Source organism: Zea mays, chromosome 5 (genome assembly GCF_902167145.1).
Source record: "Zea mays cultivar B73 chromosome 5, Zm-B73-REFERENCE-NAM-5.0, whole genome shotgun sequence".
NCBI classification, from domain to species: Eukaryota; Viridiplantae; Streptophyta; class Magnoliopsida; order Poales; family Poaceae; genus Zea; species Zea mays.
Window position 1 is genome coordinate 3,387,718 of NC_050100.1, and position 69,346 is coordinate 3,457,063.

Sequence of the window (69,346 nt, forward strand, 5' to 3'; positions counted from 1 at the left end):
TCAACGAAGATGTCAGACATAAAATTATTGTAGAGGTGAATGAAGTGGTTTCAAGTATCTAACGTTCTATGTGACAAAAAGGATACCGGAGAAGCTAGCTAAAAGGTAGGTTTTATAGAAGGAGGATTAGATTTGTTATATTGTATATTGTAGAACATTAGCCTACAAAAACATGACATGTTGATGAGATAAGTGCTACGAAAGTATATATATTGTGTTGGATTTGAGGCCATAAAAAGGTCGAGTTCGGGACGACGATATACGTGATAGGCTAGATATAACATCAGTTCAAGAAAACCTTCTCTAATAGATGGATCTCCATCATCTACGTAGACTAGAGTATTCTGTTGAAATGGTATTGGACATGTCCAATACAGACATCTAAAGGCCCCAATATGTTGTGATAGCAATAGAGAGAAATGTCCAAGTTGACATAAAAAGAGAAAATTAAAAGAGGTTGAAAGAATGAATATATATAATAGTTATCCACGTAAACAAACGTTTACTTGCAGTTTATGTTAGATTCTAACTCTAATCTACCCTAACTTTTTTGGTAAAAAATATTTTGTTGTTTTATTGGAGGCAAGTGGGTGCCATGAACAAACAGGACAGTAGGACACCATTTACTAGTCGAGGGTGTCGTATCTTCCATATGATTAGGCTTTGATTTAGCATTTTCTGCCGTCATCTTGCACGGTTGCACCTGACGCGCTGTACCGATGTCACAGACATACTCGTACTGTTGTATACACGTATTAATATTTTTTCATACCACAAGACATTCTAAAGATCTAACAGATCTCGTTGACATCATTAGATAACACTTTCTTTCGGTCAACCAGGTTATCTAAACTCTCTTCATTTCCTTAGTCTCCATAGAGGCATAGAGTGGGACTATTGATTCTTTATCATCTTTGTTTTAATGCCCCAATTCGTACGCTTTTCTATATGCTTACACTAAAAATGAATCAAAAATCAGCAAATGCTTTCACATATCTTGTTTCAGTAAAATACTAACTACATTTACATACAATTGACATATTCTATTTAAACTATTGCAGGAAGTTCCTGCTGACAAGGACAAAGAGATCGAACCTAATCTTCGGTCTCCTCCAAAAAGGTAAACTTCTATACACTTATCTAATACAAGTCAAGAATATCAATTGTTCTTCATATACTTTTAGCGCAAAACATAGATTTATGCCTTATATTTCGTAATAATCAGTAAATTTAATAATGCTCTAAATTTCATTCCACAGGCACAAACAAGAACCACTAACAATCAAGGATTCCACGGAACCAGAGCACCGCCAAGAATGATATGTGCAAGCGTATAGAATTAGTTCAAAGAATAGCTAATGTCTACATTCTGTGCAACCTCTTTTATAACCCTGAAATTGTAGTACTAACAACAATACAATCAGTTCGTATGGCCTGGCTCGTTTCTCTGTAGGGTAGATTGTCTTTCTAAAGGAGCCATTAAGACTAAATATTATTAGCTTGTATAATTAATACTCAGAACCTAATGACTGCTTAGTGCTCTAATTATTGTATATATTTTATTAAATCTGGCTTTATCTCTGTTAAAAAAATACCATGTGATGAAATGCAGAAATTAATTTCTTGGACGAAATCATTTTAGACTCCTTAAAAATTATGTTTTTGGTGATATCCGAACAGCAGCCGGTCTGCAAACATTTTTTTTTCCTGAGCAAGAGGGTATACGAGTTATCTCTCATCAAATTGGAACAGGGAGTAAATATACAATGAATATTTCAATAAGATTTTTTTGCCAATTATATAAAATTTACTTACTCACAAATATGTACTGTAATATTTTTAGCAATTCATTTCTCAAATGTCTACTACGCGTGCAAAGCGCGCGAACATCACTAGTTCAAATTAAAATACATACTCTCTCCCTTTCAAATTAAAATACGTTTCGACTATAAACGAGTATGTTTGGACTATTTAATGTGTTGTCTCTTAGCATAGTTTTTAGTGGTCGTCCATGGAGGTGCGCGTTTGAAGAGATAAATAAGTCAAGGTTATGAGAAAATGTGATGAAAACTAATGATAAAAATAAAATGAGAGATGTCAATAAAAAATATCTAAAGTTGTAATAAGGACGTTTGACATGGCTCTGCTCCACTCTAGAGCAGCTCTACTCTAAAACTCTGGATAGAGCAGCTATGCTCTAGAGTTTAGATTGTTTCTCATAACTGGTGGTAGTGGCCGGTAAATAACTCCAAACTCTATGACTATGTATTTTTTTGGAATTTTCGAAGCAGCAAAAGAGATACTCCAAAAAATTATACTGCAGCTCCAAAAACTCCATAGAGTTACAACTCTGGAGTTAGGGTGTTTCGCATGCTCGGACAGTTCCTTTTTAGAGTTTTACTTTGGAGCCATATCAAACAGGCCCTAATTATCGAAGTATTAAGCTAATAAGACATATTATAAATATGTGGGAGATAGTTATTTAACGTGTTTGAGAGAAATAACAAGAATCTTTATGAACCAATTTAGTTTTATACTCAAAAGGTCAACATTAAAGTCATTTTCTTAATAAACAAGTGATGGAGCATAAGAGAAGGATTACGCAGAGTTTTCCTTGAGTTGGAGAAGGCTTGACAAAATATCAATCAATATTTTGTGGTGGTCTTTGGACAAATATAAAATTCCAATAAAGTATATTGGACTCAATAAGGACATGTATAACAATATCTTGACCAGTATTTGAATAAGTCATGGGGACACAAATGACTTTTCAACTAGAATATGATTGCATCAAGGTTTAGTTTTGAGCTATTACCTTTTTAATTTAGTGATGGATGTTGTCATGACATACGGACAAGAGGGAATTCCTCGATGCATGCTATTTACAAACGATGTAATGCTACCTAATGAAAGTCAGACATGAGTAAATAGGAAAGTGAAGTTGCGACGAGGAACTCTACAATCCAAATGTTTTAAACTCTGTATAACTAAAATTGAATATACAATATATGACTTTGGCACTACTACACATAAAGGAAGGAGAAAGGCCAGCAAGAATGATATATGTTTATATTTAGGATCAATGCTACAAAGAGTGACAAACATCAACGAAGATGTCAGACATAAAATTATTGTAGAGGTGAATGAAGTGGTTTCAAGTATCTAACGTTCTATGTGACAAAAAGGATACCGGAGAAGCTAGCTAAAAGGTAGGTTTTATAGAAGGAGGATTAGATTTGTTATATTGTATATTGTAGAACATTAGCCTACAAAAACATGACATGTTGATGAGATAAGTGCTACGAAAGTATATATATTGTGTTGGATTTGAGGCCATAAAAAGGTCGAGTTCGGGACGACGATATACGTGATAGGCTAGCTATAACATCAGTTCAAGAAAACCTTCTCTAATAGATGGATCTCCATCATCTACATAGACTAGAGTATTCTGTTGAAATGGTATTGGACATGTCCAATACAGACATCTAAAGGCCCCAATATGTTGTGATAGCAATAGAGAGAAATGTCCAAGTTGACATAAAAAGAGAAAATTAAAAGAGGTTGAAAGAATGAATATATATAATAGTTATCCACGTAAACAAACGTTTACTTGCAGTTTATGTTAGATTCTAACTCTAATCTACCCTAACTTTTTTGGTAAAAAATATTTTGTTGTTTTATTGGAGGCAAGTGGGTGCCATGAACAAACAGGACAGTAGGACACCATTTACTAGTCGAGGGTGTCGTATCTTCCATATGATTAGGCTTTGATTTAGCATTTTCTGCCGTCATCTTGCACGGTTGCACCTGACGCGCTGTACCGATGTCACAGACATACTCGTACGTGCGTGCCATTAACCATTATGTCAGCGGGCAGCTCCCTTTTTAAGGCCCCAAGGGACTCCCTTGATCCCAGCACGTCGCCATTCCTTCCCGCGCTGTAGCTTGCCTAAAATGTCACGCACGACGCCGTCGAGCCCGTTGCAGCGCGCCACGTCCCCGCTCTCCCCGGCGGCCGGCGGCACTCCGAGCCGCCTGGCCGTCGCGCCGGCCTCCCCGTCTACCCCGCAGTGCGCCATCCCGGCGTCGCCCCACACGCCGGGCAGGGCGCGGGCGGGCGAGCCCACCCCGCCGCCGGCCACGCCGCGCACGCCGCGCCCGGAGATCACGCTCCGGCAGCCGTCGTCGCAGAAGCGCGCGCCCGCCGCCGTCCGCAAGCCGTCGCGGGCGCTCCGCGCGATCCGCGCGCTGATCCGGTCGCTGCCCATCGTCGCGCCCGCAGCGTGCCGCCCGGCGTCCGCGCTCCCGCGGCGCTACACCAAGCCGCACGACGGGCACGGCGGCGCACGCGTCACCGGCACGTTCTACGGCCACCGCCGCGCGCGCATCACCCTCACCGTCCAGGAGCGAGCCGGCAGCCTCCCGTCGCTCGTGCTCGAGATCGGCGTGCCCACGGGGAAGCTAATGAAGGAGCTCTCCGCCGGCGGCCACGTCCGCATCGCCCTCGAGTGCGAAAAGAAGTCCAAGAAGTCGACGCCGCCGGAAGGCGGCAACGTGAGTCTGCTGGAGGAGGCGATGTGGACGGCGTACGTGAACGGTCGGCGCGTCGGCTACGCGGTGAGGCGGGAGGCATCGGAGGGCGACCTCGCCGTGATGCAGCTCCTGAGTACGGTCTCGGTGGGCGTCGGCGTGCTGCCCGGGGACGTGGTGGACGCGCCAGCCGGCGCAGAGGCCGACGGCGAGGTGGCGTACATGCGCGCGGGGTTCGACAGGGTAGTCGGAAGCAAGGACTCGGAGTCGTTCTACATGATTAACCCGGTGGGGGGCGCTGGTGGTGGCACGGAGCTTAGCATTTTTCTTGTCAGGGTGTAGACGTCTATTTGTTTTGTTTCATTTGTTTGGAAACATATTAGGTGTAAATCTACCCATCGCTGCAAATCGTGCAAACTAATATAAAAATATGGTGAAAAGATCTTTTTTTAAAATATTCGAAAAAGATGGAAGGTTGATTTAAAATACTCCAATTGTCCTATTATATTAGTCGTTCAGCTACAAGAAAAATCTCTAAATCTAGACATAAGTTAGGTCCAGATACATAAAACATGTTATAAATCTAGACACCTTAAAACACTTCCAAACGATTAGTGTAATGGAATAGAGGGAGCATATCTCCATTCCTATATTGGTTCGCAACCAGTAATGCAGCACGTGTTGAAGATTGAGTCTTCCATGATGAGAATAAGACTGAGGCAATGTCGGAGATATATCAACCGTGACCGTGTATTCGGCCACAAGTGATTGATGCGAGACTACTTCAATGACCCGTGTGTTTATCCCTTGCTCTACTTTCGTTGGAAACACCGCATGTGAAGGAGCCTCTTCCTTCAAATACTGGAGTGGTTGGGTGAGCACTCCCTCTACTCCACTCTTCAAATCGATGCACTTAATAGCAATGGTTTCTCCCCTACTAGAATTGCAAGCTACCTACGCATGCTTGCGTACGGTAGCATTGCTGATTCCGTTTATGAGTATATCAAAATGAGAAACATCAAACTACTTTGTAGATGTGTAATTTCATGTTTTGGTGAGGAGTACTGCCACCGTCCCACTGTTGACAACCTTGTGTGATTGTTAGGTAAGGAAGAGAAAAGAGGATATTACGGTATGATAGAAAATATAGATTGTGATAGTCACCTGGAGAGGGGTGAATAGGTGACGTCTGAAAAAATATAACTTAAACATAAACTTGGATCACAAATTAAAGGTTAGTGCAAAACTAGACCCAAAAAAGTGAGAAGGAGAAAGTTATTTCATTTGATTGTTCTCACAAGATTATGGAATTAACTTACGCCCCATTTGAATCCTTGGAATTGAATTCCATTCTATTAATAGTAATTTAGTCAAAGATCAATTAAACTAATATGATTTTATATGAAATACATTTGTATACTATTAATAACAATATGCTAGAGATATTTATGTGCTACTTTTTTTACCATAGAGGAGCGAGACGAATAGCGTCTTATAAGGTATAGATTATAAACATATTTCGTTGATACATAAAATAATTTCCAATATTCCTCCTCATGAATTTGAGATAGACTTATATCTAAGCTTTGGAAAGTGTTAGAATGTCAAATGCCAAGCCAAATAAACTACTTCATCAAGTAAATTCCAATTCCTCCAAAATGTATAGATCCAAACTGCCCCTGCTAGTGAACTTAAGAATTTAGAGAGAATAAGAATAAATCGCAAAGAATAAAACACACGAGACAAGGCAACTTATCACGTGGTTCGATCAAGCGTCAAATGTTTGCCTACTCCACATTGTGGTGTCCAAACGGACGAGGGTTGCGCAGACGACGGTTAGATTTTTAATAGACTAATATACCTGACTAACAGCCTCCTTGATTTGAGGATTCGTGGACACCCCAATGACGTCAGCGCAAGACACCCCGGAAAGAACAGAACGAGAGAGGACTCAGGGGGTGGCGCCATCTAGCCCGCGAAAGGAGGGAGAAGGCAACGGGAAGCGATAGCCCGTGCCGTGGCGCGTGGTGGGATTGGCGGCAAAGCAAGCGGGGGCGATCGGAGAGAGAGATGGGAGAAATTACGCGTCGACCAGCAGCAGCCGCCGCAACCAGCAGCCCGCCCAACCCTACCCGCGCGCCCGTCCCCCTCCCCGTCCTCGCCCGCGTCATCGACCCGGCACCCCCCCTTCTCGTCTTCCCCTCCACCTCGTCACGCCGCACGGGCCCGGCCCAAATACCCTCGCCCTCGCGCTCCCACCTCTCGCACTCCACAAACCCTAACCCTAGCTCGCTGCCGCCTCTGGTCCCTCGTCGTCGGCCCACTGTCTGAGATAAACCTCTCGCCGCCGCGGTTGCTGGTCGAGCTATTCGTTTGCTTTCGCGCTGCTTGATTTCTCTCGTTGCGTGTGGTGTGGTGTGGTGGTGGTTGGTGGGGGACCTCGAGGGGTTTTGGATTTGAGGGTTTTATTCTTCGCGCTGCGGATCGAAGCTGTTCGTCGGCGTTCGTTGCAGCTCCCGTGCCGCGCTCTCGCACTCGGCGGCAGCGAGGTGCTTTATTTTGATATTTTGGGGGGGTTTTCTCAGTCGGTGCTCTCGCTTTCATTGCCGGCGGTTTGTTAGGCGTATATTTGTCTCGGTTCATTCGTGAGGGATTTTTTATTATCTACGTACAGTTGTTTTGTTAGAGGGTCTATTGGGCTTATCTTCTCTCTGGCGGTTGCAACTTGATTCAGTGACATACATTAGTTTTTTTTTCATAGAGAATGTCATATATACTAACTGTAATGCCGCATTGGAAACGTGCAGGCAGCGGCGGCGGAGTTGGCTGGCGCGGAGGTCACTTGGTCGAGTTAAGCGCGTGTTGTAATGGAGGGGCTCAACGCCACTGATGCTGTGATCAAGAAGCCAAGGAGTGTTGCATTCAGGAAGCCAAGGTCCATGAAGCAGCTCACGGTTGAGTGCAATGGCATTTGCCTGCCATCTCGGAGTGCTCGTCATGACGATGACACTGGCGTCGAAGCTGGTGGGCAGCGGAGGAAAGAGCTACACCTAAATAGCCCTGAAATGAAGGGCTCCATGACTCATAGGAGTGACGTGCCCAGTAAGATAAGAAGGGATGATAAATCTGGAGGTGACTATGATGGTCATGGTCGGAGCAGAAAAACGAAGGATGCCGCCAAGCATGGAAGTGAAAGTGTTCTTGCCCTGGAGTGCACAGCAAGAAACATTGAATCCCTTGACAATCCACAGTTGGTCCCCAGAGATGACTCTTTGCCTGGTGAAAATAGGCCGAGAAAAGTAAAGTTCAAATTTAATCGGACCCAACGTACCAAAAATGGCCAGGATGATGGTGGCAGTGGCATTCCTGCCACGTCGGCCTGCTTTATTAATCAGTACAAGCAAAAGGTTTGTTCTATGTGCTTGTGATCATAATGTACTTTCATATCTTTACTTCTCACCTAATTTTGTCCAGCATTTCATTTACGTTATCGATTGTGACTGGACAGACATCTCACATATATGCTTAGATACTTTAGAGAATGTGTCACCACTCAGTTAATACTGGCATATTATTTTGGTTGAAGATTGGATACATACCAGAATGCCAACAAAACTTTCCAGGTTTCTCTATGTACGGCCAAAGTTTGCTGGCTTGTTTTAATGCCTTAAACTTTCCCAAACTTGTTCGATACACTTCCTCCTCCCATTTCCTTCTGTTAAAAACAGTATATGGCCCCTGTTTGTTTAATCGATACCGTCCCCACAAGTGCAGCAATTTCTCATCCCTCGTGTGCCGTAAAGCCGATATCCTTCCTATGGCATGCTCCATCTCTGGCCCCGTGCTGGTTAGCTCTGCATAGGGTCCTTGCTGCGCCCCTTCTAGGGTTTGCTTGAAAGTTTGGTGTGGCCTCCGCCCTGCTGCCACCACCACCAGGAGAGATGCCACGAGGCTCGTCGAGCAGGGGCGCAAGAGGGGGCGTCGGAAGGAATCAGGGAAGGGGTGCTAGAGGAAAGGTGCGCAGGGAAATCCTGGTCTGGTCAGATCTGGTATTCTGGATCCGCCTCTTTTCCCCCCTTTGTAGAAAGATTGATCTTCACTCGCAATCAATGGTTCACATATTGAGGACCTGAAACTTTGGTAGTCAGATTTGGCCAACATAGCTTCTATTTCAAGTCCATGTGATTTTAATTTTGGTTCCATATTCATCATGACTTCGTAAGTGAGTCCGTTTTGTATGGGTCAACCCCCATATATTTTTCTTGATATAATGATACACAACTCTCTTGCATGTTTGATAAAAAAACTTGCTTTGCAATGTTGGCATATTGAGGACCTGAAACTTTGGTAGTCAGATTTGGCCAACATAGCTTCTATTTCAGATTTTGTTAGTTATCTTTGCTCCTCAGTATGTATTGTATGCAGGAGTCCATGTGATTTTATTTTTGGTTCCATACTCATCATGACTTCGTGAGTCCGTTTTGTATGGGGTCAACCCCCCCCCCCCCCCCCCCATATTTTTCTTAATATAATGATACACAACTCCCTTGCACGTTTGATAAAAAAAACTTGCTTTTCAATGTTGGCTTACTGTTGATACTACAATCTTGCTGACTTCAATGGTAATTGTAAGTGGGGATTCATCGAATATATATATATATATATATATATATATATATATATATATATATATATATATATATATATATATATATATATATATATATATATATACATTAATTTTCTGTTTATGTTTCCTTTTGTCATTACGTAAGTGTTTATTACTTTCTCACTCTTTTTTTGAAGGATTCTGGTGGCCACACAACCAAAGATACCCATGGTAATCGTGCTGAAGGAAAACATGGTAACAAGCATGGCAATTCTCTGTCTCCTGACCTTGTTTGCAAGAGCAAAAGGATTCCTAAGAAAAGAACACTTGACGAAGATTCTGATGATGGAGATGGTGAAATACGCTATCTACAAAAACTCAAAGGGGCAAAAGTTGCACCAGATCCTGTGAACACTGGTCATAAAGCTTATGATTTCGTTGATGACGCACTCAAGAAAAAAGAGCTAACCAAGCTTTCTAAAAATAAGAGCATCCCATATGAAGTGGACGAAGACTTCAGAATGTCTCGGTCTGGCAGGAATGGTAGGAAGAAGTTAGGGGATGACAATGAGTTTATAGAAGATGAGGAATCTGAGATGGAGGAAAAGAGTGGGCTAAAGAAAGCTGATTCACCTCAAGATGTGAAGATTGAAACCCCTGGTCTTACAACAAGACAGCGAGCCCTTCAAAGCAGGGGTGGGAATGGTGAAAGCTTTATTGAATTTCCCGATGGATTACCAGCAGCTTCGTCAAGAAGTAAATTCTTAGCTTATGTTTTGAGTGTTTTTTGTTGCATTTAACATTTCTGCTTCTGACAAATGCAGTAACTAATTATGTTATAGAGCAAAAGGAGAAGCTCTCAGATGTGGAGCTACAAGCCAAAAAGGCAGAAGCTGCACAGAGACGTAAGATGCAAGTTGAGAAGGCAGAGAAAGAACAACAGGTTTACTTCTGTGCTTCTAGTTCAGAGCTTTATATGACAGTTCTTTTCCGTTGGGTGAGCGTGACACAATTTTACAACTCAAACTGTACAGGCTGAAGCAATGAGGAAGATACTGGGTCTAGATTCTGAGAAGAAAAAGGAAGAGAAGAAGCTGAAAGAACGGGAAAACAGGGTACAACCTCGTGAAGCATTACGGTTTGTTTCCTTAATTGCTATCATGTACTTATCTTTCCATTGTCTCTTCCAGGAAAAACAAGCGAAATTGGAAGAATGCAAGAAAAACTGCGTCCGGACTGTCATGGGCCCAACCGGAACTGTGATTACATTCCCTGAGAGCATGGGGCTTCCTAGCATATTTAACTCCAAGCCTGTCAGGTTACTTTGAGCACTTGCACTATTCTCTGTTAATTTAGCCATTTCAACTGCAGCTCCGCAGGTCTATTCCTTTCTGCAGTCTTAGTGTTACTTGTAATTGATTCGCCTCTACCTGCTTGATTTAATTTCGTCAGCTATCCACCTCCAAGGGAGAAGTGTGCAGGCCCGTCGTGCACAAACCCGTACAAGTACCGCGACTCCAAGACGCTGCTCCCTCTCTGCAGCCTGGCGTGCTACAAGGCTGTCCAGGGCCGCCCTCCTGACCAGGGAACCGACGCTGCCCAGGGGAGTGGAGGTGGCCAGGAAAGCGCTGGGAAGCAAGCATGATGAATCTAGCTACCTGACGCGATTGAACCGTGACCGTCAGTTGGCTGGAGAAGTGTATGTTAACATGTCCAGCTCGCTGGTGTGTGGTTTCCTTTGGCAGTAGTCTAACAATCAACCTGACAAAAGATGGGGTGATCGCCTGCCCGTCGTGAACCAAGCCGGGTTTTGTTAATGGCGGTTCGAGTTTAAACCCATGGTGTGGTCGGATCGGTGTATGAGACTAGTCGAGAAATATGAAGGGGGAAAAAAACTTGTACAGCAATCTTGTGCTTGCGTGGTTGGTTGGGAGCCCAGCATGCAGCTGTGGCACGTTGAAAGTGATATTATCGGAACGGCATCTCTGTCTGATCCGTCCGACTCCGGTGGAGGAGTGGATGCCTCGATCCTTGTTTGCACTTGCAGCTGCGTGCTGGGCGGGAGGAATGGACAAGCTCGCAATCTATCTCTGAATCCTCCCCGGGACCGGGACAAGTGCATTGTAGCTGCCTGCCTCACATTTCAGCTACTGTACCTGGAGGATCGGATCGAACACTACGTACCATGACACTAGCTAGCTACGGTACAGGTCGTATACATACAGTTGTAGTAACACAAACTGACGATGGGTGTGGTGAACACATGGGAATGGCGACAGGCTATGTATGGATGGATGGATGGAGAGAGAGAGAGAGACAGACAGACAGACAGACAGAGGAGAGATGGGATACATAGATTGCCGGAGAGAAGGAATAAATAAACAGGCAAAGCCGAAGAGAGAGAAAGTGAGTGCTCCATCATCCTTCCAGAGGAGAGAGACAGAGAGAAAGACAGGCAGGAGAGGGAAGCTGAGTGTTCCAGAGAGGGAAAGGAGCGTACGTGTTCACCCGTCACGCTGGAGCGGATCGAAGGGAGAGACGACGAGTCCTGCGAGGCAGGGATATGCCACCGAGACGGCACTGCAGTCTGCAGCGGGCGACCTCCTCAGTCCGTCGCAGCGTCGACCCCTTAAGATTTTTTATATATCTTGTGTGCAGACTAAAGAATCATCCTCACTTCTATTTTTAAGCAAGAAATTCAAAATATAGAATATTTATATTCGGAAAATTAACTAAAGGGTTGTTAGAGGAGTATTTTTTTTAAAAAAATACTTATTCATGTGTATTTAAAAGAATATAAAGAGCCTGGCAAGTAACAATATAATACATACCAAATTCATGCTATTTTTTTATGTAAAACAAACTCTTGCTCGGTGTACCGTGCCTTAAGGATCTCCAATGAATACAAATGTGCTTTTCATTATGTGTGTATTCTCTTCAACCGGCACTACTGTCAACTTGAAAAAAGCTAGACAAATTATTAGGTATATCCAAGAAAATATCCAAGTAACAAGAGACCATGAAGCTGAGTTCAAAGTTCTCGCTAGTCAGTTTTTGGTTCTGTTCTGCGATTTTTTATCGAAGTTCTAACTTACAATATCGAATAATCAGAATTGTAATAAGACCTAATTTTAAAGCCTGCTTTCGAACAACTTATCATCTCTCACAAAGATAAACTTTAAAACTACAGGACCGACCACTTACGAAACTTAAATGCAATCCAGGATTACTTACGATTTACATTCTTAGAAAGAGAAAAATTAAATTATAATTTATAAAATGTGGCGAAATAAAGATAACATTTCAAGCCCTTATCTGAAGGGGACTTATATGAAATTTATAAGATTTGGCAGGGGCCGCGCGAACGCGTATCCCCTCTACCACAAATTATGACGTCCACTCTCCCACTTGGGGAGATGGTAAGCCTGCGCACCCACCATGTGCAATGTGGGACACTGGCCTAGGCCACGAGGCTTCTTGATCCCCCGTCGACCCCGTCCAGGTAAGTATGGAGCAACGTTGCACTGAGAGCTCATCTTATAGCGCGAGCTCGCGTTGTGTCTGCCTTCGCCAGACGAGGTGGTGCTAAATCGAAAGACCGAACAGATGCGTTCTGCGCGCTGCCGCTTGAGTTTTCTTGGGCCACCACCGCTTGAAGTATATGGGCCTTTAGCCTTGGGCCCGACATACTAATTTTAGCATAGTGGAGCAAGGCAAAAAAAAAAACTCACATCATCCGTTTTCTATCCCGTGTAATACAATATATTTTATGCCATTTTTCCATATAAATTAGTTAAAAGATGATAGTATAACAGAAATATGTAATCAAAACATTGGAAATAGTCTATCTAAACGTAAAAAATGATTTTATATACCTTTGTACCCCTTAACATTTTTTATATATCTCGTGTGCAGACCAAAGAGTCATCCTCACCTCTATTTTTAAGCAAGAAATTCAAAATATAAAATATTTATATTCGGAGAATTAACTAAATAGTTGTACGAGGACTATTTTCACAAAAAATACTTATTCATATGTATTTAAAAAGAATATAAAGGGCCTGACAACAATATACATGATATTTTTTGATGTAAAACCAACTTTTGCTAGGTGTACCGTGCCTTAAGGATCTCCTATGAATACAAATGTGCTTTTCATATGGTGGATATCAGAGGTACAAGCAAAAAGATCCGAAGGGTAATCTTTTCGTTGATGATGTGTGTATTCTCTTCAACCGGCACTGCTGTCCAAACAAATATTCAGGTAACAAGAGACCATGAAGCTGAGTTCAAAGTTCTCGCAATGTATTTTTAATTGTAGTCAGTTTTTGGTTCTGTTCTGTGATTTTTTTATCCAAGTTATAAACTTACACAATATTTGATACTGCAACATTTTTTTGAATAATCAGCATTGTAATTACAATAATAATTGTTACGTAAGCGAGGACTACTTTGGAACAAATCATCTTCATCATCTTCCTCACAAAGATATACTTTCAAGCAGTCCAGGAGTACTTTCGTAACCCTTTCTTAGAAGACATGTAAATTAAATTATAATTTATAAAATCGGGCGAAACAAAGTTACCATTTCAAGCCTTTCACTGAAGGGGACTAATAACAAAGATTACATTTCAAGCCCTTCTCTATCTCTAAAGGGGACTTAAATAAAATTTATAAGATTTGGCAGGGGCCGCGCGAACGCGTACCCCCTCTACCACAAATTATGACGTCCACTCTCCCACTTGGGGAGCACCCACCATGTGCAATGCGAGCCACTGGCCTAGGCCATGAGGCTTCTTGATCCCCCGTCGACCCCGTCCAGGTAAGTATGGAGCAACGTTGCATGGAGGGCTCGTCTTATAGCGCGAGCTCGCGGCGCGTCTGCATCCGCCTGGCGAGGTGGTGCTAAATCCTGAGACCAAACAAACGCGTTCTGCGCGCTGCCGCTTGAGTTTTCTTGGGCCACCTCCGCTTGAAGTCTATGGGCCTTTAGCCTTGGGCCCGACATACTTTCCTTTTCCGTGTTTCGAAACAGCTGGACTGCGGGCTGGCTGTACCGGTTAGGCGTCAAACTAGAGTATTTTGAGAGGCAGTGCATCTTGCTCCCTCGTTAAACCTCTGGACGCGCAGTTTGCTCTGTTGGGCCGAGGATGAACGGCCTAGCAGCATCAGAGACCAATCTCCTGAACTCTTCCCTCCTCTTCTCCGGTGATGTCGTCCACCTTGACGACGTGTGCTCCTTGTCAAGCCTCTTCACGAAGGATCCGATGACACCGTGGATGTGGCAGACTATGACCTCAAACGTTCTCATCCTGGAAAAACTCAATACTGCTATACACCAGTCGGTTCGGTGGCAATCAACATGGGGGAATCCTATATGCATCGCCATTCACCTTTATCTTAAAAGAAGAAAAAAGACGCTATGTCGCTATCCTCTACGATCACCATATAAGAACTTCAACATTACATAATAATTATTGAAGAATACAACATGTATCGTGCTCCACTACTTCTCTGCTGTTTCTCTGCTGTGATTTTGGCAACAAAAGTACTACCATTCAAGTGTCTCCTGCTCTCCTTGACCATGACACACAAGACATTAACAGTGGAAAAAATAGGTAATCCAAAAAATAAGTCCTAATTGTACGATATTAACAATGGATTTTGAATATAGATATGAGAACGGGTAAGATGCTGAAGATAGATAAAACCACTTCACAATTAGGACATGTATAATATCATATTATCATTTTTTGTGTAAAATTATATAAATTTAGATACTACTACAACACATAACCGAAATAGATAAAACTAGTGTCACTTAAATTAATATCACGTCATCAAAACCACAAAAGTTATTTGTCTGAATTTATAAAGCTAAGAGGATGAAACAACCAGATTTTAAGGTGAATAGGTAATGTAGACTCTTAAGGGGCTAAGGGCTAGTTTGGTGACAATAGAATTGGAGGGATTATTATTCATTTATTCTATTGTCAAAACCTAAAGGCTAGAGGGTTATATACTTTTTCCTTTCAGTTTCTAGCACGTACCGCGACTACCTCCTTATTCGAGCCACACGATGGGTCTGCCATTTTTAACCACCACTGTCCACCCCGTCATTCATGACGCATGGTACTTTTAACTGCTAGCCATGGCACTACGTGACACTCAATGGTTCAAGCTATGTTACGGAGGATTTACATCGCCAAACGTGGACAGGAGGCCATTGGACCTTAACACTTTACACGATGCCATGCTCGGGTTTGTTTCCCCCTGTCATTGTAGAGGCCTACACAAAAACTACTGCATGAATGAAGGTTCACCACCCCTATCAAAAGGTACAGAAAACGGGTGCCGCTGCTGCAAAATCATGAGCTCTTCAAGTCTGTCAGGGCGGTCTTGGTGGCAGCAGAAATTACAGCATCCGAAGCATTAGGGAGGTAATAATATTTCCCTGTGCAGAGGAAGGCAGAAAAAAAATTGCATTCAGGACAGTTCAACAGGGGGAAACTGGATTGTGATATCTGGAAAAAAAGTGTCAAAAGCATTAGATGGATTTGCCATTTCAAGCGTACCCTGGGCAACCCTTGCAATTTCCTTGGCAAATCCCGTGGATACAAACTTGTTCTCAGTGTCGATGACAAGAAGGGACATTCCTGCCTTGTATATTTTGCCAGCCACCTCAAGTATCTCGTCCTTGGAAAAGGCGATTAAATCACATTAGCCAGCAAATAGTTGATATAAGCAGCTTCTAAAATGAAGCTATCTGGAATTGGTTTGCGCCACAGTGAAGTTTGGAAGGGCGATTACACTGTTCCACCATTATCGGAACTAGACTAGATACTTCCCATATCATACTAATTTGTAGATATCAGCCGATGAATAGTACCTTCAGTTCTTGAGAAGAAGGTCTTGGTGCATCTGAAGCAGCAGCAGCTTCTGGGTCAGTGGATCTCTTCAGTGATACATTAGCTCTTCCATCGGTGATTGCAACAATCATGATACGCCCAACATCGCCACTCTTTTCAGCATTCAGACCCACTCTGACAGCCTTGAAGAATAAACATCTATGTTAACAGATCATACATAGCTTATTGCAAAACTCAAAGCAATGCTTAGTTCTTACTGTACTTAGGCCATGAGCTAAAGGAGAACCACCACCACATGGTAGCTTCTCAAGACGTTTCCGGGCCATTGCTATAGATCTTGATGGTGGAAGCAAAACCTCAGCATAATCTCCACGAAAAGGAATAATTGAAACCTGAGAGAGATGCCAAGGCACAAAGCTAAGACATATCAATAAGCATTGATTGTATACGAACTATCCACACGACCACATAAACAAATGATGTATATCCCAAATGGGAAGCACAATCCAAGATGACCTTCAGCATGGCAGGATATGCAACATGAAGTAAATGTTTACCTGATCTCTGCTGGTGTAGCTTTCTGCAAGCAACTTCAACGCCGCACCTTTAGCATTCTGCATACGATTCAGAGCCATGCTACCACTAGCGTCCACAACAAATATGACCTGTCAATTAATTCCAACCAGGGGAGCGGTTAAGTCTCATGAATAGGCTAAACTGGACAGGCGTGTTTGTACCATAACCAGAGCACACACAAACAGACAGATAGTAAAATACATCGTATTTATCACAATTCACAAAACACGCAAGCAACATAAATTACAGAGCGCCATAAAATACACAAGCAATCATGCATAGAATAAGAGACATACTAGAGCACCTGCTTTTCGAGCCATTCTTTTGGCTCTCATGTCAGTCTTTTCAACAAAAACCTTTCTTGTTTTGTCACGTTCTTTCTCTCTGCGCAGTTTTTGGTATGGTGCAGCTGCTCTAAGCGTGGCATCAACAGCTAACCTCCTTACTGGACCCTACAACACGAATAATTGTTTAGACTGGGGGACATTTTGTGAAAGGGCACCAATCAAAAGGTCAGTTAGGAATACAAGGGAAGAATGCAGTAGAACTAAATAACAAAAACATACTAACCCAGCTCTTTAGGGCTTGTACGAGTCTCTTTGACTCTTTTTCTTCTTAATATAATGATACGCGGTTCTCTTGTGCGTTTGAGGAAGAAAAAACATACTAACAGGGTACCTTAGGAAGCATAGGCTTTATGTAACGGCCCCTATCTTCTGAGAAGATGACATTCTTTGCTCGCCCAGCTTTTCCACGTCGTCTCTGTGCTTGCTGGGCAAAGAAAAGAAGTTTGTCATCTACTAAACCACCTTCAGCATCAAATATGAACTCCTCAGGTATCTGTTGGTCTTGTTGTTCATTTTCTTCTTCATCATCCTGTCCAACAAAACAGATATGAGAAACCAAAGCAGCCGGGGGGGGGGGGGGGGGGGGGGGGGGGGAGGGGGCAATTTTCTATTTGATATTGGAATAATGAGGACTTCCTTCCATGGTCCTGAAAATGTTAGCCTCCATTACGTGACACTAATGTAGTGTTTGATTTGAGGAATCAAACCATTCTAGATAGTGTGATGCATCATGGGTCTATTCCTCAAATTTAGTGGAATGACCTCATTCTTCATATTAGTAATAATTATTAGCCTGTGATGATGGATCAATTCATTCTAGACAATTTCATTCCACAAACCAAATACCACCTAAGTTTATCTTTCATGCCCTATATGACACTGCCGTTAGTTTTTCCATTCAAAGGCCATTAAATGCCACGTGAAAAGGCAAAATTGCCCCAATGTTTATCTTCTGCTCCTGCATATGTTACAACAATGAGCTTCTCCAGCTGTTAAATGAATCGCTCCGGCACAAACACTAATATCTGCGTTCACCAAGACATGATTATATTACGTGTTGTAGAGCCGCAACTATACTTTGTACATGTTCATTGTCAAAGACATCCAGATTGATAAATGTCAACTTGCCAGGGTACATGTGCATGCATACACCCTATACTTCGTAGGCAACGTATAATGTCTTTGTTTTCTTTCTTTGCTTAGAGGCTTAGAGCAGCTCCAAGAGTCGACAAAAAAAAGCCCAATACTTGTTTTGGGGCATGGTTCATGAAAAATGTCATTCAACATAGCCCTAAGGCCTAAACGGCGTGGCTATTCCCGAACACTATTCTGCCCATAAATCACCTCATTTTTCCACTCGGACGCCACTCGCCCTACCATGGCCTTTGCGTCTTTTCTCCTCTCTTCCAGGCCCAGATGGCATGCAGCCACCACTGGCTGGCCTACTGCCACCCATGGCCGCTCCTAACCACCGGCAGTCGGCCACAGGTGGCTTGATGCCAGCCAGTGGTGGCTGCAGGTGATTTGAGCACGGCGTAACTGTAGATCGCCCAATACTCCCCTCCTTGTGCAATCCAAGAGGTCCACACTAATTTTGGGCACAAAAAACAGGGCAATCCTGGAAGGACCTTTTTTCCACCCAATGCTTCGTCACAATCCCACCAAACTATGTTTTTGGGGCTCCTTTTTCTGTCCATTGTTGGATATGCTCTTATGCATGTTCACCAGATCCAAAATATACATTCCTCATAGGGGTAGATCTAGCACCGAGTCAGCCGAGGCTCTAGCCCCTGCTACTGCCACCAGAAGTACAGAGCCTCTTTTAAGCCTCCACTACAAGTTTGTAGTCATCGAAGCTTAGGAAAATAAGGGTAGCCCTCCTAGCATATGTTTCTAGATCCACCACTGCTGACTCAACATGCACGTTCGTGGCTGTACACGCATGCATGCGATTGCTAGCTTCCTTCTCTTCCTTTAATTTCTTGATTCTTAATTTCTTGCTCATTAACAGCATACATGACCAAGCCACCATCGTCTAGGGAAGCACCTTATGTCCCACCTCATCCTCTATGTTGGAAGCAGGCTATATGTCATCCCACACATAGTGTGGTTAAGCAAGATATGTTGTAGCAGGGGCAACTCTGTCCTTTAACATAGCACTTAACATCCTTTGGATGGAAAAGCTAATAGGAATGTCATTATAAGGCATGAAAGATCAAGTCAGTGTCAAATAAGGGAGGCTAAAATTCCCGTGCCATAGAAGGAAGCCCTTGTTGTTCCAGTGTCAAATAAAGAATTCTCTTTTTTCAATACAATAAACCAACCTCTTGGTCTTCGTCTTCCTCATCTTGGTCTTCTGAAGAATCTTGATTTTCTGGAGGTGGTGGTGGCGGGGGTGGGGGTGGTTGCTCTTGCTGCTGATCCTGTGGATTATCAGATAGGATGGAGCGAGGTAGAATGACTAGCTCTACCTGCAACAAGGAGCCGAGTGTGTCAAATGTCAAATTTGCTGATATGACACTTCCAAGTTGTTTGCACCAATGTTGTGCAATACATATTGTTATTTGCTAATTTGTTTTTCACTCATTTCTTGTAGTCAAGTAAAGATACGAACACCTTGCCCAAAATAAAGGTAAAGTTATGAATGGAACAAATATGTATTGCTTAAATTCCTAGATGTATATTACTGTATTACAAAAATGAAGAATGAACAGGTAGACTTAACAGCTTTCTTGAGGTCATCCACAAATACTTTTTCACGTCCTTCCATAGCAGCTAGACATTTTGCAACTCGAGCAGCATACAACTCAGCACGATGCCCCTGCAGTTAAGTGTTAGAAAATATGCTTTGAATTATAATTATAAGTTTATAAACACATTAATTTCCAGATTTAGCATTAACCTTACTAAACTGGCATATTCCAAACAAGCATGATTCTTGTGAAGTAAAAAGGAGATATGATTTGCAGAAATAACATGACGGACACCAGGCAAATTTAGTGTGTAGACAACTGTGCAAGGCGGGGCTATATTGACATAAGGATTCGGCAATAAACACTACTGGGAAGATATCAAGGATTACAAGTACATAGTTGGCTGCACAAGGTAACAACAGAATATGGGAGCAATTTTACACAGGATGTGATACTATTAGAAATATGCATCCAAGTCCTACAAAGTGCTTAAAGTCAGGTGATTCTGGTATGAAACATCAAGGTCCAACAAGTTAACTAACCTGACAGCCACCTCGTATAGCTTCCATGACAAGATATTTGAGCTGCTCTGTGCTAATAGTAACATCCTTCAGATACTCTCTTGCAAAAATTATCTGTGTGACCACGTGTTCCCCTTGTGAGATGAACAGTACATAACAAAATTTTCAAATTAAACCTATAATTATTACTTTCAACTACTCTGATGTCATGGTCAAATATAAAATGTCTTTTAACAGCAACAAAAACTGAAGTATGAAAAAGAGTGACAAAATGGTAACCATTATTAATTTATTATAGTCTTATCTTATGCAGCATATCATTTCCAGTTAATAATGGTCAGCAGTAAGCAATAACATATCACAATACTTTTACTGGTAATCCCAGTCAGGCATAGTGGGATAGCTGACAGAACTAAAATTCTAAGGCACTTGAAAGCTTGCATGCAACACAAATTTAAATCCGGATGGAACAAACTAATAAAATTATATTTAAGTACATCTTGTTACACTTACAGGAAAGCTGTGTGTTTACTGTTTTATGTGGAATTCTAGGCTGCTAGCTTTTTTTAGTCAATAGAGTGAGGAAGAACTACATGTGGCCACATTGTTTCATAATAACAGCCATGGGTGCCACATTCTTTTCATCCAATCCCTTTCTCTTTATTGCAACATCATGATTATATAACATTTCTCATGAGGTAAGTAGGACACTAGCAGACATGTCAGGTCTCCACAGTTTAAAGTCATATCATGCATTATGTTTAATATACTTTAATGCTTTCATGTGGTTATTTGCTTCTCTGTTGTAATCATGTTTGTTTGTTTGGTAACTACCATTCTAATAAGCACCAAATAATTGTTCATGAAAGAAAATTGTAACAAGGGCAAGAAACAAAAATAACCAATGTATTGATTCAATAAAGGAGGTATAAATTACAATTACAGCTCTATCCAACTATTTTCACACTACTAGAGTACTAGTACCTGAGTTTTTGCAGTTTCAGTTTTTTCTTCCACCATTTTGAAAACTTCTTTGCTAGACTCCTGAAACCGTGTTGCAATATCCACTGCTTCAACGCGGTCATCAAAACTCATTGGAAGATCAGCACTGCACCAGCAAATAGTAGTTCAAGAATGTCGTAAAGAATTCTTATATTAGATTGCAGTAGTTCATGATAAATAAATAGGAAATCAAAAACTTGCAACTGATCATTCAGTGTAAAGTACCTTAAATTAATTGCAATACGATCAAGCAAGTGTTCACGTACAGACCCTTCCTCTGGATTGTAAGTAGCAATTAGAAGTGGTTTGCAGGGATGGCGAAAGCTAATGCCCTCTCTTTCCACAATGTTAACTCCCTCCGTCAAGACATTCAGAAGTAGATTGCTTATGCCATCATCCAATAGATTTATTTCATCAACATAAAGAACACCTCTATGTGCTTCAGCAAGAAGACCAGGTTGAAATACAGTAGTCCCTGATCTCACAGATGCTTCAACATCAACTGATCCAATGAGCCTATCCTCCGTCACACCAAGTGGAATCTGTCACGAGGAACCAGCAGCATTGATAAGCTAACAACATTATGAAGAAATGCCATAACAATAAGTCAGTGTGATGTACCTGCACAAAAGGTGTTTTGACAATCTCGGATTTGACATTACCATCAGAGTCATACTGTATTTGATCAGCTAAACCATCCTCCCATCTGCCATAACGAAACCTCAATGAAATGAGCTAGCACGTCCCAGGGACAAAAATAAACGAGCCTAAGATTTTTGTGATTTGACTCAAAAGAACAAACTAAGAATTGGAATCAAAACGAAATAGTTTGAATGGCACAGGAAGGAACCCTTGCATCATTACTATCATATGAAGTGTTAGAGGGCATTACTCGTCAGGGGAGTTAGGGTCAGCATTTGCAATGGAACCAACCACCACTTCAATGGGTGGAAGCATAGCATGCAAACCACGAGCCATCACTGTCTTTGCCGTCCCACGCTTCCCTGAGATGGCAATGCCTCCGATCTCACGATCAATCGCCCCAAGCAGCAGAGCAGTTTTGATAGCATCCTGGACAACGATGTGGACCCAAGGGTTACACAAAGACATGGTCTGAAACAGTTCGTAGCACAACCATGAAGGAAACCGCGGGCAGAAAACTATGCTGCCTTGAAATCGATTTGTTTTTCTATTAGAGTATCGCTACAGGTTCGATCATGACACGTGATTAATGTTACATTGTTACCATATACACATGCAGACGATTTAAATGCCGTGCATGGGTATGGGTTTGGCTGGCGAAATTTGATATTGAACCTTTGGCCCTTTGCTACAGCTTACAGGTACCGAGGTACGAGTCAAACCAAAACAAGGCAAGTCAATACCAGAACCCAATGTAGCCCAGCTCATTATGGGGAAGACCAAGAACACTTGATTCGTTCCACGAAATGTCTACCAAAACCGGGAAACACTGCCACTAGCCCACTACTCCACTACCAGCTACCGCTAATCCGACCACGCAATCAGCAATCCATCAACACCCAGAGAGAGCAATGCCCGAGTTCCTCACCTGCCCAACGACGGCAGCCAGGGGGAAGTACTCCCTCCCATACCCGCGCCACGCGCCGTCCTTGGCCGCAGTGGGGACGGCGCCGTTGGTGGACTCGAGGACCTCGGAGGCCGAGGTTGCCGCGGCCGCGAGGCGGGAATCCCGCAGCCGGGCGGGGCGGGAGGTGACGGGGAGGGAGACGGCGGCGGCGGATGGGAATGAGATGACGCGGCGGGGCGGGAGGTAGGGGAGTGAGGTGGAGAGCGCGGTGGGCGTCGCCATGGTGGTGGCCGCTCTCGTGCGTCAGCGCCGGTGTGTGTGGGCGTGCGTTATCGTCTCTTATCCTGGTTTCGTAACGGAAATCGCGTCGCATGCATCTCGGGCGTGCGTTTGCCACGGTGGTTTAGCCCTTTTGAACCTTAGAGGTAACAGTTAGTCTGCTAATAAATTATTAGAGCAACTCCAAAAGATGTTAAAAAGTTACCTAAAGAGTGATTATTGGTGGCAGTCTAAAAATATTTAGAGTAAAATTATTGTGTGTACTTCAACAGTTCACTTAAACAAAACTGAAAAACGAAAAACTAGGCTATTTTTAAAAAAATAAAACTGAAAATGTGGCAGGTTCATCCTTCCTGGTGATTGAGTGAACATGATCAAATTCCTTTTTATTTGGTACTGATCAAAGTTTATCAAATAACCGAGCTAACAACTTAGCTACTTCCTTAGTATTTACAATTGCAATAAATGTGATATCGAGATAACACAACATAACTAGACACAGCTAGCGAGGACGCTGGGGCCAGATCTAGGATGTAAAATGCAGTGTTGTTGTGTGTTTCCAGGAGAGTGATCTTGTTAAGGCCATCGAGGAGCTATGAGTCGATGACCCAAGAACAGTAGAAGACAACTTCAGGAATAGGTTCACTAAGCTAAACAAAGACGACACATTAATGATGGCACCATTAGAGGAAAAAAAGTCTTTAACATCAGCTTCTATGCATTCCCCAGTATTGACTAGGTGGCAAGGGACATGCATGATCACTCAACAAAAACTCTGTCGGCATTGACCTGAAGCCCAGACGGCATTTCGTGGCTGGGGTGCTTGGGAGCACAGACATCGCCATACATCCACCGGACGGAGAGCTCACAGGAGTATGGTACCAAAAACAAGGACGAGGTGTGGTGGTACTATACCTCGTAGGTCCACTCTGCCATCGCGGTTACGGTCTTGACCGCCGGCCATCCTCCATTGAAGGATGCTTCCGTCGCCAACCACCCCCTCCAGCATTCTTTGTCGGTCTTGGCGACCTTACGCCTGCAGCTCCGAACAAGCTGATAGTGCAGGCTACCGCTCCGGCTCGCGCATCGATGCGGTCGCCGCCTCCTCCAACTCTGATGATGTCTCTCCCGTAGCAACCTCTCGCGATGGCTCCAGCAATAAAATTGCACGCGAGGCTGACGATGGACGTGGGAAACATCTGGGACGCGTGCACGCAGATGGGACTAGGGGATCTCGGCCTCGCACAAATATGCGGAAGGAGACACTGGCGATGGGTGACACCGAAAAAAATTAGGGAATAATGAGGGACTTGTTGGGGCTAGGAAAAAGGCACATTACCCTTAAATCACTTTTCGGGGACTTTTAGTGGTGTTGTTGGAGTTTCTCTTGGTTCGATTGAGCCGGTTAATAAACTACTAATTCTCATGAGGTGTTTAGATGCAATAAAGCTAATAGTTAGGGTCCGTTCGTTTTCTCTCCCATATATATGGATTGGAGGAGATTAGATGTGTTTTAATTCATAGCAGATCGAAATCTCTACTATTTTTTTCCAATTTCATCTAATCCATGTGATATAGGAATAATCGAACAAGACTTTAGTTGGCTAAAAATTGCTTGCGAAATTAGCTAAACAACTATTAACTTATTTGCTAAAAAATAGCTAATAGTTGAAGTTTTGATGTCTTGAACTAATTTTAGCAACTAATTATTACCTCTGGTGCATTAAAACACCCCTTAGTTATGAGGTAACTAACAATTAGTTGTTGTATTAGCTGAGCCTGTTTGGAACAAAAACTATTTTTAGTAACTAACTATTAGTTTTAGAGGTTCTAAACATGACCTTAATCGAAAGAGTATTAATAGGACTACATGGATTGATGAAAGGAACATCTAAACTCGTTATTGTGTTAGGGTGTATTGGGTTATCTAGCAATGGACCCGGAATCGTCGCGATTGATCAAAACTTATATAGTTAGAGAAGTAAATCGGCTATAAATTGTTCTATGCCTTCATTTCTGGAAAAAAAAACGATCGGTCTCTTATACTAACTTTAGCAGTTACTTCACCGGCTACAGTTCACCGCTAAAGTTCACATCTGTGCCCTTCGTCGTCGTCTACGGCCATGGATGTCTTCTCTCTCACTCCAAAGCCAGCGTTCATCTATACTTGTCAAGCGAGACACACGCTCTCCACTTCACATTGTCGACCGAAGGAAGGAAGCTTCCTTGTGCTCGTTGGAAACGAAGGAAAATAAAATTTCATTGTGTGGGTGGGTTATATATAGCAAGAGTCTGTAAATGGCTCGGAACGCTATATGTAGCGGTTTTTGTCGATCAGTAGTCCTCCAATAATATCATATAAGACGTCCGCTAAAATAGAGTATGGCTTCCGGAGCCGCTAAAACTGGAGGAGGGTTGTACGTCCGCTATACTTCTTTGTGGACCTCGTGTCGTCTCCCCCGATGTCCTACGACGAAGTGGAGCAGGGGCAGAAGGTGACTACTGAAAGTCGCCTAGAGGGGGGTGAATAGGGCGAAACTGAAATTTACAAATATAAACACAACTACAAGTCGGGTTAGCGTTAGTAATAAAGAAACGAGTCCGCGAGAGAGGGCGCAAAACAAATCGCAAGCGAATAAACAAGTGAGACACGCGGATTTGTTTTACCGAGGTTCGGTTCTTGCAAACCTACTCCCCGTTGAGGAGGCCACAAAGGCCGGGTCTCTTTCAACCCTTCCCTCTCTCAAACGATCCACGGATCGAGTGAGCTTTCTCTTCTCAATCACTTGGAACACAAAGTTCCCACAAGGACCACCACAAGTTTGGTGTCTCTTGCCTCAATTACAAGTGAGTTTGATCGCAATGAAAGAATCAAGAAGGGAGAAAGCAATCCAAGCGCAAGAGCTCGAAAGAACACAAGCAAATTTCTCTCACTAATCACTATGGCGTTGTGTAGAATTTGGAGAGGATTTGATCTCTTTGGTGTGTCTAGAATTGAATGCTAGAGCTCTTGTAGTAGTTGGGAAGTGGAAAACTTGGATGCAATGAATGGTGGGTGGTTGGGGTATTTATAGCCCCAACCACCAAATGTGGCCGTTGGGAGGCTGTCTGCTCGATGGCGCACCGGACAGTTCGGTGCCCCCTGCCACGTCATCACTGCCGTTGGATTCTGACCGTTGGAGCTTCTGACTTGTGGGCCCGCCTGGGTGTCCGGTGCACACCGGACATACACTGTTCCTTGTCCGGTGTGCCAGTATGGGCGCGCCTGACTTCTGCGCGCGCTGCGCGCGCATTTATTGCACAGCAGGTAGCCGTTGGCGCGGAGATAGTCGTTGCTCCGGAGTCGCACCGGACAGTCCGGTGCACACCGGACAGTCCGGTGAATTATAGCGGACTAGCCGTTGGCGTTTCCCGAAGCTGGCGAGTTCCGGAGGCCGCTCTTCCTTGGCGCACCGGACACTGTCCGGTGTACACCGGACAGTCCGGTGAATTATAGCGCGAGTGCCTCTGGAAATTCCCGAAGGTGGCGAGTTCGAGTTGGAGTCCTCTGGTGCACCGGACACTGTCCGGTGGTGCACCGGACACTGTCCGGTGGTGCACCGGACAGTCCGGTGCTCCCAGACCAGAGGGCCTTCGGTTCCCACTTTGCTCCTTTGTTGAATCCAAAACTTGGTCTTTTTATTGGCTGAGTGTGAACCTTTTACACCTGTGTAATCTATACACTTGGGCAAACTTAGTTAGTCCAAATGTTTGTGTTGGGCAATTCAACCACCAAAATTAATTAGGGACTAGGTGTAAGCCTAATTCCCTTTCAATCTCCCCCTTTTTGGTGATTGATGCCAACACAAACCAAAGCAAATATAGAAGTGCATATTTGAACTAGTTTGCATAATGTAAGTGTAAAGGTTGCTTGGAATTGAGCCAATATGAGTGCTTACAAGATATGCATGGATTGTTTCTTTCTTATATAACATTTTGGACCACGCTTGCACCACATGTTTTGTTTTTGCAAATCATTTTGTAAATCCTTTTCAAAGTTCTTTTGCAAAAAATCAAAGGTAAATGAATAAGATTTTGAGAAGCATTTTCAAGATTTGAAACTTTCCCCCCCTGTTTCAAATGCTTTTCCTTTGACTAAACAAAAACCCCCTAAAAGAGATTCTCCTCTTAGTGTTCAAGAGGGTTTTGATATATCATTTTGAAATACTATTTTCTCCCCCTTTTGAACACAATAGGATACCAATTGAAAATATTCAACACTTAAGTTTTTGAAATTGGTGGTGGTGCGGTCCTTTTGCTTTGGGCTCTTACTTTCTCCCCCTTTGGCATGAATCGCCAAAAACGGAATCATTAGAGCCCTCGAAGTGGTATCTTCCTCTTTGGTCATAAATAAATGAGTTAAGATTATACCAAAGACGAAGTCCTTTTGCTTGTACACCTATGACTTGGTTTGAAATAGACTTGAAAACACATTAGTCATAGTATATGAAAGAGATATGATCAAAGGTATATAAATGAGCTATGTGTGCAATCTAGCAAAAGAAGTTCCTAGAATCAAGAATATTGAGCTCATGCCTAAGTTTGTTAAAAGATTGTTCATCAAGAGGCTTGGTAAAGATATCGGCTAATTGATCTTTAGTATTAATGTAAGAAATCTCGATATCTCTCTTTTGTTGGTGATCCCTAAGAAAATGATATCGAATGGCTATGTGCTTAGTGCGGCTATGCTCGACGGGATTGTCGGCCATTTTGATTGCACTCTCATTATCACATAGCAAGGGGACTTTGGTTAATTTGTAACCGTAGTCCCGCAGGGTTTGCCTCATCCAAAGCAATTGCGCGCAACAATGGCCTGCAGCAATATACTCGGCTTCGGCGGTGGAAAGGGCGACCGAATTTTGCTTCTTTGAAGCCCAAGACACCAAGGATCTTCCCAAGAACTGGCAAGTCCCCGATGTGCTCTTCCTATTGATTTTGCACCCCGCCCAATCGGCATCCGAATATCCAATCAAATCAAATGTGGATCCCCTAGGATACCAAAGCCCATACTTAGGAGTATAAGCCAAATATCTCAAGATTCGTTTCACGGTCGTAAGGTGAGCTTCCTTAGGGTCGGCTTGGAATCTTGCACACATGCATACGGAAAGCATAATATCCGGTCGAGATGCACAAAGATAAAGCAATGAACCTATCATTGACCGGTATACCTTTTGATCCACGGACTTACCTCCCGTGTCGAGGTCGAGATGCCCATTGGTTCCCATGGGTGTCTTGATGGGCTTGGCATCCTTCATCCCAAACTTGGTTAGAATGTCTTGAGTGTATTTCATTTGGCTGATGAAGGTGCCCTCTTAGAGTTGTTTGACTTGGAATCCTAGAAAATACTTCAACTCCCCCATCATAGACATCTTGAACTTCTGTGTCATGATCCTACTAAACTCTTCACATGTAGACTCGTTAGTAGACCCAAATATGATATCATCAACATAAATTTGGCATACAAACAAATCATTCTCAAGTGTTTTGGTAAAGAGTGTAGGATCGGCCTTTCCGACTTTGAAGCCATTAGCAATAAGAAAATCTCTAAGGCATTCATACCATGCTCTTGGGGCTTGCTTAAGCCCATAAAGCGCCTTAGAGAGCTTATAGACATGATTAGGGTACTCACTGTCTTCAAAGCCGGGAGGTTGCTCAACATAGACCTCTTCCTTGATCGGTCCATTGAGGAAGGCACTTTTCACGTCCATTTGATAAAGCTTAAAGCCATGGTAAGTAGCATAGGCCAATAATATGCGAATTGACTCAAGCCTAGCTATGGGTGCATAGGTTTCACCGAAATCCAAACCTTCGACTTGGGAGTATCCCTTGGCCACAAGTCGAGCTTTGTTCCTTGTCACCACACCATGCTCATCTTGCTTGTTGCGGAAGACCCATTTGGTTCCTACAACATTTTGGTTAGGACGTGGAACTAAATGCCATACCTCATTCCTAGTGAAGTTGTTGAGCTCCTCTTGCATCGCCACCACCCAATCCGAATATAGGAGTGCTTCCTCTACCCTGTGTGGCTCAATAGAGGAAACAAACGAGTAATGTTCACAAAAATGTGCAACACGAGATCTAGTAGTTACCCCCTTATGAGTGTCGCCGATGATGGTGTCGACGGGGTGATCTCGTTGAATTGCTTGGTGGACTCTTGGGTGTGGCGGTCTTTGCTCTTCATCCTCCTTGTCTTCCTCATTTGCATCTCCCCCTTGATCAATGCCATCATCTTGAGGTGGCTCATTTGCTTGATCTTCTACTTCATCAACTTGAGCTTCATCCTCATTTTGAGTCGGTGGAGATGCTTGCTTGGAGGAGGATGGTTGATCTTGTGCATTTGGAGGCTCTTCGGATTCCTTAGGACACACATCCCCAATGGACATGTTCCTTAGAGCGATGCACGGAGCCTCTTCAATACCTGTCTCATCAAGATCAACTTGCTCTACTTGAGAGCCGTTAGTCTCATCAAACACAACGTCACAAGAAACTTCAACTAGTCCAGAGGACTTGTTAAAGACTCTATATGCCCTTGTGTTTGAATCATATCCTAGTAAAAAGCCTTCTACAGTCTTAGGAGCAAATTTAGATTTTCTACCTCTTTTAACAAGAATAAAACATTTGCTACCAAAGACTCTAAAATATGAAATATTGGGCTTTTTACCGGTTAGGAGTTCATATGATGTCTTCTTGAGGATTTGGTGTAGATATAACCGGTTGATGGCGTAGCAGGCGGTGTTGACCGCCTCGGCCCAAAACCGATCTGAAGTCTTGTACTCATCAAGCATGGTCCTTGCCATATCCAATAGAGTTCTATTCTTCCTCTCCACTACACTATTTTGTTGTGGCGTGTAGGGAGAAGAGAACTCATGCTTGATGCCCTCCTCCTCAAGGAAGCCTTCAATTTGAGAGTTCTTGAACTCCGTCCCGTTGTCGCTTCTTATTTTCTTGATCCTTAAGTCGAACTCATTTTGAGCCCGTCTCAAGAATCCCTTTAAGGTTTCTTGGGTTTGAGATTTTTCCTGTAAAAACAACACCCAAGTGAAGCGAGAATAATCATCCACAATAACTAGACAGTACTTACTCCCGCCGATGCTTATGTAAGCGATCGGGCCGAATAGATCCATGTGTAGGAGCTCCAGTGGCCTGTCGGTCGTCATTATGTTCTTATGCGGATGATGAGTGCTAACTTGCTTTCCTGCTTGGCATGCGCTACAAATCCTGTCTTTCTCAAAATGAACATTTGTTAGTCCTAAAATGTGTTCTCCCTTTAGAAGCTTATGAAGATTCTTCATCCCAACATGAGCAAGTCGGCGGTGCCAGAGCCAACCCATGTTAGTCTTAGCAATTAAGCAAGTGTCGAGTTCAGCTCTATCAAAATCTACCAAGTATAGCTGACCCTCTAACACTCCCTTAAATGCTATTGAATCATCACTTCTTCTAAAGACAGTGACACCAATATCAGTAAAAAGACAGTTGTAGCCCATTTGACATAATTGGGAAACAGAAAGCAAATTGTAATCTAAAGAATCTACAAGAAAAACATTTGAAATGGAATGGTCAGGAGATATAGCAATTTTACCCAATCCTTTGACCAAACCTTGATTTCCATCCCCGAATGTGATCGCTCTTTGGGGATCTTGGTTTTTCTCATATGAGGAGAACATCTTTTTCTCCCCAGTCATGTGGTTCGTGCACCCGCTGTCGAGTATCCAACTTGAGCCCCCGGATGCATAAACCTACAAAACAAGTTTAGTTCTTGACTTTAGGTACCCAAATGGTTTTGGGTCCTTTGGCATTAGACACAAGAACTTTGGGTACCCAAACACAAGTCTTTGACCCCTTGTGCTTGCCCCCAACATATTTGGCAACTACCTTGCCGGATTTGTTAGTCAGCACATAAGATGCATCAAAAGTTTTAAATGAAAGACTATGTTCATTTGATGCACTAGGAGTTTTCTTAGGCAACTTAGCATGAGTTGGTTGCCTAGAACTAGATGTCTCACCATTATACATAAAAGCATGATTAGGGCCAGAGTGAGACTTCCTAGAATGAATTCTCCTAATTTTGCTCTCAGGATAACCGGCAGAGTACAAAATGTAACCCTCGTTATCTTGAGGCATGGGAGCCTTGCCCTTAACAAAATTAGATAATCTTTTAGGAGGGGCACTAAGTTTGACATTGTCTCTCCTTTGGAAGCCAATGCCATCCTTGATGCCCGGGCGTCTCCCACTATAAAGCATGCTACGAGCAAATTTAAATTTTTCATTTTCTAAGTTGTGCTCGGCAATTTTAGCATCTAGTTTTGCTATATGATCATTTTGTTGTTTAATTAAGGCCATATGATCATGAATAGCATTAATATCAACATCTCTACATCTAGTACAAATAGATACATGTTCAACAATAGATGTAGAGGGTTTGCAAGAATTAAGTTCAACAATCTTAGCATGAAGAATATCATTTTTATCTCTAAGATTGGAAATGGTAGCATTGCAAACATCTAGTTCTTTAGCCTTAGCAATTAAATTTTCATTTTCTACTCTAAGGCTAGCAAGAGAAATGTTTAATTCTTCAATCCTAGCAAGCAAATCATCATTATTATCTTTAGGATTGAGAATTGAAACATTGCAAACATGTGAATCAACCTTAGCATTTAAACTAGCATTTTCATTCCTAAGGTTGTCAATCATCTCACGGCAAGTGCTTAGCTCACTAGATAATTTTTCACATTTTTCCACTTCTAGAGCATAAGCATTTTTAACCTTAACATGTTTCTTGTTTTCTTTAATTAGACAATCCTCTTGGGAATCCAAAAGGTCATCCTTTTCATGAATAGCACTAATTAATTCATTTAATTTTTCCTTTTGTTCCATGTTAAGATTGGCAAAAAGAGTGCGCAAGTTATCCTCCTCATCATTAGCATTTTCATCACTAGAGGTTTCATATTTAGTGGAGGATCTTGATTTTACCTTCTTCTTTTTGCCGTCCTTTGCCATGAGGCACTTGTGGCCGACGTTGGGGAAGAGAAGTCCCTTGGTGACGGCGATGTTGGCGGCGTCCTCGTCGTCGGAGGAGTCGCTTGAGCTTTCGTCGGAGTCCCACTCCCGACAAACATGGGCATCGCCGCCCTTCTTCTTGTAGTATCTCTTCTTCTCCTTTCTTCTCCCTTTCTTGTCGTCGCCCCTGTCACTATCACTTGATAATGGACATTTAGCAATAAAATGACCGGGCTTACCACATTTGTAGCAAACTTTCTTGGAGCGGGACTTGTAGTCTTTCCCTCTCCTTTGCTTGAGGATTTGGCGGAAGCTCTTGATGACGAGCGCCATTTCCTCATTGTCGAGCTTGGAGGCGTCTATTGGTTGTCGACTTGGTGTAGACTCCTCCTTCTTGTCTTCCGCCGCCTTGAATGCGACGGGTTGAGCTTCGGATGTAGATGGATCATCAAGCTCGTTGATCTTCCTCGAGCCTTCGATCATGCACTCAAAACTTACAAAATGCCCGATTACTTCCTCGGGGGTCATTTTAGTATATCTTGGATTACCACGAATTAATTGAACTTGAGTAGGGTTAAGGAAAATAAGAGATCTTAGAATAACCTTAACCATTTCGTGGTCGTCCCACTTTACGCTCCCGAGGTTGCGCACTTGGTTCACCAAGGTCTTGAGCCGGTTGTACATGTGTTGTGGCTCCTCCCCTTTGCGAAGCCGGAACCGACCGAGCTCCCCCTCGATCGTTTCCCGCTTGGTGATCTTGGTGAGCTCGTCTCCCTCGTGTGCGGTTTTGAGCACATCCCAAACCTCTTTGGCGCTCTTCAACCCTTGCACTTTGTTATACTCCTCCCTACTTAAAGAGGCGAGGAGTATCGTTGTCGCTTGAGAGTTGAAGTGCTCGATTTGGGCCACCTCATCCTCATCATAATCCTTATCCCCTATGGATGGTACATGTGCTCCAAACTCAACAACATTCCATATACTTTTGTGGAGTGAGGTTAGATGAAATTTCATTAAATCACTCCACCTAGCATAATCTTCACCGTCAAAAGTTGGCGGTTTGCCTAATGGAACGGAAAGTAATGGAGTATGTCTAGATGTACGAGAGTAGTGTAAGGGGATCTTACTAAACTTCTTACGCTCTTGGCGTTTAGAAGTTACGGAGGGCGCATCGGAGTCGGAGGTCGATGTTGATGAAGTGTCGGTCTCGTAGTAGACCACCTTCCTCATCCTCTTTTGCTTGTCACCTTTCCGATGCGACTTGTGGGAAGAAGATTTTTCCTTCTTCTCTTTGTGGTGAGAAGAAGATTTCTTCTCCTTCCCTTTGTTGGAGGAGCTCTTCTTCTTTTCCCTCCTCTTGGTGCGGGACTCTTCCGATGAAGTGCTCCCGTGGCTTGTAGTGGGCTTTTCGCCGGTCTCCATCTCCTTCTTGGCGTGATCTCCCGACATCACTTCGAGCGGTTAGGCTCTAATGAAGCACCGGGCTCTGATACCAATTGAAAGTCACCTAGAGGGGGGGTGAATAGGGCGAAACTGAAATTTACAAATATAAACACAACTACAAGCCGGGTTAGCGTTAGTAATAAAGAAACGAGTCCGCGAGAGAGGGCGCAAAACAAATCGCAAGCGAATAAACAAGTGAGACACACGGATTTGTTTTACCGAGGTTCGGTTCTTGCAAACCTACTCCCCGTTGAGGAGGCCACAAAGGCCGGGTCTCTTTTAACCCTTCCCTCTCTCAAACGATCCACGGATCGAGTGAGCTTTCTCTTCTCAATCACTTGGAACACAAAGTTCCCACAAGGACCACCACAAGTTTGGTGTCTCTTGCCTCAATTACAAGTGAGTTTGATCGCAATGAAAGAATCAAGAAGGAAGAAAGCAATCCAAGCGCAAGAGCTCGAAAGAACACAAGCAAATCTCTCTCACTAATCACTATGGCGTTGTGTGGAATTTGGAGAGGATTTGATCTCTTTGGTGTGTCTAGAATTGAATGCTAGAGCTCTTGTAGTAGTTGGGAAGTGGAAAACTTGGATGCAATGAATGGTGGGGTGGTTGGGGTATTTATAGCCCCAACCACCAAATGTGGCCGTTGGGAGGCTGTCTGCTCGATGGCGCACCGGACAGTCCGGTGCACACCGGACAGTCCGGTGCCCCCTGCCACGTCATCACTGCCGTTGGATTCTGACCGTTGGAGCTTCTGACTTGTGGGCCCGCCTGGGTGTCCGGTGCACACCGGACATGCACTGTTCCTTGTCCGGTGTGCCAGTATGGGCGCGCCTGACTTCTGCGCGCGCTGCGCGCGCATTTATTGCACAGCAGGTAGCCGTTGGCGCGGAGATAGCCGTTGCTCCGGAGTCGCACCGGACAGTCCGGTGCACACCGGACAGTCCGGTGCACACCGGACAGTCCGGTGAATTATAGCGGACTAGCCGTTGGCGTTTCCCGAAGCTGGCGAGTTCCGGAGGCCGCTCTTCCCTGGCGCACCGGACACTGTCCGGTGTACACCGGACAGTCCGGTGAATTATAGCGCGAGTGCCTCTGGAAATTCCCGAAGGTGGCGAGTTCGAGTTGGAGTCCTCTGGTGCACCGGACACTGTCCGGTGGTGCACCGGACACTGTCCGGTGTACACCGGACAGTCCGGTGCTCCCAGACCAGAGGGCCTTCGGTTCCCACTTTGCTCCTTTGTTGAATCCAAAACTTGGTCTTTTTATTGGCTGAGTGTGAACCTTTTACACCTGTGTAATCTATACACTTGGGCAAACTTAGTTAGTCTAAATGTTTGTGTTGGACAATTCAACCACCAAAATTAATTAGGGACTAGGTGTAAGCCTAATTCCCTTTCAACTACGACGACGAAGAGGTGAAGATAGCTATGCGCGTGCTGCATCGATCTCCTCGGAGCGCGGCAGCAAGACCACAACGATGCACAAGTGGAAAAGCTGGCGAATGCGGTGATGTGGACGACCCCAACGTAGACCACGCACATGGAGTCGACGTTCTCGACGACGACCTTGGATGTGGCGCCGCGTCGCAGGCATGAGCAGCCAGCTCACCAGCGGTGATCTAGGTCGCGGACATGAGTAGCCAGCTCACCAGCGGTGATCTAGGCCGCCTACTTCACTCTTTGAGGACGACACAGGACACATGTTTGATGAAATGCCGCCTAGTAAAACGATCGTTCTTGTTTTATTTGTTCAAAATCTTAGGAATTGCTAATTCAGGTCTATTACTTGATAATGTCGTGTTGAAGCCAAACCTTTGTTTATTTTTTTAGGAATGGTTAATTGAGTTGGTATATTAAAGAGGATGAGATATAGATGATGATTTTTAGGAGACGTTGCTGGAGACGATGAAGACATAGAGGATGAAATTTTTCAAAACGTGTTGTAAATGACATAAAATATTCGTTTAGAGGATGGAATTTAGGGGTTGTTGCTGGAGACAACCTTATGGATTGAAGTGAAATAGAGGGAGAGATAGTGTTATCGTTGGAGTAAAGTAGGATATAGGAGATAAAATTTAGAAGTAATCGTTTGAATATAGCCTTAGTACAGTATAATGCTTGATACGACGACACATAAATATTTAATAAAATTTCTGACCACAATAAATACACAAAACTGACTACAGTGGTTCGAGACCCTTCCCGATATGTGAAGGTAAAGACAAGTAAAAAATGTATGTACAAATAGGGTTGGTTGGGTTTTGAACCTTGGTCGTTGGCATATCCACATAGTCAATAGAACACGTATTTTTACGACTTATTAAAACATAATATACTTATATAATATACAGAAACTATCAACCTAATTGGTGTTAATATATAACAGTTTGAGAATAAAACGCTCACGATAATTGTATGGTTGGTTACACGTAAGATAAGGAATAGGTACATTAACTTCACGCGACACACGATGTCTAGTGCTTTATAATAATAAAGTAGAGATAGATATATAGACCAAGACCAGTAGAGGATTTGGGTCGACTATAGATATTTAAAATACTTTTAATCTAAATAATAAATAAAACTATTTATCTAAATCTATAACTTTAACTTCGTAATTTATTTAGGACATGGTCTATCAACCTTACTGAGTTGCTCTTAAGGTGTTCTTTTTAGGCCTAGTTTGTTTACTCTAGTATTGAGCTCAATCCACATGTATTGATTTGGATTGGAGTTGCTCTTAAGGTGTTCTTTTTAGGCCTAGTTTGTTTACTCTAGTATTGAGCTCAATCCACATGTATTGATTTGAATTGGAATGTAATTTAAACTAATTTACACCTTAATCCATCTCAACGTACATAGATTAAATCAATACTAGAGCAACCAAACAAAATCTTAGTGTGTTTGATTTCTAGAGACTATTTTTTAGTCATTCATTTTATTCTATTTTAATCTTTAAATTGCTAAATATAAAGCTTCAGTCTATATATTTATTAATTTAAAAACTAAAAAATAGATGTCCATAGAAACCAAACATCTTTTGACACAGTCTCTGTAGTGGACTATGTATGGAACTATGGATGGTAATACTGTGTGTGAGTTGAGTTTCGTGTGCTCCGTCGCGAAACGGACGAGTGTCCGTACACACAAACGGTCTCGCCCTTTGCGAGTTGCGATTGCGACGACTTGTTCCCGCAAAAGCCAGGAACGGAACCAAACAGCAGCAACCTCCTCCCGTTTCATCGTCGTCCTCTTCTGGAACTAGAAAAGGCGAGGAGCGATCCGTTTCTCCCCTTCTCGCGCAGCCATTATTGCCCGCCCAGTCTGACGCCGCCGTATCCTCGCGGCGCCATGGTTTTATCATTGCGTCCACTCCTCGCCTCACCTTCCTTCCACGCTGAGGGTTTTCCTTTTTTTGTCTCATTCTAACATCACAGTTCTACACGATCTCTGATCGATTGATTCGGCCAAGATAATCTGAGTCTTGTGCTTATCTACTACACCTCTTCCCATTTTCTTCATTTCCAGTTTTTTCGGGGGCTTCATATCTCCCACGGCACGCGTCACATCTTCTTCATGCGTTGTGTGCCGAGTCGAGGCAGACATCGGAGGCGCGCGACTGACTGGTTGGTTTAGCTCGCGTTTTCTTTATCCGGTACCCTGCGCTACTCAATTTCGATTCTTTTAGCTCGGATTTGAGTAGCTGAAGGCCTTCGGCGGCGATGACTTGATTGATGCGAATTGGGGATTTCTTACCGTTTCCTCTATTGATGTCGGTGCTGAAGAGCTCAAACCAATTTGGGTTTTGAGGGTTTTTTTTCCCTTCTGCTGCTGATCAAGCTCACAAAGATCGCTAGCTCCATCTACCAATGGACGAGTCCGGGGAAGCGAGCGTCGGCTCCTTCAGGATCGGGCCGTCGACGCTGCTGGGCCGCGGGGTGGCGCTCCGCGTGCTCCTCTTCAGCTCGCTGTGGCGCCTGCGGGCGTGCGCGTACGCCGCCATCTCGCGCGTGCGCGGCGCGGCGCTGCCGGTGGCGGCGTCCTGGCTGCACCTCAGGAACACCCACGGCGTCCTCCTCATGGTCGTCCTCTTCGCCCTCTTCTTGCGGAAGCTCTCCGGCGCGCGGTCGCGGGCGGCGCTCGCGCGCCGGCGCAGGCAGTACGAGAAAGCCATGCTGCGTGCCGGTACGTACGAGGTCTGGGCGCGCGCCGCCAAGGTGCTCGACAGGATGTCTGAGCAGGTGAGGCGGATTTCTACGACGAGGAGCTCATCAGGGACAGGCTTGAGGAGATCCGGAGACGGAGGGAGGACGGGTCGCTCCGGGACGTGGTATTCTGCATGCGTGGCGATCTTGTTAGGAACTTGGGGAACATGTGCAACCCTGAACTTCACAAGGGCAGGCTAGAGGTAATTGACAAAGTAACTGTAGGTTCTACTAATTCACTCACTCTGATTCGTAGTAATATATTTGTTTGCTGATGTTTTGTAATTGTTGATGGCCTTGAGAATACAAAATGACCTCTTACTTAGTTTCTTACAACAAGAAATTCAGCATGGCCAAAGATCACTGAAACTCTGAATTCAGCATCACCATCATACCAGTAACACGGCTGATCTGTCGCAGTGCAGGTTCCTAAGCTTATAAAGGAATACATTGAAGAGGTTTCTACTCAACTAAGAATGGTGTGCGAATCTGACACCGACGAGATACTATTGGAAGAGAAGCTTGCCTTTGTCCAGGAGACCTGACATGCCTTTGGGAGGACAGCGCTGCTCTTGAGTGGGGGTGCTTCACTAGGGTCTTTCCATGTAGGTGTAGGTGTAGTGAAAACATTGGTCGAGCATAAGCTTCTGCCTCGGATTATAGCAGGATCAAGCGTTGGTTCTATTATATGTTCGATTGTTGCTACTCGAACATGGCCTGAGATTGAGAGCTTCTTCACAGACTCATCACAGACCTTGCAGTTCTTTGATGGGATCGGTGGATTTTTTGCAGTGATGAGGCGTGTCACCACTTACGGCGCACTGCATGACATTAGCCAGATGCAAAGGCTTCTGAGGGATCTCACGAGTAACTTAACATTTCAAGAGGCTTATGACATGACTGGCCGTGTCCTTGGGATCACCGTTTGCTCTCCTAGGAAAAATGAGCCACCCCGCTGCCTCAACTACCCGACGTCACCGCACGTTGTTATTTGGAGTGCAGTAACTGCCTCTTGTGCATTTCCTGGACTTTTTGAAGCTCAAGAACTGATGGCAAAGGATAGATTCGGCAACATAGTTCCCTTCCATGCACCCTTTGCCACAGATCCGGAACAAGGTCCTGGAGCATCGAAGCGCCGGTGGAGAGATGGGAGCTTGGAAATGGATTTGCCCATGATCAGACTCAAGGAGTTGTTTAATGTAAACCATTTCATTGTGAGCCAAACTAATCCTCACATTTCTCCACTACTCCGAATGAAAGAACTTGTTAGAGTCTGCGGAGGGCGCTTTGCTGGAAAGGTATGTCTGTGACAATATTTTGAGTAGGGACTAGGGACCTTTAATTATGTTAGTCTCATAGCCTATGATTGTGGTTGAACTTAAAATGCAGGCCCATAGTTCATGTTGCAAATAGTTGTTTTATTTTCTCCAGTAGTGGTTTGTCTTCAACAACTCCGCACATGCCGTTAGACTATTGATGGTTATCACCTCCTGCATATGCATGTAGTATCTAGTGGGATTGAAGAGTTTATTCAGTGCTATGAATATGATAGGACTTAGTGAGAATAATTTGTTGCGGATATCCAAGCAGTGCTCTGTATTTATGTTGAAAACATTTGTGCATGTTGTTTAATGCTGCTGGTTTTATACATTTCTTGAACAATGTGTTTGTTATCTTTCAAAATCAGTTTACCAGGCATAACTTTGATCTGATATGTGTAGCTTGCTCGTCTTGCTGAGATGGAGGTTAAGTATCGATGTAACCAAATCCTAGAGATTGGTCTTCCAATGGGAGGGCTTGCAAAATTGTTTGCTCAGGACTGGGAGAGGGTGATGTCACCATGGTTATGCCAGCAACAGTAGCTCAGGTATTATTCTGAGTTCTGAGTCGGTTATTTAGGTGAAATACAAACAGCTTGAGCTCAAGAATTTCCCCTCACATCCCTCCAACTTTCAGTATTTGAAGATCATTCAGAATCCAACATACGCTGAACTCCAAATGGCTGCCAACCAAGGCCGCAGGTGCACATGGGAGAAGCTCTCTGCAATCAGAGCAAACTGTGCCATTGAACTTGTATTGGATGAATCCATAGCAGTTTTAAACCACAAACGGAGGCTAAAAAGAAGCATGGAAATGACAGCGGCTGCTTCGCAGGTCCATTCTAACTATGTTCGGCTCAAAACTCCAAGGAGGATACCATCATGGAGCTGCATCAGTCGAGAGAATTCTTCAGAATCTCTCTCGGAAGAGATTGTTAGCACACCAACACTTGCTCACCATGCTCAGCGCAATTCTTATGATGGAAGTAAGAGTGAATCAGAAACCATCGACCTTAATTCCTGGACCAGGAGTGGTGGGCCTCTAATGAGGACATCATCTGCTGACAAGTTCATCAGTTTCATTCATAACCTTGAGATCGACACGGAATTAACTAGGGCATGCACTGTGGAGGGTAATGCTGCAGGTATTTGGTCAGAGCCTACCTTCCCAAGCGATCCACCGCCGAACAATAGCTCAAGTGTTACTATGCCAGGTAGATGCACAGAAAATTCTGAGACTGAGGCATGCAACACTGCCAACACCAGAGCCAGTCAGGCTTCTACTCCCACGAGCATGGCTGTTTGCGAAGGGGATTTGCTGCAGCCTGAGAGCACTAGTAACGGTATCCTACTTAACATTGTGAAAAGAAAAGGGATGCCCTACGGGCTAGTGTAACTGAATTGGCCGAAAGCTCCTGCTCACTTGATAATGATGCTTTTGTAGCTTCGCATCAACCTCGAGCTGGTGATTAGATTCTTCTTGATTTTGGAAGGTCATTATATAGCCACAGCAGCAACGCTGTAGGACGAAATTGTACTTGATCTATTTGAAGAGCAACTATATGCGTGAATTCAGCAATGATACTTGGAATGTTCAATCATCTGTTGGCTACATGAACATGCTGCGGTTTATTAGTCTTGCACACACTTGTCACAACAGCAGAAGAAATAGCGGTAATACTCCCTCCCAATCCCAGAGCTGGCATAAATGCCTCAACTAATCCTCAAACGCCCTGAGGTTATTGTTTACGGCTGTGAAGCCTCCGTCCACCATGAGGTTGACCGCGCTGACGTACCTCGCCTCGTCGCTGGCCAGGTAGAGCACCGCCTGGGCGACGTCCTCGGGCATGGCGTCGACGCCCTTGAGGTTGGCCTCGCCGCCGACAAAGGCCAGGAAGTCCTTGAGCGCGTCATCTGCGCGCGCGCCCTGGGGCAGGTGCGGCATCGACAGCGCCGTGGGCACGGCATAGGGGGACACGCAGTTGACGCGCACCCCGTGGCGGCCGAGCTCCGCGGCGACGCTCTTGGTGAGCCCGACCACGGCGTGCTTGGACGCCGTGTAGACGTGCGGGCCCGTCCCGCCGATGGCGCTGGCCACGCTGGCCAGCGACACGATGGAGCCCCGCTTCCGCGGGATCATAGCGCGCGCCGCGTGCTTCATCCCCAGGAACACGCCGTGCACGTTGACGTCGAGCACCCTGCGCGCCTCCGCGAAGTCCACGTTGCGGATGTCCGTCACCTTGGTGCCCGTCACGCCGGCGTTGTTCACCATCACGTCCAGCGCGCCGAACCGCTCCGCCGCAGCGTCCACGGCGCGGCTCACGTCCTCCTCCGACGTCACGTCGCAGTGGACGAACATGGCGCCCTGCGCGTCACCTCCCAGGGCGTCGCGCAGCTGCTGCCCAGCCTCATCCTGGATGTCCGCGATGCAGACCTTGGCGCCGTGCTCCATGAAGAGGCGAACGATGGCCTCACCGATGCCGGTGGCGCCACCAGTGACGAGGGCCACCTTCCCTTCCAGCCTGTGTTTGGGGCAAGAAACGCAAGATCAAATCTGAAGGACAAAAACACAGGCACAGCTACTGGATGGAGATGGAGCAGCACCGTACTATGGTGTTGCAACTGGATCGACTGTATGCCGATGTATACTGCACGTTTGGAACAGTAGAATGGTTGAGGATACACTTGGCACACCATTTCCTATTTTCCTCCCATAAAGAAGAGAGGGGGAAATGACCACTTCGCTCGCTAAAAGATAAGCACAGAGCACCAGTGCTTGGCCTGGGTGGATCCTTCAATTCATCGCCCTTCGACGCGAAAAGGTGGAAATTTTGATCAATATCTTGGATAAGCCCGCCTTCTTTTTGGAGTAACAAGTAGGTTGAACTGCAACAGCAACCGAGCTGTGCAGCATAGATGCAAGCCATGGACGGGGGAGTGGAGCTAGGAGCAGGGAACCCACGCACGAGCCATGGATCGGGGGAAAATTGAAGAAAGAAGCAGGGCACGCACCGCTTACTCGAGGAGGAGAAGGACGGCGAGGAGCCCGCGGCGGCCATCGTCTTTAGATCGGCGCCTGTGCCTCCTCCGCGCTCCGGTGGTCGCCGAATCCAAGTGCGCGCTGTCGTTGCGGGAGCGAGCAAGTTGGGAAGGCGTTGTCAAAATCTGGGTGGAGGAGCTGGCGCACGTGGGCCAGTAAACGACAGCGCACCGGGCATTTGGCGTTTCGTGTGTTGAATAATTGGGTTAAGACCCATTGACTAATTAATAAAATAAACCACAAGGTACATTAGCGGTGAAAGTTACAATTAGTTAATTGGTTCTTGATGACCTTTTATCTTGATGACCCTCTTTTAGGGCATGTATAACCTAGACACTGCTGCACGGTACTCTATATACAAGACACAACTAAAACACAACCGTGGTCATGTCTAAAACATGTGTTTTACCATATTTATTGTACCAATCAGAGCATTCAATAAATTAAAGTGACCAATCAGCTAGTCTTCTGTCTCGAATATAGAGCTAAGACATTGTGTCTTCGTCAAGATACATGTCTTTAGTTTTTTTACATTCACCCCCCTAGACACATCTAAGGCACAACTTAAGACACTTATTGTACATGCCCTTATAACTAGTAACTCATGCTTTTGATGGTTGAGAGTTACTGTTTTGATGGTCTTTTCATGGTCAGTAATATGTCTCTTGATGGTCAAACCGTCATTTGATAGTCCTTTTATGGCATTAACCTATAAGCTAAAGGGGGTTCTGGTGCCTGTAAAAAGAGGCGCTACCTCTCATCCAATGACACGTAAAATCACCAGAGCTATCCACTGCTACGTTGCGTTGTGCTTTCTCGGCTCTGTGTTCTTGCGCGCACAAGATACAGAGTAAGCAGGTCTCTAAAGCCATCGTCGTTGTAAAAGATTCTGCTCGAGACAGCAGTCGATCAGATTTTCAGGGAGCGCACAACACAACTTCTTGATCGACATCGACTTGTTCGTGGGAGCGCGTTCATCTTCTTTCTTGTGGTTGTTCGCATGAAACCGTTTGTCTTCTTCCTGGTGGCTATTCACAGTACTGCACTGCGAACATCAAACTGCATCAAATTCCGATCGACTACATCAAACTTACACGCGAGATGTATCATGTGAACGGAGCCATCGTTGCTCTAAGCATTGGTCCTTCCACTTATTGTTGTGCATGTTATTCTACTATTTACTACTACTGTGAGTCAGCGGCAATCGGTGGATCTAGAATTTTGCTATAGGGTATATGGTCTTAACAAAAATATGTATAGTTCAGTAAAATACATCTCAAAATTAAATAAATAATAATAAATGCTGCGCTGCAGTTTGGTATTCAATGCAAAACTAGCGTGATGATTCTTACATTTAAAATTAGGTTTGCAACTTATATAATTTTTCTTCTCTTGCTTAAAGAAAAACTAAACCTTTATTTTTAACGGTCACTGCTGACCAACAACTGAAGACTTCCAACAGTTCATGAGTACTGTATGTGCTAAGAAAAGATAACATAAATTCAATAAACAAAGCTATTGTAGGCTAGTTTTAGAGTATGGCATACTCTGGATACATGTGGTGTGTTTGGTTTGTGGAGTCACTTTATGCTTCATGAGGTGATACATCATAAGTTCATTTAATCAATTTTGGTGGAATCAACTCACTCCTCGTATATATACTAATTATTAGCTTATCAGGAATGAGCTGGTGATGGATCAACTCATTCTATTCCACAAATCAAATAAAAAAGTGAGGAGCGGGAAGAAGATAGATCACTTCATTCCTCAAACCAAACACACTCATGTAGTTTCGCCAGTGCTGTGAGTATATATATATATATATATACTAGGTCAGTGCCCGTGCGTTGCAACGGGGACATATAATATCTCGATAACTTATATATGCACATATATGTTATATAGTTATGAGATAGAGGATGACATATATGCGAGCTGTCCGGGATGACATCGAAGAGAAACTTGGACCTGTGACGCACGGACACTCACCTAGTGTATTATATAAGATAGGTCAGTGCTCATGCATTGCATCTGGAACATATAATATCTCGATAACTTATATATACATATGTGTTATACGATTATGAGATGGATGACAACATTCGCGAGTCGTCCGTAATGATATCAAAGAGAAACCCAGGCCTGCAACGCACATGCACTCACCTAATAGTGTATTATATAAAATATAAAAACCTAAATGTCAAACAATATTATTTGCTAATCCATCTTACCTATATAGTGCTTTGCATCTTTCATTGATGAGCGATGTAGCTCATATGTTCATATCCAGCTATTATACCAATGCACCATAGTTGTCAGCTGAAGAGTGGTCCTTAGAGCCACTATCATATGTTGACCTAGCATTTCTACCATACACTGGTGGTGGTGGTGGTGGTCTGGTGGATTGGAGGATTTATTTGGTTCTGCTTTCTTGATCTCCACCGACAAACAAAGCAAATGACCTAAGCCTGGTCAAAGTCCCTTCCATTAATTACTATTAATTTAATCAGTCATGAACCAATAGAAAATTGGTTTGGATTTGTGAGTGCGGTGAGAGGAAAATAACTTATGCATAATTCGTTAGCAAGTAGATTTAGAAGTGTAGAAAAATGAGAAGACACTTTGAATGAATTGTACAATAGGAATATAACATGCATATAATCGAATGACATCAATGAATGAGACAATTCAATGTGAGGCATATAACTTAAGAAAAAAACACTATTCAACTGGTGCAATTCAAAGGTTCTTTGATCAATAGTTGACCTTCTCAATGTTTGTGACAGTAGATTCTTAAAGAATGTCAGCATATCCACTGGATAACAATTGGCATGCCCGATCATGTGTATTGTAAAGCTTGTCTCTCACATCACCGAGTATAATGTGGTATGGCTTAATCGAAGGAACCTTCTTCGAGAACTCTGTTACAGAGGAAACAATGGTTAATAGGAATAGCCAAGTTTAGCAATCTACCATCTAAAAATTCTGAAACAAAAAAACCTAAATGTCAAATAATATTATTTGATAATCCATCTTACCTATAAGTGCTTTGCATCTTTCTTTGACGAAGTCCGCGCGGCAGATCGTCGACCGCCTTGTCGTCTGCGTGGTCGCCGCGACCGCGACCACGGCCACGGCAACGCTGGGGCAGCAGAGTGCGTGCGTGGGCGACGCGCTCCGCAAGGCCACCAAGATGCTCGAGGACCGGCAGGACCGCAACCCGGTGGCCACCGTCATGCTGCTCTCCGACACCCAGCAGCAGCAGTCGGCATCGCCGGAAAACTCGTGAAGGAAGCAGTTTGGGCGGCCAGCGGTGGCCCCAGCAACGCGCTTCACCCATGTGGAGATCCCCATCGGCCCCGGCGACCCGCCTCCTCTTGTGTCCGAGTGCGAGGAGGAGCCTCCCGTGGATCACGCGTTCGCCAAGTGCCTTGGCGGGCTGGTGAGCGTGGTGATGCAAGAGGTGCATCTGGAGTTGGCGTTCCTGACGGGGGAGATCACGGCGGTGTACTCGTGCGGGCCCGGGCAGCAGGCCGTGGCAGTCTCCGGTGGTGCAGGGGTGAGCGTGCGGCTGGGCGAGATGTACGCGTAGAGATGGCAACGGGTACAAACCCGCTGGGTTTTGCCGTCCCAAACCCGTACCCGTGAAAAATATATATGCCCATTAAAAAACCCGTACCCGTGACGGGTTTGAGATTTTGCCCAAACCCGTACCCATCGGGTTAACGGGTACCCATGGGTTACCCGCGGGTTTCATCTCCAATATAATTATCTTCTCATAATCAATAAGTATCGTAATGATTAATGATATCATGATCCAAAATCTATGTAATGAACAACGAGTTCATGATTTGGTATAAAAATTATTAGTAGAGAGAATGAAATACAAATAATAAGTTGTATAATTAAGTGACCTTGCACTATGTTATCCATCCACCACATATATAACGCTAGTAAAAACTATAATAGCAAGCAAGCAACACTCTCACCGATTACTGATACATTCACCAATTGTTAAAAATTATGAAGTAAATAAGGAATAACAAGTTTGTTGTTCGTTTATAAAATAAAATGACAATATGCACTAGGTTTGGTCGGGTTTAAAAAACCCACGGGTTCACGGGTTTGGGTACTATAGGAACAAACCCGTACCCATAAACCCGCTGGGTACAGATTTATGCCCATTAACAAACCCATGGGTATGAAAATTGGCCCAAACCCGTACCCTAATGGGGTAAAAACCCATCGGGTTTCGGGTTTCGGGTACCCATTGCCATCTCTATGTACGCGGAGGAGGAGCGCGAACTGCTGGTGGAGGTGCGGGCGCCGCTGGGCAGCCACCCGCACTCGTTGACGGTGCGGTGCACGTACCACAACCCGGCGTCGCAGGAGACGGTGCGCGGCGCGGTGCAGCCTCTGCTGCTGCCCGCGCTCCATGGTGAGCGGGCGCCGTCGGCGTCGTCGTCGTCTCGGCGGCTGCACGACCTGTTCGTGGCGACGCGCGTGGTGGCGGAGTCGCGGCGGCTGGCGGAGCTGCAGGACCTGGGGACGACGATCCACCTGCTGTCGTCGGCGCGGGCGCTGGTGCTGCAGTCGCCGGCGACGCAGCAGCAGCAGGACCTGGTGGGCAGCCTGGACACGGAGCTGAGCGACATGCGGTGGCGGCGTGGCAACAGCCAGCATCAGCATCAGCATGAGGAGGCAGTGACACCGACGTCGAGGAGCGGCAGGAGGAGGAGAGACGGGGACACGACGACGGTCGTGGGGACCCCGCGCGGGTCAGCCAGGGCAGGGGAGGCACTGACGCCGACGTCGGCGTAGCGCGCGACGCAGCAGCTGGCCAAGGTGGCCATCATGCGCAAGTCTATGAACAGGGTCAGCGACCTGCACGGCTTCGAGAACGCGCGCTTCTGAAGCTAGCTATCGTCGACCTCGTGTCTGTCTGTAATTGAGACGTGTTCTGTTTTGGCCTTCTTTTTCCCATTTTCTTTCGCCAGTGAAACGAGATGAGTACCCAAAGTGGAGGAAGAAGATAGCCCCCGCCCCGCGCCGCAAACGGCGGCTAGCAGGAGCTGTTGTTGTTATATGTGGATTATCAATTATGAGGACGATTAATGAACTCGCATAGGATGAATTGGTTTGCGCATTTAGCGTCACTTGGCTGAATCAATGACAAGGGACATCACATGATTCATTCATCACTTGTTTTGGTCCTCTGGTTCTTCCGATTCTGATCGCTAGCTGTAAAAAGCTTCAGCTGAGCTGATCGGGGCCTGGGCAGAGCAGCCGTCTCCGTCATGCTTCATCTCATCACATCACATCATAGATGTAGTAACAGGAAACTAAGGAAAGATTGGTTCTCTTCACGCTTTCTTCTTCAGGGATTGACAGAGCTGCTCCTCTGGTTGCTGTTATTGCACGAGCACATCACCTAAAAGAAAAAATGCTCCTTTTCCGCTGCTCTTCCTTTTTTTCATTTTCTATCTCTCTCTGCAAACAATGCCTTTTGCTTTTTTCTACTACTAATAATGATAATAATAATAATAATCATCTATTGAGGATCTAGAACAAGGGAACAAAGCAAGCACATGCATCACCAGACGTACACAATACCTGTCTCTTATCTTTTTTTGCATATTAAATCTACACAATCCACCAGCCTCAAAAGGGTCTGCTTAGTGATCATTCATTGCATTGGATCGGAAGCTAGCAGTTGTCCTATGTATGCTCCCGGGCGGATCCAGTCAAAAAGCGCCTCCTCCTTCTTCACATGACCGCAAAACACAACCTTTTGACCTCAACAGTAGTCAGTTCAGTTTAATACAATTTTCACATATTCTCTTTTTACAGGCTGATTGATGATTCTGGTTACGATGCGACCTGATCATCATACAATTTTCCTTTGACTACATCACAGTAATCTAACTACCATTAGTACTATTTGTACAAAAGGTTGCAGGCAGGGAGGTCATGGATGCTATTGAGATCCTCCAGGGAGAGCTCCCTCTCGAGCTGCTGCCTTGTGGCCTTCAGCACCTCCTGCACATGCATCCTAGCTAATTATTCATCATCAATTAACTCAAACAAACAAACAAAAAAGGACAAGCATCACCAGCTTATTACTTTGAACTGCATGTACGAGGCTCGCATTGCTAGCCACTGGGCGTCCATCATCTCGAACGCTATGCAGTACAGCACGTCGAATGCATCCTCGTGTTCTGACCATAGAAAAAAAAATTAAACTCTCAATCAGGTAATGGATGGACAAGTTACAAACCACTCTCTGTCCTACCTACCTGTCAACACTTTGATGAAGTTAATCCCTGGCAAAGACTTCGGGCGCACTGAAACACAAGAAAAGGCAAAAAGGAAAACTGTTTGAGCATAGTCAGCAACATCTTCCTTTCTTTCAGGTATTGCACATCATCATCTGAACCAATAAGCAAATTAGACCAGCACAACTCAGTTAATGGAACCAGCAATCATTCGTTCAGATGTTGCTTTCAAAGAGATAGTACATGCACAACCATACAAAACAAAATGAAATAAACAAAACCCTTTCTTTCTTTCTTTCTTTCTTTTCTGTTTGAAACCACATGACGGTTCTGGCGCGAACTGGCTTGTTCTGTGTGCTTGCTGTTGCTGGTATGGATGATCAGGAATGTCAACTGTGAAATGATGGCACAACCACAAGTGGACTGAGTACAATATTTAGAATTATTTTTGTTAGAAAAAATTAGTTGTTGAAGTCTGAAAATGGAAGCTGTGAAGTCCAAGCTCTAATCTCTAAGACTCCTTTCGAAGCCTGGCATGGAAAGAAACCTAGTGTCAGTCATTTGAGAATTTTTGGTTGTGTTGCCCATGTGAAGTTGGTTGGTCCAGGTTTAAATAAACTGGCTGACAGATCTAGCAAAATGGTTTTCATAGGTTATGAGTCAGGCTCAAAAGGTTATAGACTATTTGATCCTATGACTAACAGGCTAGTTGTTAGCCGAAATGTAATTTTTGAAGAGAGTAAACCATGGGACTGGGAAAATTTCATAGACAACTCAGGCTTTCAGTTGACTGAAATTTTTATAGTTGATCATCAATTGCCTGTTCAAGCTACGACAACAGTAGAAGACAGTGAAGGTTCAGTACCGGTGAATCAAGACTCAGAGGGAGAACTCTCAGATACGCATAACAGTAAAGCAGGACCCTCTCATGCTCCAAATTGTTGACATCACTACAACAGTAAGATTTCTTAATATAAATATCACACCTTGCAAGTTGCGAACAACAAACCTTTCACAAAATATAAAATTCGCTAAGGTAATAGGAAGATAAGTCTGAATTAAAACTTCAATAATAACATCTGATATATGGCATCTAGAGAAGGTCTCAACGTCTATGTTAGCGGGGCAGTTGCATGGGCAGTGCAGCGAGCCGCGGAGCAGCGAGTACGTGTGTTTGTGTCAAGGTAATTCAAGCGAAGTGTATGCAGCTACTACTCCAGCAAAGTAACGCAAATGACCAAAGGCATATAAGAGGAGCATGTTTAGACTACATATTTTCATAAGCAAACAACCATAGCTGTTGCTAGGTAGGCATTTAGAACAGAAAATCTGGGAGCAACGCAACCTACAAATCTGTATCGTAGAGAAGAATTCGGTAAAAAGGTTGGAAACCAGAAAACCCATTTCAATTAGGACCAAAACAACCTGATAATGTGTATTCAAGACATGGGATCAACAGTCACAGATTGTCATGAATTGTGACCCCAACAAAAAAACAATTGTTGACATCACTACAACAGTAAGATTTCTTAATACTAAATAAATATCACACTTTCACAAAATATAAATTTCGCTAAGGTAATAGGAAGATAAGTCTGAATTAAAACTTCGATAATAGCGTCTGATAAATGGCATCTAGAGAAGGTGTGAACCTCGTACTGATGATCAGTTGTGTCTTCTGTCAAAGTAAAAGCAAATCTAAGAACATCAGAAGCATCAGACCATGATTGCACTCGATCTTTTGTTTCAGGATGAGATAAAATGTATCCCATATTTTCTGGAAGAATCCTACAAATTCAAAGGGAAAACATCAGGTGGGAAATCGTCAGATATCAACCATAACGTCCTGTATATTAGGATCAGCATATACACAGATACTAAGAAATGACCATTGCATGAGGTAGCCCTACTCAGTTTAGCAAGTAACAACCAATCTGATCTGAAGGGCAGAACAAGCAAATGCTACCAATACGTGCATTGATCCATTCACAGAACGAAGTGAGCTTCAAGCATGCCAAGTACATAATTTCGAATAGATGGCGTTATTGTATCCAAAAAGCAGATGCCACCAAGAAAGACATGGAAGGCACATAACTTGCTATAGGTAATCTGTTTTATAGTTTGATTTTGTAATGTCAGGAACTTGACAAAACAAGTTCAGAAATCAACAGACACAAAGTTAACGTAACTTCAAGTGAGAAGTTGGTGAAAAGGTTAACCAAGGGCATTGAGGAGTCCAAGAAAGATAGAGAAAACTTTCTGCTGAAACAGAGAAGATGATGTCTATGTTCAAAGAGATTGAGAAGAAAGCGTTTGTTGTTCAGGAAGAGTATAAGAAAACACAGGAGGTATATGTTATGTCGCATTGCACTTCTGGCTGCCCCCCCCCCCAAATCTATTTGCACTTTCTGATGAGGGTTTCTTTATTTGTTTTTACTTAGATGATAGACAACCATAAAGTTGAGCTTGACAAAACTAAGGAAGAATACACCAAACAAAAAAAAGCAATGGATGAACTGAGAGCCACAGAGGTATGTAATTTGGATCCTGTTAAGTAGTGTTGTCATAATTCTGTTGTATTGTTTCTTTCCACAACCTTGTGTGTTTGGCCATAAAACAGGTTGACGCTGAGTACAAATTGCAAGATACAAAAAAGCTTGCCAAGGAGTGGGAAATGAAGGTGAAAACATTCAAGAAAAGGCTTGATGAAATTCATATAATGTTGTTAAACACATGGATCAGTATGTTTAAATGTTTCAATTTTTTCTGTAACTTCATGACTTATATGTTTTATGTGGTTTCTTCTGATGTTAGTATGCATTATTTTGTTTTTTCAGAATCCAAAAGGATGCTGTTGATCCTGAGAAACTCAAAGTGACTCCAGGTGATGAGCAACTAAATGACACATATGACATGAAAAGGGCAATGGAGATGGTAGCATTGTTAGAGGCCCAGATTAAAGATTTGAACCCAAATCTGGATTCCATAGCAGAGTATGAATGCATGAGATAAATTCTACTAAATGACACGTATGATAACATTTTTGTATAAATGATTTCATTATTTCTCCTGATTGAACCAGGTACCGCACAAAGGCTTGCTTGTACGGTGAGCGTGTTGATGAGTTAAATGCTACCACTCAAGAACGTGATGATCTTAAAAAGTTGTACGATGGGTTAAGGAAGAGAAGGTATGTCTTTGTAATTAACTTTAGTAGTTATGTTGGCATGTTTTCATCTCTTACCTGCATTGTATTTTATTTCAGGCTGGATGAATTCATGGCTGGATTCAACATAATATCTTTGAAACTGAAGGAGATGTACCAGGTACTGAATACATACAACATCCTGTAGTGTAGCACCTTTGGTTTACTTGATGTACAGACACAGACCAGATGACAGAAATTTGACTTAGGAAGAAAATGAGGTTAAGCTTTGGTCAACCCTTATTGCAACAATGTTTGTGCTAACTTGGTTCTATCTTCTGGTCATGTGACTGTTGCACTTCTTCAAATGAGTTTTTATATTAACTAACGATATTGTTTCATATGATTACTCTTGGAGGTGATGCTGAACTGGAACTTGTTGATTCCTTGGACCCATTTTCAGAAGGTGTTGTTTTCAGTGTGAGGCCTCCAAAGAAAAGCTGGAAAAATATTGCCAATTTATCTGGTGGTGAGAAGGTATGTTCCATCCATATAGTGTTGTGTTATTGTCTATTTAATGGCCAAGGATGTTACCCTTGAAGTTATTGCCTTCTGCTTTCACATGATTTTACAATTCCAGGGTGAGTCAACTTGATACATAAGTTTGTTTTGGTTGTTTATGAAAATGAATTCTATAAATATTTTATTGAGAATCTTTTACTATGCTGTAAAATATCAGAAATATTGTCAACATATTTACAGATTTGTGTCGTTTCTTTGCGGTAAAGGCACTATCAGATATAAGCCAATAAACATCATCATTGCTACAGCCAGGAGCCTAGAAGGAATATTAGTATGCAATTTGATGTTGATCTGTGCTTGAGTGATTCCCATTTTGGGATAAAGTAAGCCATAATTATTATCTGTAAATACTACCAGACATGATCTAAATTGGGATTGACTAACACTTAAAATGGCCGTACCATTCCTTTTTAGATAATGGAAACATTTGGCTTCATCCTCAGACGAATTAGCAACTTATTTGAACCAATTGACTGGACTGAGTTTAACATAACAAAACCATCTCAAAACTCAATTCTTGTCTAGAAATAAAAGGCCATGTGAAGGTGCGAAAAAACACTGCATACCTGCATTCTCTAAGTCGTGGCACCTCCGATCCAAACCCAAGGACCGACAAAAGGTCTACCCCAAATGGAAGTATCCACGCTCCTCTAGTGCCAGGGCATGGTTCTTCAATGTCACTATTGTTGAGCTGATATCATAGTGAGAGTCCTGAGCCTTGTATATTAACAGTGCTAGCCGCCTTATTATAGGATGGGCTTCATCTTTAGTGATTGCTCTCCTACTAACTGCCCCTTCAGAGAGCAATCTTTGACAATTCCTTATCTGCGAACTAAGCTCCCATGAAAGCTGAAGATTATCATGCTCTTTTGCAAGGATGACATACGCCTTTGCTAAAGTCATCTGATCCGCTAATTGGCGAGTAAATGATGTGCTGCTCAAAAGCTCTTCTCAGAAATTCACTTTCTCACGAGGGACTTCCTCGATCTCTGAACCATTATCCTGAAATAAATCAAAAGAAAAACATGAGAATATGCACAGGGGCAATTTGTTCATAAATGGAACAGTTACTTTTGCTTAGAGCAGAAGCAGCCAATCAAGTTCGTACAAAAGAAAACGAAGGAAGAAACCTCAATCTTTGAACTACAGTCCATGAGATGTGAAAGTGTTAACATTTTTAATTTGAGTAGTCCATTCTCATAGCATCAGTACTATTGAGGTTTTTATTTTAAAATGATATTTCCTCCAACATCACTTTCCAGTGAAGAAAAGTCATGTGAAGCTGCCATTTCTGAAGTAGAATTTAAATTCATCCAAAATTAACCAGAAGCTAAAATCAACCAGGTTTGCAAACCTTTGACAACAACTAAGTGCTTGGTGCTATCTTTTATTGAAAGAAAGCCTATACCATAAGCTAAAATCAACAATGGTCTCATATACCTTGGCAGTATCCTATTCTATTCATGATTCATCTAATCTCTCTTTGGCATCTTCAACTCTCAATTGTGCAGTTTCAAAAGGCTCATCAAACAGGTATCACAGGTAGGATTTATTGCTATAATAAGAAATTCAGTGAAGCGATTCAAATCCATGCCATTAAAATATTACAAATTAAGAGAGAGAGAGAGGCTTAAGTGTTACTGAAAGTTGCTTGACGCCAAAAGAAACATAAAAAAGAAATAATGAATGATGGCTGCCAAATGCCATACTTTTGGGAGTGTTCAGATACAACAAGAAGGTCCTAAATAATCACTTGAACTTATCAAAGTACGACATCACAATTTACACATACTACTGAACATTGACATATAATACAGATTAGGTCTTCTCTGTTACATGTCCACCCCAGATGAGAAGAAAGCATACGGATGATTGTTTGTTCAATAGGGCCTGCCCAGCCTTTGGGACTGTTCTACTAGCCATAGCTAATGATTTGCCTCCCAATCCCAGCTTCCAAGCAGGACCAAAAGTGCAGGAACGCAGGAAATGGGCGGCAGCAGCACGGACCTAGAGGCGGTGGTCCCCGTCGACGAACTTGACGCAGAATATGTGCAGGTCGTCGTCGAGTTGGTCGAGGCGCTCGGTGGTTTTCGACGTGTGCAGGCCTTGGGTTCCTCTCCCTCAGCGACGTACACCAAAATATCTGCACGTCTCTTAACAGTTACCACGAAGAGAGAAACAGAAAGAAGACCACGCAACAACCAAAAAAAAGAAAAATATCTTGTGAGCTTAGTTACATAGTCGACCTGCTCTCTACCAAGCACACATCAGCAAGCAATCAAAGCCAAGCATTTGACAAAATGAAGCCACTCCCCTTGTGATCTAAGCGAGCATCAGACAGTCCAATCAATTCTAGGTACATCTAGGCTCTGAAATTTGAATCGTAAAGGAAGTCAGCCACAGTCAATCAGGGAAGATAAGTGACATCAATGCATTCAATTCGCTTATGGAATAACAATTGAGATCAGCAAACAATGCAGCAGGCAACCCTCAAGAAAACAATTGGAATAACAATAAATCACTACAAATAAAGCCTCATTTGACACAATTAAGCTTCGTCATGAGCAGCTTTCTCAGTGAAGCTGATCAGTTTTGGAAAAAAAATTTGACAATACAACTTTACCAATAGCTTCATACATGACAGAGGGGAATAAGTTAGAGCTATGCAAAGCTACATTTTTCAGCTTCACCTCTCTCATCTTCATTTGTGATCCTCATTCCTTTGTGAGAGGATAAAAAAGAAGCTCCAGCAATGAAGCCATTAAACCGTTTTGAAGAAGGATGTTGAACAAAAAAACAGCTCGTAAAGCTGTTAGTGAATGCCAAATAGAAAATAAGGGATCCGACAAGATATATTATGATTAAAATCTACCAACTCTGCTCCAACCATTAGAATTAGAACAAAATACTTTTAGTGTAATAGGATAATAACTAATTGCATCTGAATTTACAAATAGTAAAAGATAGACCTCATTTCATAAATCATAAATAAATATTTTATGAGGGTCTGCAAACCATGAAACAATTCCATCCAGAAACAACGAGAAACAGAGGCATAGCAATTTTATGCATAAATACTTTCTATGTCATTCATTGTATGATGTCCTGTCCCATTACTAAACAGTTTTGTGCCCCGATCAAAAGCATGCAGAGTGACCCTAATGAAGAACTAAACTATGCTAAGCAAATAATTCTAGTTGACCATATGTTTCTGTGGCTATTACTAAGCAAATAACTCAAGCCATACCAATCCTAATTTAGTAGCAGTAGCATCATGACAAGAAGTAACAATTGTAATTAAGACATCCACATATGACCATTTACTTTATAGTAACGCAAAACAACATGTTCGTCAACAGAACTAATCACATCATTTCTTTTGTTGAAGATGTTGCTCCCCAAATCAATCAAAACCATGAGCATGTGCAATTCCCACTTAAAACCACCGAAAAAGCATCATCAGTAAATAAGAATACTATATTAACAAAAGCTTGAACTGGCTAAGAAGAATGCAAGAAATAGTAATGCAATATATCATATGCGTGTTTTTGGTAAAGTTTCAGTCACCTACACAGCCTCCTCTCCAACGCCTCCTCCAGATGGAACTGCATGAGAAATCCCATCAGAACCAGGTATTAAAGGCTAGGATCAAACAGATATACAAATTGATGCAATTTGTAGCCCTAGGGAGAAGGGTTGGGTGAAACATTTTTGGAACATAAACTAAATTGGTAGCTGCACATGAATCCGCCACAACAAAGAAAGAATTGACGGGTTGGAGAGTCCATCTTAGAATGAGAGGTCCAGATTTGGCCTTATCAAGAACAACAAAAGCCAAGACCAAGAAAACAGATTCTTGGAGCAATCCATCCAATTACAATTACAAAACAAGTTGTGCAAGCAAATATAATAGGTTCTTACCAGCAAAGGAAGAAATCAACCCAAACTTAATGAATCTGCCCTCCACGCATGTCCAACACCGCTTCATCAGAGTTAATATAGACTCCAGTAAGGCATTTTGGTCATCTTCGTCAATACAATCAAGTGGCAAAAAGAACTCTAATATGTAGTCGTCATTCCCGGTATAAGAACTTTGCAAGCATATTGCAAAGCAACCAGCCAACCCAAACATGCGAGCATAGTGTACAAGAGGATATGCCAACTTACAGAACTTGCGGATATCTTTTGAAAAGCAAGGTTTGTGTGAAATAAATGCCTTTCCAGAAACCCCTTGTCCCCTTCGTAGGTGATGCTCCACGCATGCATATCTAAATCCCCACATATGAGCATCAATCACATGATTCCTTTACTTTGCAGTCCAAATCCAACCAAAGGTGACGAGAAAACGACAACTGAGAAAATGTGCCTCACCTTCGCTGAAGCGGAGCAGTCGCAGACCATAGTGGTCACCGGAAAGTCGACATGCCGGCTAGATCCCAATCCTCCTGAGCAAGGAGAGTGATGCCATGGTGCCTATTATCCACCGCCATGGCCCCTTAATCTCGCCCCCGCCGTCCCCATCGCCTTGCTAGGGTTGCAGATTGAAGTTACCTCCGCCTCTGCCGCTGTGCCCCCTTGACCTTGCTGTCGCCTTCCCCATCACCTCGCTAGGGTTGCCGGGCTGAGGCGGCATGGGGAGGGAGGCACAGAGAGGGTGCCGTCGCGCCGGACGACCGGTTGAGGCAGCATGGATGTCGGGGGCGCAGAGAGGGATGGTTTGGGCGAAGGGGATTTCGTGGGGGAAGGAGCACGATGTCTGCGGGGCGGTGGGTGTGATCGGAGAGCGGAGGATGTCGCGGGATCGGACGATTTAGAGCACAGAACGATAAACGGACGGCTGAGATTGACGGCAGAACGCAGGGAGGCAGGCTACCCTTGTAGCCTTAATAAGTAGTAAAGATATATATATTGTTTATCACGCTATATTTTCAAATTAAATTAAATATGAAAATGCCTAAATTCCACATCGTGTGGGCACGACCGCACAAAGTCGCCCGCCGTCCACGTACGGACGTACCCATGGGCCATGGCCACACGCTTGCTCCCCGTTCTCATCTCGCGTTGCGACTCGCGGCGAAGCCCATACCGACTCCCACATGGCCAGGTTGGCTTTCGGCCGTTTGGCCGGTGCACACGCGTTCACTGTAGATGTATGACTACGAGGCGGAGGCGTACGAGACGAACGTGTTTGGTTGTGTAGCGGAACGCTGTTTCCCCTTATCGTTATCTCAACTCTCAAGGATTCCTTATGATGTTTTCTCGTGTTGCTAGTGTATATGAAATCGAAGGCATGTGAAGTTTTAAATTTGAGGTGTCTCCTCTAATAAAACACACGGCCACCTTTTAGCCTTTCCGAATTTCTACGCCGAAGTTTAATTTTTTTTATAAAAAGGTTCATAGAAAACTTCGCTGCAGACAACTCTCTATGGGGCAGACTAGATAGCTAAATTAATTTTGTTTTCATATTATTTGGTCGAGACGAAAATAAAATGAAATCAACGGTCGAAATACGAGATCGGAATTGTCGGTTATTCGAAAACGATCGAAAACGATAAACTATAGTCGAAAAGATAACTATTTTATAGCTTTAACAAAAACATAATAAAGTGATGTATTGCCTAATTTTTAAGATTTAGAAATACACAAACAACTCTTTTTCATCATTCATATTAGTTAGAGTAATTATAACATTTGATTTTCGCTTATTCATTCAATTGAACACAACAAAACTCTATATCTTAAATAAACTATATGCTAGATCTATCTCATATTATATAAAATGGTAGAAAACGGTATTAGCACGACTCGAAAACGAAAAATACGAAAACGATCGAAAAACTAGCTAAATTGTTTTTGTACCGTTTCTAATTGGTTACCGAACAATTAAAAACGATCGGGAAAAAACAGTATTCGAAATGGGACGGTGCAGGAATTTCCCGTCCCGTTTTCATCCCTAGATCAGACCCATGCAGTGGCAAAATGAGGTATGTACGTTTGGTTTGAATAATAGAAATATTTTAGATAAGGCGATGAATCGTTAGTTTATTTTGTAAACTGAGTGAAATGTTTTTATTCCTTACACTACTAATAATTATTAGTTTCTAGAAAAATAAGATGGCTGTACATCCATCAAAGGCTAGCCTTGAGCTTTGTGCAGTGCAAGTTTTTTTTTCACTCGCCTAGACAACAAGCCCATAACAATGGTCATGAAACCAAGCGGTTTATCCGGCTTGCCGGCCGGCTAATTGATAATTGGTGCCTGATAACAAAAGTAAAACAACATAATATATAATATCAAATAATATTGTATACGTCAGCATACATAGGTCTACTGGAGATAGTTTAACAAAATAGCGTTTGGTTGTTTTGATATCGTTCGGGACTTGATTTTATGGATGCAAAAGCAGCCAAAACAGTCTGGCTCCTGATAACAAAAATAAAATCCATTTCTCTAGATCGATGTTTACGGGATACAAGATATTAACATATTAATTATGTTGTTAGTATATGACTAACATGATTAAATACATTGATATATTTCAAAGTAAATTAAGATTTAATGGGATAAAAATAAGTAATATACAACTGATTCAAGTAAAAATATATATCTTAATACTTATTCTCTAACTTAATTTAATTTAATACTCCCTCTATTTCAATTCATATTTTTTTGTTTTAATATCGTTAGAGACTAGATTTTATAGATGCAAAAGCAGCCAACCAGTCTGGCTCCTGATAACAAAAATAAAATCCATTTCTCTACATCGATGTTTACGGGATACAAGATATTAACATATTAATTATGTTGTTAGTATATGACTAACATAATTAAATACATTGGTATATTTCAAAGTAAATTAAGATTTAATGGGATAAAAATAAGTAATATACAACTGATTCAAGCAAAAAAAATATATCTTAATACTTATTTTCTAACTTAATCTAATTTAATACTCCCTCTATTCCAATTCATATTTTTTTTGGCTTTTTTACCAAGTTTGAATAGCTTCTTTTATTCTAAAAAATTTATAATTATTATTTATTTTTATTGTGGTATTGTTTAACATATATTATTCTCTATATGTATCTCTATCTCTTCTCTACTATAACAAAACACCAGTTTCAGCGGTCATTACACGGATATTTTTATGCCTCCGGTCCAGACACGACACGTCGTCCTATTGAACCCACGCCCTGATGGAAGAAGGACGGATGACACTGGTTGAAGTTGTCTAGCCAGTAGAACATCATGATCAGTTGTTTTAAATATTGAATATAAATTATACATATGTATATACATTTTCTGTAAAAAAAAATATAACCGTGCTGGACTGGCCAGCACTACGGGCCGAGGCTACGACCCAAGCATGGCACGACGCTTTGTGCCGGGCTGGCTCAAGCACTATTAAATGGGCCGTGCCTCGGGCCGACCCGCCAGACACAGTCCATTTGGCCATCTATAACTCCGCACGATAATGATGGTCCTCACCTTAGTTGTCGCCATCTCATTTGTCGTCGTCCTGCTTATTTTCTCTCTCCCCTCGTGCCTCCGCCTCCGCTTCATCCCATTCTCGGCAAAGGGCGTGGGAGCAGACGCCTCCTCCTTGTATTCGTCCGACACTAGCCCCCACACCGACCCGCGTAGTGGCTATTGCACGTCCACGACATTTCAGAGCATGCGTGCACCATCGTTTTCGCCGTCGTCGGACGTCTCGTTCGTCTTCTCGGTTTCGTCATGTTCTTTCTCCCCAACCTACTTCCCCCGCCTACGGTCGCAGTCGCGAGCCAACCGACACTTGTTGACGCGGGTACGGGGCGAGACGGTCTTGCTTCTGATCTTTCTCAGTGCATGCTGTCGAGGAGGACACGGTAGCGCCTGCCATGCTTAAGTTATCTTGGCGACGAGGAGTCCATTTCGGAGATATTGGAGAACCAAGCCCTATAGCACAAACAGTCGGCATATGCTACGGAGTTGGTGGTGGTGTTGTGTCGCCTTGGTGTGTCCAGGGCTGGGAAGGTGTGGGGGATAGATATCCCCTAGGTCCACTAAAGGAGTAAAAGACCTCACGAAAGGCCCAAGGGCTCAATAAATCGCAAGGTCATTCCTTCGTGGGCCTGAGGAGAAACGACCAACAAAGCAGAGAAGACGTAAGACCGGATTGATGCAAACCCGGACGGCTCACAACGTCGAGCGAGTAAATCGCAACGGAGACCCGACTTTCCCGCGCTGGAGCCCTCATGCTACGGAGCCATGCAAGGATAAGTCGGCGAAGGTTATGTAGGGATAAACTCGGGAGGTTCACTACCTTTTAGCTACTTGTTGTTATCATATCCACATGTACTGCCCCACGGTCGAGTATATAAGGCCTAGGGGGCACCCCTTCAGATTGATCGACCCTATTTTTACTTAGTCATCCTCATTAACTCTCTGTGCCCTCAATCCAGAGAGCCCTCTTGTAACCACACTCGTATACTCACCAGGACGTAGGGTGTTACGCGTCTCTAAGCGGCCCGAACCTGCAAATCTTGTCTACTGTCCCTCGTGCGATCGGCACGAACCATTTTGCTACAGTCGTTGACACCGTCCTACTCCTAAAAACACCTCGAGGGGCAACCCCGGGTGTGCGGTCGGACCCAAAACACCGCCAGCTGGCGCGCCAGGTATGGGGTGTGTCGACGATCCAAGCTAGCTCAATGGCCGTCACCTTCCACAGCAAGATCACCGTGCGTCCCGGATCCGTATTCTGCTTCGGGACAATCCCATCTATAGCGGATGAAGAGGGAATTCTACACCGCATCGCGGACCCGCCGGAAAAGAAGTCTCCTCCAACGAACTCCGAAAATGCTGGAGGGACGCAACCTCCGGCTCTTCGGAAAAAGATCGTCTCCGGAAAGGCTGGAGCTGAAAGCTCGCTGACCCGGAAGACTCTGCTGTCTACTTCCCCGACGAAAGAATGGACACGGATCGCGAGGAAGAGGGAGACCAGGGAAAGGCAAGTCGTTCTTTCCGTTCCTCCGGCCTCAAAGGGGAACGGAAAGAAAATCGCCACAACAGCAGCACCCTTCTACCCCGACGTCCTCTTCATCGGGAGAGTGGAGTCACCCGCCGTCTCTGACGACGAACCGACCGCGCCTGGAGAAGAACCACCTCAACGAGAATCCCGCCGACGGAGGAACCGATGCAGGAACGTTCGACGACATCACGCGGCCGGAGAACGGGATCCGGAGCAGCCTGTCTCGCGAGACGAGGTTTCGGAGATAGGAGAAACTTCGGAAGAACGCGTCTTCAGGGAACGAAGAAACTCCCGACGACGTGATCGCCGATGGACTCAGGAGCAAGCCGAGCAAGATGCAAGGCAACGCCGGGAGAATCCGCTCTTCGGACGCAACCTGAACCCCGACTTCGCCCGAGCTATGAATACGCCAAGCGAAGTCGGAGGCGTACTAGCTCGGATAGCTGACGGACTTCCTCGGACTCCCGACGCCAAGGGATACCGACGCCTGTTCACTCAGGCGGCCAACCATCTTCTACCGCTCGCTCACCCGCCGAACGATCTACGACACGCCATCAACAGTCGTCGAGACGCACGAAGCTCTATCAATGCTTCGCGCGAACGGCGGCATGAAAACGAAATTCGCCGTCGGGAGGAGTATGACCGAGATCATGGCTTCCCGACTCAAAGCCAGGCCACCAGGACTGAGTCGGCAACAGCTTCGACTGGCGGAACCACCCGAGGACGGTCGAGGAACCACAACCACCACTCCCCTCACCGGGACAGACGTCGTCCCCGACGACAGGAGGACACGTGCGGAGTATCTGCTCTTACTCCGCGCCTTAGGGCCATCCAATGGCCTCCCAACTTCAAGGTATCCAATGTCGACAAATATGAACCTAAGCAGGATCCAGGGGGTTGGCTAGCCGTCTACACCACCGCTGCTCGGGCTGCCGGAGCATCTGAGGACGTCATGACCGCGTATCTGCCCATCGTCCTTGGGCAAGATGTGTCGGTGTTTTGGGTCCGACCGCACACCCGGGGTTGCCCCTCAAGGTGTTTTTAGGAGTAGGACGGTGTCGACAACTGTAGCAAAATGGTTCGTGCCGATCGCACGAAGGACAATGGACAAGATTTACAGGTTCGGGCCGCTTAGAAGTGCGTAATACCCTACGTCCTGGTGAGTATATGAGTGTGATTACAAGAGGATTCTCTGGGTAGAGGGCGCAGAGAGTTTTTGTGGGTGGCTAAGTAGAACAGAGTCGATCGTGCTGAAGGGGTGCCCCCTAGGCCTTATATATTCGACCGTGGAGCAGTACATGTGATATGATAACAACAAGTAGCTAAAAGGTAGTGAACCTCTTTGAGTTTATCCCTACGTAACCCTTGCCGACTTATCCTCGCATGGCTGCGCTGCATGGGGCTTCAGCGCGGGAAAGTCGGGTCTTTGTTGTGATTCATTCGTTCGACGTTGTGGGCCGTCCGGGTCTCACGTCTTCTCTTCTTTGTTGGTGGTCTTTCCCTAGGCCCACGAAAGAATGACCTTACGAATTGTTGGGCCCTCGGGCCTTTCGTGAGGCCTATTACTTCTTTAGTGGACCCAGGGGATATCTATCCCCCACAAGCCCCCGATCTTTGGGTTGATTTAGAGGTAATCGACCCAAAGATCCAAGGTCCAAAAAATGACTTCCTGCTGTTTTTTTTTGACTCTGATCGTTCGTCCGACCAAAGTTTGGTTTTGTGCTTGTGCCTTAGAGGTCGGCATTTTTAAATTGTAAGACCCTGGATTTTATTGGGTGCACCGGAGGTGCACCCAATGGGTGTAGCCCCCGACCTTTGAGTAGATTTTAGAAGATAATCTACTCAAAGGTCTTCTCCAAAGATTATCTCCATTCGCGCTCCTGCATCTCAGTTGAGGATTGATCTTTCCAATCTTGCTCCACGCCTTAGAGGTCGGCACTATATTGATTTAGAATGATAATCCATGGGGTGCACCGAAGGTGCACCCAATGGGTGTAGCCCCCGACCTTCAAGTGGATTTTTGAGGATAATCCACTCGAAGGTCTTCCTTCTGTGTCCTTTTGCTGAAAATTATCCTTTCTGCTTGTAAAAAATTGGCATGATGTCATCCGCGCTATGTCATCAATATTATGCTTCAGAGGTCAGCATGTATTTTGTCTTTTGCAGCCGAGTTCGCAATCCATCCATATCTCGCTAGGTAGTGTAATTTATTTGCTCTGTGACTGATTGGACATTTGATGGACGTTCTCTGTCTAGTCTTCAAGTCGCTTCTGTCGGCCATATCTTGTACTTTGTTGGTTATATTTGGCTTTCCTCTGATCCTTACTGATATCTCATTTTTGTCTTGAGGTATTCACTGCATGCCCTGCACGGATGTGACCGTTTGAAAAATATACTGATAATTCCTGGGCGTCCCCCCCCCCCAATGGGTGTGGGCAAGGGACGGCTTGGTACGCTGAGTGTTTTAGCCAGTTGCCTCTGAGTAGTAATGCGATGGGACGGCTAGTGTAATCATATCCTTTGCGCTGTTGACTGGAGTCCCAATGGGTGTAGAGTTGCATGAAACGGCGTCCGCCGTCTGACGTGTCTTCGGGTGGGTGGAAGTGCTTATTGAATGCCTTGCGACTGTTCAGTGACCGCGGTTAGAAGTGAACGGTTGCCTTTCCCTTCTATAAATAACCCCTTTGCTTCTCTGGTTTCTTCACATCTCTTCGCTGCTCCTTACTGCCTCTTCCCTTTCTTCTCTCCCAAAACTTTAACCATGGGCAAGAACAACAAACGCAAGCGTGAGCCGACTCCTCCATCGGAGGAGTTTGGTGACTCAGAATACTCGGAGGAGGAGTTCTCCTCCGAGCCCGAGGGGTCTCCGGCTCCCGTCTCTCCCCCGGCGTCGTCCGATGACTCGGACGACTCCCAGGGGATAGCCGCGGAGGTCTGGACATATATCCGGGCCGTCGAGCGCGCCGGGCTCGAAGGCTCGGACGAGTCGGAGTACTCCTCGGATGAGGAGGACTCGGACGGCGGCGACGAGGGTGAAGATGACGACGAGGACGACGGTGACGGCAGTGGCAGGGGCGGCGGCGACGGCAGCAGGGACAGCACCAAGGGCAGCAGCAGGGGCAGCACCAAGGGCGGCGGCGGCGGCAGCGGGGACAGCACCAAGGGCAGCAGCAGGGGCAGCACCAAGGGCGGCGGCGGCGGCAGGAGCAGGGGCAGGGCCAGTGGCTAGACGCCACTGGTCTTCTTAGATATTAGTATAGTTTAGTATAGCTAGAATAATGTAGTAGTAATTAGTGTAATTTAGTAGTAGTAGTAATGTAGAGTAGTATATTGTAGTTTAGTAGTAGTAGTGATGTAGTGTAGAATTAGGGAAGTACCAACTCGTAAAGAGTTGGTTTGTAACTCGTCAACTTCCTTTTAATGAAGATTGTCGCTCATCCCCTCTTTTTGATGACTTGCCACTGCTTTTGCTGAATGTTGAACCGATTCTTTTGATATAGCAAAAAACAGCGCCGAGCGATGCGAAGATTGACATCAGCGTTTTTTAGAAGTAACACTGAGCAATCGAACACAAGACCAGCGTTTTAGAGGCAATGTCGAATGGTAGAAGGTCGGCATCGGCATTTTAGAAGTAATGCCAAGCGACAAAATACGGGGCTGATATTTTAGAAATAACGCCGAGTGATTAAATGTCGGCATCAGCATTTTAGAAGTAATGCTGAGTGTTTGGACACGTGGTCGGCGTTTTAGAGGCAACACCGAGTGATTGAAGGTCGGCGTCGGCATTTTAGAAGTAATGCCGAGCGATTGAACACGTGGTCGGCGTTTTAGATGCAGCGCCGAGTGATTGAAGGTCGGCGTCGGTATTTTAGAAGTAATGCCGAGCTATTGAACACGTGGTCGGCGTTTTAGAAGCAACGCCGAGTGATTGAAGGTCGGCGTCGGCATTTTAGAAGTAATGCCGAGCGATCGAACACGTGGTCGGCGTTTTAGAGGCAACGCCGAGTGATTGAAGGTCGGCGTCGGCATTTTAGAAGTAATGCCGAGCGATCGAACACGTGGTCGGCGTTTTAGAGGCAACGCCGAGTGATTGAAGGTCGGCGCCGGCATTTTAGAAGTAATGCCGAGCGATCGAACACGTGGTCGGCGTTTTAGAGGCAGCGCCGAGTGATAGCCAGCTTCTCAAGTTACTTTGAGGAAAATGGCCGAGTGATGAGGTGGCATATCAGCTTTCTTGGAAATAACTGTTAGATATCCACGTGGCATGCCGGGATTTCGGAGATGACCGCTGGGTGATGACTGGGCACTTTTGAAAAGGTATCTGGCTCAAGAATATCCCTTAAGAGTCGCGCTTTTTAGCCGCCTTTGCTTTCCGTGCCCTAGTTCTTGCATTTCCGCATCTGAGTCTCCTCCGCCACTCGCCTCCTGCTTTGTTTCGCCAGCGAGAAACAAGATGGCGCCCAAGAGGAAAACCGCGAACTCGTCTGCTGCAGTGATCCCCGCCATCGACCCCAACAGTCAGTTACCTTTCGCAGGTAACCATATGTCTGTGATTTCTGAAGCTGAGCTTCTCCGCCTTGTTTCCATCGGGGTTCTCCCTCCACGGGAACTCTGTTCTTGGCGTTCTTGCCACGGGACCACTGTCCCAACTGAAGATACCCACGAGTCAGTGGTTTACACTCCTTTCCTTCTTCGCGGCCTCGGCCTTCCCATATCTCCTTTTTTCCGTGGTATCCTTGATTTTTATCACATCAACCTGACTCACTTGAACCCTAACTCCATTCTCCAAATCTCTATTTTCGTTCACCTTTGCGAAGCTTATCTTGGCGTGCTGCCGCATTTTGGCTTGTGGAAGTATCTGTATCACTGCCGTCCTGGGATGGCCGGGGGGCAACATCAATTGGTCGGAGGTGCCAGTTTAGAGATGCGCCGGGGGCGGAAGACCGAGTATCTCGAGATACCCCTCAAAGACAGCATTAAAGGTTGGCGTCTGGAGTGGTTTATAATGGATAATTATGGAAATTCTCTCCCTTCCCGCTCAGGGAGACAGGCAGACGTTCGTACTCCGAGTTGGACTGAATCTCCCACGGACCAAGAAGTAGCCGAGGCGGGCGTGTTGCTTACTGAAGTTGGCCTACTGAAGGAAAGAGGTCTGACTGCCGAAGCTGTGGTCACAGATTTTGTTTTCAAAAACATTCAGCCGTTGAAAGACAGGGCCTATCCGGCGTATATTTACCGAGGGCTGGCCGACTCGACCCGAGTTACTAATAGGAGAATTCCTTCTGTTGATTTGGTGAGCCGACTCGAAATGATCCTCAGGGGTAAAGTTTCAAACGTTGGAGCTCCAGTGGCATACTCGGCTTGGAACCTACCTTCTTCCCAAGCCTTCACTCTTTTTGTGTCCAATCCACCCGTGACAGATAGCAATTTGGGTCCTAGAGTGCGACCTTCTGCTGAAGAGGTCCGTTCCTTAGTTGCTTCGCTCGGGGAGATACCTGATGATGAACGGCAGATTTATTTTGAAGTGCCCCTGAACCCTAGTGATGCAGACATAAATGATATGCTCGATCTGCTAGCTGAGGATTCATCTGATACTGGTCCTGATGGTACATTGGCAGTGGTGCCTCTTCCAGAGGTTGATGCGACCTTGGACGTCTCGAAATCTGTCAGTACTCGCCCGAGGCGCCCTAGCCGAACCAGTCAGCCCGAGCCTTCTGCTGATGAGCAGAAGAAGAAAAGGAGACGCCTCCGGCGAGTGTCCAGCTTTGACGAGGATACCAGCACCTTAGCTCCTGCTATCGAAGAAATGACTGCAATTGGCCTAGCTGACATTGATCCCAATGGGTGTGCTCCGCCTGCTGCTGACCCCAATGAGGGTGTTGTTTGTGCTGTTGCCGTGGAAGATGAGGAGGAAGAGAATGAAACTCCATTGACTCGGAAAAACAGTCGGCAATTCGTCGCTAGCGGCGGTAGTAGTGGGGTTCCTTCTCCTGCCTTGTCTGCTCTTATTGGTCTGCAAGAACTGTCCATGGCCAATTTTGATCAAGCTCTAGAGGATATGGTCCCTGAGAACTTGTTGTTGGAACCTGCAGACGTTGATGCAACAGAAACTTGTGCGGCCGTGCCAGATGCTGGGTTGAGGTCGTCCCGTGCCTCGTCGACCTTAGAGCACGATCTCGAGGGCCGGGATGATGACTTGGATTGTCCTGATCCTGCGGAGGTAGCTGAAGGCCCGTCGACCTTAGAGGTGGTCACGGTAGAGAGCTTGGATCCTTTGAATAGTGCTAACATTTGCCCAGCCCCCGAGGGTGTCGCCGGGGAGGACTCAGCTCAGGTGAGGAGCGTAGGCCACTACCCAGCCCCCGAGGGTGTTGCCGGGGGTGACCCGGCTCAAGTGGGCAGTGCCAACCTTGACCCAGCCCCCGAGGGTGTCCGAGCGAGGTCTCCCTCCTGCACTTCCATGGATGTTCATGTGGGTTCACCTCCACACTCTGGCGGCATGATGGTGGCTCAAACTCCGGACCAGGGGGTCGCTTTGGAGGGCAGCATCCCCACTGGTCTGGCGTTAAGCTCTGCTGAATGTACTGAGCTCGTTCCTGCTGGTCTACTGCAAACTGCTTCGGGTGGTGGTCTGACACCTGATTATCAGCTGATTTCTCCTGACTTGGGGATCCCTTCGTTCTTTTCCAACCTCCAGGTGCTGTGCTGTGCTTTAGTTTGATCTTTATGTTGCATGAATTGCTGTCATTATGCTCATCTGTTCTTCTCGTCAGGCTTTGGTGAATGGATTGGCCAGTCAACTGAAATCGCAGGGTGCTTCCATCCCGGAGGTGGCTTCATCTCTTGAGTGTTGGAATCCGGTGTTGCTTCGGGGTCGTGTATCTGAGTTGGAGGCCACCAATGCTGGTCAGTGTCCTTTCTTCTTCTTCTTTGCTCTTGCCCGTAGGTTGTTTTACCTTCTGACCTCATTTTGTTTGAATACCTCTTGATAGGGATGACTCGGCAGATCTCAGTTCTTGAAGAAAAACACTTTCAAGATCAAGCTGAAATGGCTCGACGATGCGCTGACTTCGAGGAGAAGTATTCTCAAAGTCAGATCGAGTTGAGTCAGGTCTCTGCGGCTTTGGATGATGCCAACGCTTTGAGTTCTTCTCTCCATGCTCAGCTTGACTCTGCGAAGGTAGCTTACGAACCTGTGCTTTGCCTTGTCATGCTTTTGGATTCTGAATGAGTTTGATTTTTGCTTGTAGGAAGAAAAACGTATCCTTGCTGCTTCTCGCGACAACTTGGACAGATTGTACCGAGATTCCAGTAACTCGCTGACCATTTTAGAGAGGAGCCACCGTTTTACGATGGAGGAGCTTGACAATCAGCGCCGTCAATTGCAAGAATCTTCGGACGAAGTGGCCCGCCTTACTCAGTTGCTATCGGCAAAGGACGCCACCATCAAGGGACTCCGAGCTTCTAAGAAATCCGTTGCTCAGGAGTTGGAGACTGCTCAGCAGGCTGTTAAAGTTGCTGAAGAAGCTGCTGTCACTTTCAAAGCTCAGCGCGATAAGGCCCTGGACAAGGCCATTCGGGCGGGACGAATCTTGATGAGAAGACCCGGCGTGGCTGTCCCTGAAGATATAAGAGCCGACGTGAATGTTGCCCCTGATTCCTCGAATCGCCCTTCTTCGTCAGTCGTTCCTGAGAAAGACATTAGAAAATAAAGAAATAGTTCGCGTGCTCTGAGCGCGCAGTTAGCATGATCAAGTATTCGTTAGAGGTTATCGGCTTATCATTCGGATGACGTGATTACTCCCTTATTGTATCAAAATTTATTAGTTTGCAAGTTTGTGGTAACGCTGCATGATGATTATGAAGTTTGCTTGTGGGATATGGAGATCATCCCTTGAACTGTATAAGCGCGAGTATGCTATACTGGTTTAAGCTGTCAATGACTTGTAGCCGGTAACTTCCGTTAGTAGGGTTTAGTGGTCACCCTAGGTAAAGTAAGCGTAAGCATGTTGCATCGCCTTAAGTCGTTGCCGACTTAAGTCGATTGCTCCGTTTGTAGGGCATAGTGGTCACCCCGAGTTAAGTAAGCGTGAGCATGTTGCACCGCCTTAAGTCGTTGCCGACTTAAGTCGATTGCTCCGTTTGTAGGGCATAGTGGTCACCCCGAGTTAAGTAAGCGTGAGCATGTTGCACCGCCTTAAGTCGTTGCCGACTTAAGTCGATTGCTCCGTTTGTAGGGCATAGTGGTCACCCCGAGTTAAGTAAGCGTGAGCATGTTGCACCGCCTTAAGTCGTTGTCGACTTAAGTCG

At 44.6% G+C, this 69,346-nt stretch overlaps 6 protein-coding genes, 2 long non-coding RNA genes, 1 other non-coding gene and 2 pseudogenes across 16 annotated transcripts; 5 read left to right on the plus strand and 6 right to left on the minus strand.

Moving 5' to 3' along the window:
- Positions 1-818: 818 nt before the first annotated feature.
- On the plus strand, positions 819-1,567 carry LOC103625783 (uncharacterized). Its single transcript, XR_552531.2, has 2 exons — positions 819-1,120; positions 1,260-1,567. It is a non-coding gene; the product is annotated as an uncharacterized lncRNA (long non-coding RNA).
- Positions 1,568-6,456: 4,889 nt separating this feature from the next.
- Positions 6,457-11,046, plus strand: LOC100279309 (HIT zinc finger). 4 transcript variants are annotated; one of them, XM_008645225.4, is made up of 7 exons: positions 6,473-7,079; positions 7,338-7,937; positions 9,337-9,895; positions 9,982-10,082; positions 10,174-10,254; positions 10,330-10,457; positions 10,592-11,046. In XM_008645225.4, the coding sequence occupies exons 2-7, from the start codon at positions 7,398-7,400 to the stop codon at positions 10,782-10,784; spliced, it is 1,602 nt and encodes a 533-aa protein (XP_008643447.1). In that variant the 5' UTR covers positions 6,473-7,079; positions 7,338-7,397; the 3' UTR covers positions 10,785-11,046.
- Positions 11,047-12,488: 1,442 nt separating this feature from the next.
- LOC111589487 (U1 spliceosomal RNA) lies at positions 12,489-12,649 on the minus strand. Its single transcript, XR_004849873.1, has one exon. It is a non-coding gene; the product is annotated as a U1 spliceosomal RNA (small nuclear RNA).
- Positions 12,650-13,822: 1,173 nt separating this feature from the next.
- Positions 13,823-13,969, minus strand: LOC111589421 (uncharacterized; annotated as a pseudogene).
- Positions 13,970-15,271: 1,302 nt separating this feature from the next.
- On the minus strand, positions 15,272-23,103 carry LOC103625782 (magnesium-chelatase subunit ChlD, chloroplastic). Its single transcript, XM_008646181.3, has 15 exons — positions 22,718-23,103; positions 22,040-22,218; positions 21,769-21,853; positions 21,373-21,689; positions 21,130-21,253; positions 20,167-20,259; positions 19,657-19,752; positions 19,256-19,402; positions 17,263-17,460; positions 16,881-17,036; positions 16,566-16,673; positions 16,266-16,400; positions 16,029-16,190; positions 15,715-15,835; positions 15,272-15,593 (listed from the first exon to the last, which is right to left on the minus strand). The coding sequence occupies exons 1-15, from the start codon at positions 22,976-22,978 to the stop codon at positions 15,508-15,510; spliced, it is 2,268 nt and encodes a 755-aa protein (XP_008644403.1). The 5' UTR covers positions 22,979-23,103; the 3' UTR covers positions 15,272-15,507.
- A 13,732-nt stretch (positions 23,104-36,835) lies between these two features.
- Positions 36,836-38,429, plus strand: LOC100384395 (putative phospholipase, patatin family protein). The gene is given in 2 exon segments (NM_001176937.1): positions 36,836-37,864; positions 38,087-38,429. A coding segment is annotated over 1 exon segment (537 nt). The 5' UTR covers positions 36,836-37,325; the 3' UTR covers positions 37,863-37,864; positions 38,087-38,429.
- A 2,030-nt stretch (positions 38,430-40,459) lies between these two features.
- Positions 40,460-42,318, minus strand: LOC100282128 (uncharacterized). Of its 3 annotated transcripts, NM_001412002.1 has the most exons (3): positions 41,993-42,318; positions 41,590-41,787; positions 40,525-41,502 (listed from the first exon to the last, which is right to left on the minus strand). In NM_001412002.1, exon 3 carries the CDS (start codon positions 41,430-41,432, stop codon positions 40,698-40,700), a length of 735 nt encoding a protein of 244 aa, NP_001398931.1. In that variant the 5' UTR covers positions 41,433-41,502; positions 41,590-41,787; positions 41,993-42,318; the 3' UTR covers positions 40,525-40,697. The 3 variants fall into 3 exon arrangements, with proteins under 3 accessions (NP_001148513.1, NP_001398931.1, NP_001335996.1); NM_001155041.2 differs by having other exon boundaries at positions 40,460-41,502; positions 41,590-42,109; NM_001349067.2 differs by lacking the exon at positions 41,590-41,787.
- Positions 42,319-44,861: 2,543 nt separating this feature from the next.
- Positions 44,862-46,934, plus strand: LOC103627954 (E3 ubiquitin-protein ligase WAV3-like; annotated as a pseudogene).
- A 689-nt stretch (positions 46,935-47,623) lies between these two features.
- LOC103627955 (uncharacterized) lies at positions 47,624-48,506 on the minus strand. The gene is made up of 4 exons (XM_023300072.1): positions 48,497-48,506; positions 48,317-48,364; positions 48,144-48,238; positions 47,624-48,059 (listed from the first exon to the last, which is right to left on the minus strand). Exons 1-4 carry the CDS (start codon positions 48,504-48,506, stop codon positions 47,958-47,960), a joined length of 255 nt encoding a protein of 84 aa, XP_023155840.1. The 3' UTR covers positions 47,624-47,957.
- A 2,008-nt stretch (positions 48,507-50,514) lies between these two features.
- On the plus strand, positions 50,515-51,173 carry LOC103627956 (structural maintenance of chromosomes protein 4). Its single transcript, XM_020537661.1, has 4 exons — positions 50,515-50,643; positions 50,737-50,826; positions 50,916-51,036; positions 51,133-51,173. Exons 1-4 carry the CDS (start codon positions 50,572-50,574, stop codon positions 51,171-51,173), a joined length of 324 nt encoding a protein of 107 aa, XP_020393250.1. The 5' UTR covers positions 50,515-50,571.
- A 2,529-nt stretch (positions 51,174-53,702) lies between these two features.
- Positions 53,703-56,286, minus strand: LOC103625784 (uncharacterized). 3 transcript variants are annotated; one of them, XR_004849329.1, is made up of 3 exons: positions 55,944-56,286; positions 55,594-55,627; positions 53,703-54,165 (listed from the first exon to the last, which is right to left on the minus strand). It is a non-coding gene; the product is annotated as an uncharacterized lncRNA (long non-coding RNA). The 3 variants fall into 3 exon arrangements; XR_004849330.1 differs by having other exon boundaries at positions 55,590-55,627; XR_002261863.2 differs by having other exon boundaries at positions 54,269-55,627.
- Between the last annotated feature and the right edge of the window lie 13,060 nt (positions 56,287-69,346).

What these genes read in the sequence shown, in the direction of transcription:
- LOC100279309 (XM_008645224.4), top strand. Translation starts at nt 7,398, where the DNA reads ATGGAGGGGCTCAACGCCACTGATGCTGTGATCAAGAAGCCAAGGAGT. An exon ending in ACCAGCAGCTTCGTCAAGAA is followed by an intron (nt 9,896 to 9,963) that starts GTAAATTCTTAG and finishes TGACAAATGCAG; the next exon opens with TAACTAATTATGTTATAGAG. An exon ending in TTTAACTCCAAGCCTGTCAG is followed by an intron (nt 10,458 to 10,591) that starts GTTACTTTGAGC and finishes TAATTTCGTCAG; the next exon opens with CTATCCACCTCCAAGGGAGA.
- LOC100282128 (NM_001349067.2), bottom strand. Translation starts at nt 42,039, where the DNA reads ATGGCCGCCGCGGGCTCCTCGCCGTCCTTCTCCTCCTCGAGTAAGCG. An exon ending in TTCTCCTCCTCGAGTAAGCG is followed by an intron (nt 41,503 to 41,992) that starts GTGCGTGCCCTG and finishes CCCCAAACACAG; the next exon opens with GCTGGAAGGGAAGGTGGCCC.
- LOC103627956 (XM_020537661.1), top strand. Translation starts at nt 50,572, where the DNA reads ATGATGTCTATGTTCAAAGAGATTGAGAAGAAAGCGTTTGTTGTTCAG. An exon ending in AGTATAAGAAAACACAGGAG is followed by an intron (nt 50,644 to 50,736) that starts GTATATGTTATG and finishes GTTTTTACTTAG; the next exon opens with ATGATAGACAACCATAAAGT. An exon ending in ATGAACTGAGAGCCACAGAG is followed by an intron (nt 50,827 to 50,915) that starts GTATGTAATTTG and finishes GCCATAAAACAG; the next exon opens with GTTGACGCTGAGTACAAATT.
- LOC103627955 (XM_023300072.1), bottom strand. An exon ending in CTTCATCAAAGTGTTGACAG is followed by an intron (nt 48,239 to 48,316) that starts GTAGGTAGGACA and finishes TTCTATGGTCAG; the next exon opens with AACACGAGGATGCATTCGAC. An exon ending in CCTCGTACATGCAGTTCAAA is followed by an intron (nt 48,060 to 48,143) that starts GTAATAAGCTGG and finishes ATGCATGTGCAG; the next exon opens with GAGGTGCTGAAGGCCACAAG.
- LOC103625782 (XM_008646181.3), bottom strand. Translation starts at nt 22,978, where the DNA reads ATGGCGACGCCCACCGCGCTCTCCACCTCACTCCCCTACCTCCCGCCC. An exon ending in TAAAGCCTATGCTTCCTAAG is followed by an intron (nt 17,037 to 17,262) that starts GTACCCTGTTAG and finishes TTCGTGTTGTAG; the next exon opens with GGTCCAGTAAGGAGGTTAGC. An exon ending in CTCGAAAAGCAGGTGCTCTA is followed by an intron (nt 16,674 to 16,880) that starts GTATGTCTCTTA and finishes ATTAATTGACAG; the next exon opens with GTCATATTTGTTGTGGACGC.